This window comes from Schistocerca piceifrons, chromosome 8, assembly GCF_021461385.2.
Source record: "Schistocerca piceifrons isolate TAMUIC-IGC-003096 chromosome 8, iqSchPice1.1, whole genome shotgun sequence".
Lineage (NCBI taxonomy): Eukaryota > Metazoa > Arthropoda > Insecta > Orthoptera > Acrididae > Schistocerca > Schistocerca piceifrons.
The window spans coordinates 452,381,539-452,453,627 of NC_060145.1; positions in this window are offsets into that span (position 1 = coordinate 452,381,539).

Consider the following 72,089-nt stretch of genomic DNA (forward strand, 5'->3'; position numbering starts at 1 on the left):
AAGTCGGAACTGAGTAGAAGTCGAAGAAAGTTATTTCTACCACCTTCTGCAACCTGTGCAGAAACAGGCGAAACTGATTTACTGCGACATAACTGTGTTTTGACGATTCGGTGGAATCGAAGCCTGCTCCTCCAACATGAGGTAGTATAAAAGACAGTACAGGAACAGGGGGAAGGACATCGATTTTACTACTGCATTGTGGTGCTTCTCCAAACTACAAGCAGATACTACAGATCCACATCCCTCAGAGCCCATTCACGTCTATCACAAAACATTCTATCGTTGTTACTCTGAAGTGAAAAATTACGAACTATCATAGCTCCTATAACTTCATCAGATAGAAAACTCGATAAGATTTTTACCACATCTCTCTCCTCCCATATATCGAAAGCAAGTACCGCATGCATGCTGCCTTCGAACAAATGTGACGATCCTATTAAATATACAGGTATTGATCCACTGTGCAGACCAGTTTAAAGTTTCATCACCTGTACTGTAGGAGGATGACCGTATCCCACAGACTATACTGTAAGTTGCAAGAGACACCACCTTTGACCCCATGTCATTGTTTGAAACATTGTTTTTTTTTCTCTGCTGTAACACGCTTTGTACACTGCCATACATCTTGTTTTTCTGCCATGTCCTCGTGGTCTGTGTCAGGTTCTAAAGCGACATTAACACGTTCTGATCCATTGCCTCTTGCAAAAAGCTAGACGTCACACGGTGTAAATCATGTTGTTATTGCCCCTACCGTAACATGCCGCACACAGTGCATGATTTTAAATAAAAAACAGTTACAACACAACGAACCTGGAAGAGTTTGGCGGCGTTGTGGAGAGTCTCCAAACTGCTGTCCAAAAGTGATTGACTACCTCTACATTTAAACTCATCTGTCACAGTGACGGAGTACGTGATGGCTCTCTGTTCCATTTCGACTGATTCCTCATACTAAAGTCATGTACGCAATCACTGTTTTGGTGCTATCCGTCCCCAGAAAGTGTTGTCCCTCCACCAAAACTCTTTCAACTCAAACAAGCGATGTCGGTCAAAATGGCTCTGAGCACTATGCGACTTAACTTCTGAGGTCATCAGTAGCCTAGAACTTAGAACTAATTAAACCTAACTAACCTAAGGACTTCACACACATCCATGCCCGAGGCAGGATTCGAACCTGCGACCGTAGCGAACGCTCGGCTGCAGACTGTAGCGCCTAGAACACCATGGCCACTCCGGCCGGCAAGCGATGTCAGTCAATGATTATGTGGTAACCAACAACCTACCAGTGGATGGATGGCTCGGAAAAGACAGCCCCAACGTACTGTAATAATAAGCATTATGGTTGATTGTGTGAACAATTTTACCATTTTTACAGCAACTTCAACATTGACCTATGGTGTGCATGCGGTATTTGTTTTCGATATTTGGGAGGAGAGAGATGTGGTAAAAATCTTATCGAGTTCTCTATCAGATGAAGTTAGTGGAGCTTCTATAGTTCGTAATTTTTCTCTGGTGGATGGTTCAGAATAACGATGATAGAATGTTAGGTGATAAATGTGAATGAGCGCTGAGGGATGTAGATCTGTAGTATCTGCTTGTAGTTTGGAGAAGCACCACAATGCAGTAGCAAAATCGATGTCCTTCCCCCTGTTCCCATGCTGTCTTTTATACTACCTCGTCTTGCAAGAGCAGGCTTTGTTTCCGCCGAATGCTGAAAACATAGTTCTGTCACAGTAATTCAGCTTCGCCTGATTCTACACAGGCTGCAGAAGGTGGTAGAAATAACTTTCTTCGACTTCTACTGAGTTCCGACTTTCATTGGAACAATCACAAGTGCAAAGCTGCAGGGACAGTAGTGCAGAGTATGTGGGGTGGTTGCAAGATGCATAGGGGCTACCTAAAACCATGTTGGAACTTTACTATAGCAGATAGGTTCGAGCAAGGTGGCTCGTTCTGAGATATGAGAGTGTCAGAAGTATGATTCACTTGTGGCTGTGGTCCAACGCAGGTATGTGGTTGAATGGGAGGACTTGATTCCAAATCATAGACGTCATTTGTAGCCGATTGCGTAACACTACTGCTCTCAAAAGCTGGTGTACATTTCGTACGACCTAAATCAGCACACCATCCAATACCGTTTGTGATGCTTCTCAATCAATCATTGCCTATAACTCAGTGGACTTATCGCAGAACCTCTGACATGACATCAAGACAGAATGCATTACAAATAGAGGAGAAATATCAAGCGGCAGCAGTGTGAGGGAGTTGCAAGGACTGGTTTCATTCCATGCCCCATAGTCGAATTACTTTCAAAATGCGGTACTTTTATTACGAGGTTACACCGTCGGCGACGTTTTGGTCTGTTACTATACACTCCGGCAATCACCGTCTATATTCTGTGTCTCTAAAAGACCACTTCATTAAGAGGTAATGCCATACATAGATTTATAAAACCAGTAAAACTTTTAACATGGATACTTGTATGCACCTGTAGAATCAAGACCGCTTGTGATGGTAATATGGTTGTCATTTTCAACATATGGAGGTTTGTAAGACGATTACGCCTTTCTTTCCATGACATAGTGGTACCACTAGCAAGAAAACTTATTGGACATGTCCACCTATCGTTGATTTTCTATCAGTATTACTTTCTATCACCGGCCATCATTTATTGGTGAAGTATTATACTTAGTAGTAGGGGGTGCATGATAGGTTCGCCATGAACATCAGGCTTATAAATTGTGTGGTGGTGTTCTGACATTTGAAAAGGAAATGACTATGTAAATTCGTAAGGAAGGTGTGGATTTGATGTCGAGTACTGTGATAGCAAAGGGGAGAGTATGTCAAGTCATAAGAATGTTACAGATATTTCTATTTCGAGAGCCAGAGCCGTCAGCAGGGTATATTTCCGATATTCACTCATTGTCGAATGTCGTTCAATTGAGACTGCGATTGTAATATTTAATTGTAGGTATATGAGACCGATTTCCTAGGATAATTCTCTCTGGGGGTGCTTAACTTGGAGCGCCGGTAACCTGTGTGGGGATGATTCACGTTTCCCATTACCAGTGGGAGCTGTCCAAATGGAATGTAGGAATGCAGTTGACAACCGTATCGTCCCCTAGACGGCAGGATAGGGAGCTAATACTACTATGTGTTGGGTAGCTTTCGTGATCACGTGGAAACCTAAGAAGATTTAACATGGCCATGTGTTTGCACTTGACCATTATCCCCTCCCATGCAAATTGTTCGATCGACTGTTTCTTCATATTTCATGTCTGTATCTAGTTGAGAGGACATTGATTGAGAGGTGTGCATCTTGGAGGTGAAAGACAGGTGGAAGACATGTTTGCTGGTTTTCTAGACATGAGAAACACCTTAGCTGACTTTGTAAATTATAGGGATGATTCGGAATCTGTTGCATCACTGACACTGGTATTCACAAGTGGAAATATCAGTTTCCTCTATTTTTTCGAGTTACCACGTAAAGGTCTACGCAGACAGGATAGGTTTCTAGTTATTCTGTGGTTTACAGTACGCTCCACCTACCTGTAGTGTAGAGTTTCTAGAGAAATAATTTCCAGTCCTTATCTCTGGAACTATGTCATGAAAGCGCTACTTATATGCAAACGATATTGCTATGTGCTTGATATCGAGAAGTACCGCGAAAATGGTATAATATTCTAGCAAACCATGCAAAATTACATATGTTCTTGTATTCCCAGAGTCTGGAGATGTGTGTAGAAAAGCAAGCAAGCAGGCCCAGACCAGAAACAGTAACGCGTTTGTGCCAAGGAGGAAAAGAACCTGTCCTTGCACAACAGTTCTACGCTTTGGGAGTGGATGACCACTCGCCCTCGTGGGAAATATCTAGTGCCGTGAGTATACCTATGGTGCATGTGCTTATGCTGTCTGTCTTCGCGGTATATGTATGAACGATGTAAAAGGGGTGACTTTGTATGGTACAGGATATGAGTTGTATGTTTACTACATCGACATGGTACGTGGTGATATATCGCTGGCTCGTGTGCTCAGTGGGAGAGAAGTGTAACTGAGTAGGAGTCTTTCCGTGTTTGACGATATATAGGGCACTTTGCAATGTTTAATTGTCGGTGCAATATCGCGATCTTTGTAAAATAGCTTTTTGTCGCTGAAGGTCTCGTCTGCAAAAAGAAAATGGTGGACGGTGCTTCCACGTCGGTGGCATCAGTACCTTGGTGGTAAATTCGGTAAGAGCCAATAACAATCATTCATTCACAAGACATCCTTTGTGCTGGGATGTAAGAGTCTCTACATAGCAGTGAGAACGTTATCAGCACGTCCAATTGTACCCTCTCATTTTCCTTGTTGTTATGTTGATAGTGATGTTGATTACAGTACACCAACCCATGTCGGTGATGTCTTTCCAAGCATTACGTCCGCGGGTGCAGTATTCATCATCACATATAGTATTGTTTGAGAGAATCTTGGCGGGATGCAGCACCTTCCAGAAGCGCTGATTCGAAGACTTTGTCACATAATTTCCTAGGATGGAGGAAAATCAAGACGTATAGGCGGTGTGATTGTAGGCATACCATAATTTTTTCGGGCGCTGTACAGATATGAAAGTTAATTGCACTGTTTGTGTGAAATGCGTATATGTAGCAGTGCGAAGTTACTGTGGCTTACATTGTGGCATGATCAGAGAAAATGAGTGTGTATCCTATCACGAGGGATGTATAGATTCAGCACATCGATAAGTGCAAGGATATGAGAGAGATTTTTACGTGGAAAATTATGTGCGCTATAAATACTGAGATTCGTTCCAGAACCACAGGTGTCAAGAGGAACCTCACCTGTACATCGATCGTTGTCAGACTGTAGCAGCAATCGTAATATTTAATTGTAGTTACACTGGTAAATATGTTCCTGGCTCCCAAAATTCTTGTGAGTCTTGTGTGTATTTGATGATCTGTAGACACTTTTGCGGGGTTCAAATGCCAGTGCAATATGGCGATGTGTAGAAAACAGTTTTTTGCCGCTGAAACTCTCGTCTGCAGAAAAAAGAGGGCAGACAGTGCTCCCACTCTGGCAGCAGCAGCAGCAGCAGTAGTTTGGTGGGTAAATTCACTGACAGATGGGCTGTTCTGTTAGGATTGCTAGGAACAATGCACGCTGTGCTATTCTGGGAATCGTTGCAACATCCCTCAGTGCTGTACCCACACCTCAACTATGCGTCATTGTGCCAGCAATGGTGCCTAGGTAAAGACGTATTTCGACAGGAATTTCTTGGGTTTCAAGTGTGAAAGAGATTTCGCTGCTTCATGCTTGCAGGTCCTGAACGGAGACCTGTGTATCACTGAGCAGCTGCTGGCAGCATTGCCACTTCATGGGCTCCGCCGATGAACCCGGACTCTGGCGTCGGGGTCGGGCATCAGGTGGGTGGGTGTGTTTTTATTAGTGACCTTTTGCTTAAACTATATTACATCGATTTTGCCGACCAATAGGATGCTGTGAATTAAGAAAAAGTACCATATACATGTGAAGGATACCGATTTAATTAGTTTGCATAAATTTTTTATATCAACATGGAGTTAGTGATACAATAGTTAAGGGGAGGTTGTGTGTGAGTGGGAGCAGAACAGCAGGTTAAGTGCAGAACAATAGGTTAATCTGCATAATTTTTATGTAAAACGCAGTACAATATTTTAATGGGTGGGTGACAAAGAAGAATGGACCAAATATAGCGATCAAAAGCACGTGAAATTCGAAGTGTGTGTCAGAAAATGGTGGGAGGACATAGGTTAAGTGCCAACTAAGGCCCTAACATTAGGTTGAGAAACCCAGTGCCGAACATTAGGTTATGCAACATGTTTGCCCCATGTAATTGATTCTTACAAAACCAATACGTTTCCAAACAGCAGAGAATGATGGGCAGGAGAAATCCAGATCCACAAACTGATTTTCTTATAAATAAACATTATGCCCTTGGATTTGGTCTTATGAGATCCTTCCTCTCCACCACCACCAGCCCTCCATCTTGGATTTTGTCACAGAAGGGATGACAGCGCCCTATGATGGCAGTTCTGCATAGTAGGTGAGTTGGACCCTGGACCTTGTAGTGAAGACAGTTGATGGCAGTACTACCTCTAATTGTTTAAATAGAGATTGAAAATAAAAGTTTACCTCCAGCACAGGTAGAGTCCTTTCCCTGCCAATCCGTAGGAAGAGGTGGCGGTTGGATGATAGGTTAGTGGAGGTAGCCAAAGTGCCCTTTTCCCCCTTACTTTCTTAGGTTAGTGGAGGTAGCCATAGTGTGTTGCATTGTGCTGATGGAATTTGAACTTACCAGCATTTTGGGGGGGGGGGGGGACGAATGGGTGAGAGGTTAATTAATTGATCAATTTAATTCAGTAGTCAATCAAATTGATGTGTGAGAGGAGCTATTCCAATAACTCAGACATGAAAGTGTACGTATAGCAGCAAGGGGGTTTGGCGACGGGGAGGGGGTGGGGGGACAGTAGGATAATTGCCTGTTAATTTAAAGGAAATTTGGGTGACATGGAAAACCGCTTAACAGAACAATAGGTTTAGTACCTGTCAATCAAAGGAGAAAAATAGGTTTGCCTCTGTGTGCATACCTGCCTGTGATGTATGCAACCCGCCCTAACAAAATTCACCAGCACCCTCCTTGCACCCCTCCTAACGGATATCTTTCATCTTTGAACATGAATTGTTTCAAGAATTGATGGTGTCAGAGGGGCTAAATGTACCACTGCACAAAGAAAGAGAAAGAGAGAGAGAGAGAGAGAGAGAGAGAGAGAGAGAGAAATATCTGAGACCTATGGCTGCAGTGGGTGGGCTTAAAGTAGAAGATACACTCTGTTTTCTGTATGTCTGTCATGGATGGTTCAGGGAGGAAGGCAGAGTGGCTTCAGGTCTGCTCTCAGCATCACATGGTCACAAAGAACGAAGGCTGAGGTGTCTCTCGTGAGACAGGATGTATGCCTAGGATTGGTGCACGGTCGAGCATGCGCCCTGACCGGTGTGGCGCGGCCTGGCAGTTTTCGAGCCGCTTACGTGTGGTCCTGATTTCTGGCCAGCGTAGCTCCGTCTACGTTCGCCTTAATGGTTTTAATTTTGACTGACATAATCTTATGATTATGCGTCTTTATTGTTTTAATTTTTAATCTGTGACATGGCCAGTGTTTGGCTCACAAAATAATTTAATTTTTTGTTCTGAGGAAGATTCCATTACTGGAATCGAAACCTAGGTAAACGAGTAAAATTACCTTGCAACTGAAGGCTGAAAAAATTGTTTATTTGAAAACAAATAGGACCTGTCTATCCATCACCGTTTTTCTCTGTGTACTGTTTGGCTTTGCCAGCATACAGTTATTGGAGAATTATCATACCTAGTAGTAGGGGTTGTGTGACAGACTCGCTGTGATCAGCAGGATTATAATGTATGTTTGTGTTCCGACATGTGCAAAGATAATGGCTTTGGTCTGTCGTAAGAAAGGTGTGGATTTGACGTAGAAATCTGCGACAGCCGGAAGCGGAATAACAGATTATTTACGTGGACAATTAATTCCAGTCGTAAGTAAGGTACTGATATTTATATTTCCAGATCCACAGCTGTAATCGTAAGATTTAATTGTAAGTACAGTTATAAAATGTGTGTGGCGGGTTTCCTCGGACACTTACGCCTGGCTTGCGGGGAGTGCTTATTGGCGGTGTCCTGTGGCCGGAACGATCGACATTTCTGGTTTACAGTGGGAGCTGCCCAGACTGGAGAAGCTGGCTGGGTACAGGAATGTGTCTGACCTAACAATGTCGCCCTCTAGGCGGGTGAACAGCGAACTGATACTCAGTATATGTTTGGCAGCCTTCGTAATCGCATGTGTTCACCATGGAAATTTCAGATGATTCAATATGGGCATGGCGCTGGACAGCTATTGCCTCCCATGTAAATTGTCTTGTTGACTGCATCTACACAATTCCCAACATTATTTGTTTGAGAGAACATAAGATGGGTGGAAGACACATTTCCTGGTTCTCTAGACTTGAGAAACACCTTAGTTGACTTTGTGATTTGGAATGTATTGTATGGTTGTCTTAGGTATTCGATAAAAAAATAAAAGCAGAACTAGCAGTTCCCTCTATTTTTTCGAGTTTCACGTAAAGATTCTCACAGACCAGAGAGTTTTGTAGTTCTCTGTGGTTTGCAATACGCCCCAACTAGAGTAATAATTTCCAATCCTTATCTTTGGAATAATACTGTGCAAGCGATAGTGCATTGCAAGCATTATTGCCATGTGCTTCATGTCGAGAGCTATCGCGTAAATAGTATGACATTCTGGCAAACCATGTGAAAGTAGATATGTTATTGTAATCCCAGAGTATGGAGGTGGGTGTGGAAAGCATGGCAGCAAGCAAGCTAACAGCTATGGTCCAGAAACAGTAACGTCTTTGTGCCGAGATGGACTGGCCTACTCCTGTACAACAGTTCGGTTTCATGCTGAAAAAAATTCAAGCTTTTCTCGCCAGTAGCAGATCTGTGTAATTGAGGAAGTGTCTTTGGCGATAATTTCCGTATTTCATGATCTATATACCACTTTTTCATAGTTTTACTGTCAGTACAATACGAGTGCTCTATTTTTTTCGATATATACAAGAGAGTCTCGTCTGCAGAGTGTGGTGGACAGTGCTCTCTCATCATCATCATCAGCAGCAGCAGCAGCAGCAGGCGCAGTTTGTCGGGTAAATTGAGTGAGACCCAATCGTAATGTTCAGTTCGAAAGAGATCCTTTGTACAGGGCTTAGGACCATCTGCAGACTGGTTTGAACAAGACTGGGCAAAGGTATCTACGGAAAGTTCTGTGGCATCTGAGAGTAACGTGTTGCCTTCTTTGTTCGAGTGCTCAGACACAAGTTCAAGCGTACCATCCTCCTCTTGCTGGATGCTGTCCCTCATCCACCACTGTGGCTTTAGAGCACCGACAGACCAGCAACTGTAGGACATCGAAAATTCACCGAAAATTCCAACCATTTTTTTCTCGGTTGTAGGACAGTGTTTCGAATTCTGCTTGTGTAATTGAACTGATTTTCCCGTCTGTGCTTAGACAGTGCTTCGAGAGGTGAGCAAAATGTCTCTCACCAGCAGCAGCAAATACAAAACTAACAGAAAAGTGACAAACATAACAGCAGCTGTAGGACTCAAAAATTTTGCTCTCTCTCTCTGGGACTGCCTTCCAGCAAGTAGTTGAAACTCAAAAAGTGGTGCAGTGATTCTCGGAATAACACGTGTAATTGTTTAAATATTTTCACATCATCTGCAAAGCGCTCTCTCTCTCTCTCTCACACACACTCTCTGTGCAGTGGTCCATTTACTTCCAGTAATATCTTCAAATTAAGTTTGTGACATTATTCTGCAAAACCAGATGTAATAATTCTTGAAGCACTTCATGTTCAAGACAAGACCTCTTGTAAGTTGGAAGACTGACTGACTGACTGCCTCGACTTTTATTGAGTGATCCACAGTTAATGCACACGCATTTGTTAGTATGAGCTGCGAAGTGTAGCTCAGCCCATATTCATTATTTCATGAACAATGTTCGTCTTCACGAAATATCGATGCTACTGACACAGTTCTCAGGTGCTAATGAACTCCTCTTCCAGCACAGACGTTTTGTCCATTGAACACAGTACACAATTACGTTCGCATTTCCAGTCCAGTAGCTGGAAGGGGGCCAAGTCCTTTCCCTGCCATTTTTTCGCCAGACCGACACCTTGGATTACATCACAGGAGAAGAGAGGGGAAGGGAAGACGGCGGCCTCAGGTGACGGTGTTTCACACCAGGTCAGTTGCACTCCAGACCACGTCGTGAACACCCTGGGCGGAGCTACTGCCTATGACAACTCAGATTGTTTAAATAAACAACGCTTGCATAATAAAGACTTACTTCCATGCTATCCAGCACCTCAGCATAGAGTCCTTTCCCCGGCAATTTCCAGATGGATGAGGGGAGTCGGGGAGGGGAGGGTGTTAAGTTAGTGGAGGTAGCCGAATTAACCTGTTTTCCCACTAAAATTTGAACTTCCCATCCTGACGTCACTACGATGTTGCCACATCTATGGCCACCGTATTGGACCTCATCTTGAATAAATTTGGCGATAAAGAAAGGTGGGGTTGTACCCGCCTTGGTCCACAACTAACGGCTCAACAGAGGAATGCGTGTTCACGATGTATGTAAGTTATTTGGAGAGTGGCTGGAATGTGTGAAAGAGTGTGAGAATCCACGATGTGACAGGTGAATATGTGCATTGCATCCCATGGAATCCACTTTAAACATCTGTGTGACGTGGATGCGTTGCAGCTCTGTACTTTGTTGAAGAAATTTTACGATTAAAAGATAGGGAAAATTCCCTACCCAGCTGCTACCGGCTCCCCCTAGAGGAAGTACGATTTTAAATATGTAAATATGAGTGTTGCCAGCACTGTGTGCTCCCAGATCACTAGTCGCTTCTGACTAGGAAAGCGCTCGTTCATTTCTTTCCTGGTCGCATGATACGACGTGAAAGCGCTATCAGTTGGCTTGGACGTTCGCCTCGTTTGAAACCCCGAGACATTTATCTGTAGGGGTATACGCAAAGAGGTAATCTGTGTAAAAGTTCCAACGACGGAAGAGTGTTTAGAGCTTCATATTGTAGTAGCGAGTGCAATGTCACGGAATGGATCTTAAGTTTGCTCAGATATACCGGGTGTTCAAAGAGTCGGTATAAATTTGAAAACTTAATAAACCACGGAATAATGTAGATAGAGAGGTAAAAATTGACACACATGCTTGGAATGACATGGGGTTTTATTAGAACAAAAAAAAAAAAGTTCACAAAATGTCCGACAGATGGCGCTGGACAGCAAAACATCAGTAACTGCGCATGACAATCGTGTATAAAAGGAGCTGTAATGAGAGAGAGAATCAGATGTGCCAGCTGTCGCAGCATGTTGACGTTACCTGAAAAGGCGCTTTTACTGAATCTGTATTATCAGAATGGGGAATGTGCTAGTTCAGCGTTACGATCCTATCGTCATAGGAAGGGGATTCGATCGGGTAAAGGTCCGCTGACAAATGCAGCTGTGGCGAGAATGATTTCGAAGTTCGAAGCCACGGGTTGTTTAGACGATAGACCCCTTAGTGGCCGACCGAGCACAAGGCGTAATGCTGCTGAGACAGTTCAGGAAGAAATGGAGACTGTAGCGGGTTCGTCTATGCACGGGGAAGTCAGCGCTCGTGCAGTCGCACGTCCCACCATGCTACTGTTTGGTTGGCACTTAGGCGTACCCTCCGATGCTAACCGTACAAAATCCATCGGCATCATGAACTGTTACCTGGCGATTTAGTGGAGCGCAGGGCATTTGCGGTGTGGGCGTTTCAAAAGATGGCGGAAGATGACGATTATTTGAGTAACGTGTTGTGGACCAACGAAGCTCATTTCATGCTCTGAGGGTCTGTCAACGCCCACAACTGCAGAATTTGGGCTACCGAAAATCCTAGAACTCTCGTGGAAACTCCATTGCACGACGAGAAAGTCACGGTATGGGTTGGGTTTACCACATCTACCGTTAGAGGGCCTTTTTTCTTCGAGGAAGTGCGTGCATCTGGGTTTGTAACTGCTACCGTGACGGGTGAGAGGTACGCCGACATGTTACAGAATCGCATCATCCCCAGCCTGGCTGATAAACACCTTCTGGAACGTACGGTGTTTATTAAGGATGGCGCTCCACCCCATATTGCTAGACGCGTGAAAGATCTCTTGAGCTCGTCGTTTGGTGATGATCGTGTGCTCAGCTGCCACTTTCGTCATGCTTGGCCTCCCAGGTCCCCAGACCTCAGTCCGTGAGATTACCGGCTTTGGGGCTACCTGAAGTCGCAAGTGTATCGTGATCGACCGACATCTCTAGGAATGTTGAAAGACAACATCCAACGCCAATGCCTCACCATAACTCCGGACATGCTTTACAGTGCTGTTCACAACATTATTCCTCGACTACAGCTGTTGTTGGGGAATGATGGTGGACATATTGAGGATTTCCTGTAAAGAAAATCTTTGCTTTGTCTTACTTTGTTATGCTAATTATTGCTATTCTGATCAGATGAAGAGCCATCTGTCGGACATTTTTGAACTTTTTTATTTTTTTGGTTCTAATAAAACCCCATGTCATTCCAAGCATGTGTGTCAATTTGTACCTCTCTATCTACATTACTCCCTGATTTATTCAGTTTTCAATTTTATACTGACTTTTTGATCACCTGGTACTTGCACCAGCAACCAAAAGTGGATGGTGAGGATTTCGAACACTTGAAGGAATGAAGCGAGTTTTAAGCAAATGTTTATGAGACGTTATTTGTGATTTCCTTTACTTTACCGTTGCTGTCATTTGTTAATCGTCATAAAAACAGCTGACCTAAAACTCCTGCCGATCCACTGCAAAGTGGGTGGGTATGTTGCACACCATCAGCTGGGCCACGGTTAGCGGTGCAGTCAGGGAGCGTGAGTGAGGCCGTGAGTTCGGTCGATAAAAGAGCGTCCCGAACGGCTGTGCCGGCCGCTACGTCAGCGGGTAGCATCATCAGAGCGTCGCCTGAACATGCAGTACACAGGTGACGAATTGGACGACTGGCTGCCCAGCTGGACGAGTCTCAGCAGGGCCGCAGCGCGGAGCTGCGGGAGGCAGGGTTCTCCTTGATACGTGCGCCGATGGTGGAACAAAAGTACACAGGTAGCGTAGAGTTAATGAATTCATTCATCAGGAATTAATAGCAAGTGTACTCCGATGTGAACTGAATAGCAAGTCACTTCTTCAAATGGAGCATTAGTACTTGTGGCAGCCGAAGGCTTGTTTGATGGTCACTGAATCATTAAACATGTACTTTATAAAGTGGAAATCCTGTTGGGAGTAAACTCACTCTGAGTGAAACGCTGTGCTGTGCTGTGGTTCGACTACTGTCCTAAATATCGCTCGGCGTTAGCATCCAATTGGGACTAGCTCTCGTCACGCCTGTTGCGGAAGAGAATAGGTCCGTGCACCGCACGGTCTCCAGCGGTGCTTTTTTCACCTCTTAGTGGTCCGTTGGAGCACAGTCCTCTGTCAAGAACAGTGTCCCCTGCGTGCTAAGCAGCTTCGAGGCACTAGTGTGATGTTGACTGCTGACACCAGAGGTGTTAAAGGCCGCACAGAATTCTTCCCGCCCCCCCCCCTCTTCTCTACGGAATGGAGGAAACCGTAAAGCCAATCTTCATGTCCCTATAGCAGGCAGGCTCGGTGGTGGTTTCTGGAACAAAATAAACTGGCAGTTTCTGGGTACCATAAGATGGACCACAGCGACGTGCTGTCCTGAAGTGTCGTATGCTAGTAAATTGGAGACGAGTGCTGGAAACCAATGATGACATTCCTTGGTAAAAAGAAGGGCCGTGCTGGGTCTTCAAACAGGACACCATGCGAATAGAGCACAGAGAGCAGTGGTCTGTGGTATGTAGGGTGCAAAGTTTGCACCGATGAGTGTGTCTATGAAATTTTGGTAGGAGATGAGCTGTCGTATCTGGTTGATCTGTAGAAGGGCAGAAATGTGTGATGCATCGGCTAGAGGATGGTGACGGTGAAGTTCAGACAATTGAGTTTTTAAAAGTGTGGGCTAAACGTCCGTCGGTTGCATTTAGGGCAGCATGGAAGAGTGCTGTGTGAATTAGGACAATGCTGTTTCTGTAGCAAAAAGCGGGGTATTCTGCAGATGCAAACGGGGGGACATCTTCTGTGACAGTGGTGACAGGAAATGTTTTTCTACGTCGGTACCTTAGTGTGAGAACTGTACCGCCTGCCAGAGCTGCCGACGGTACCCGCAGAAGAGGTGAGCGCACTGAAAACGCTTTTGTAGAATTCTGAAAGTAGTTCCATTCTTTAATGTAGGTGAGCCATCCCACCTGCAGCTTAAGGGACGGACAAGTTTGAAAGCACGAAAATTTGAAAAATTCATTATTTTTTCCATGTAAAACATAAAGTTATGGTAAATTGGGTGGTATGGTTTTATTCTTTAAGCTTTTTTCTTTAAGAAATCATTTTTGAATCCATATCTGACGCTTCATATAACCGCTGCACCAGGTGGAACGATCCCTTGTAGCCTGAACATTCGTAATTCCTGGAAATTGCCGAAGACCCCTACTAGACTTGTAAGAAATAAATTTGGTATAAGTTATTTTCAATATATCCTCTATCAGCATATAAGATTACTGAAACGTATTAAGTTATAATAAAATCAGATTCGGTAGAAAATCGTGTGTACTGTTCTCAAGTTACGTTTCCCTCAAATTTGAATACAGGCTTTCGAGAAAAGCGCTTTTTTTTGTGGTTAAGTGAGACTGACACAACTCCCGCCAGCGATCCCTGGACCACAGAGCAATCCTTTCAGTTCCCAAAGGAGATCGTCCTCCATCTTCTTCGTGGCCGTAGTGGTCCTGCGACCCTTCGGGCAGCTTCTGGGGATGGCGGCTCCGTTCGATCGATACTTTTTTCGTCCGATATTATGCAGAACTTTCAACATGCTGGTTCTATGCGAGCACGTTCATAATATCCATAGTGTTAGCTAGCCCATCGTTGAAATTAAATGTTGCCACACTGACCGTGATGTCACCTTTTTACCAGACACTTTTTCAAAAGTCGAACTATGGCTTGATAACTGTCTGACGAACTTGGATGAAAACGACATCCAGATAACCCAGAGAGCATTTAAAGGCAAGAGGGGTACCCTCCGCTTAAATGTATGGGGATCACAGTGGTCACTACAGTGGCTCGCTAAAGTATTTACTAGATGGTCGGATCTTTGAAGCTCAGAGCCTGCCAACTTAAAACACACAGTTGTGTAAGAGGCAGAATAAAAAGTTAAAAAATGTCACATCTTTAAATCGAAAACTTCATGGCTTGCCAGGCTAGGAATTTCCCTTTATTAATATTTGCACCTTTTATATGGATTTTAGGTAAGGATCTAGTTCCACACATTGTATGTCAGTGCATGTTACATTTGAATGTATGCTTACCCGGCGTATACAGCTGGCAAAGAGTTCTCAGGCTTCCAGCCGGGTGGCGGTGTCTTCAAACTGCGACGTTTCGACGAGTGACATACTCATCACCTTCTGGTGAAGAGGATGATGAGTATGTCACTTGTCGAAACGTCGCAGTTTGAAGACGCCGCCACCCGGCTGGAAGCTCAAGAACTCTTCGCCAGCGTGTTATATTGTCAGACTCTCATTTTGCCATGTGAAGTAATTTTAACTAATGACTGCACATACTACATTTTAACTATACTTCTATGGTACTGGTTAGTAATGTACTCTAGCTGTAGTTCTCTCTGTTGGCTTCAGTTATTTGCATAAATAACAGGCGTATCCAGGTCATCACGTGCAGTTACTATGTACCTACCCCCCTCCCCCCCAGGGGGTCCACAACTCTTTTGTGGATACGTGCGTAGCGAGCACGGGACCCCGAGCTAGTGTGGCCCTCCTTCCTTTCGGGGCTGCATACCTTCCTTTTCCACATCCTTCCCCATCCCTCGTCTCCCCCCCCCCTCACCTCCGCCTCATCCCTTCTCTTTCTCCCCCTCTGGGAGTATGTTGAGTGCCTACGTCCGGAGACGGACGCTCGAAACTGTAAAACAGGCTCTTTTCTTCACTTTCTCTGCTGGCAAGTCTTTGTCCTTCGTTTGTCCTTCTCTTTTCCTTATCTCTTCTCTTTACTATTTTCTCCACTGCGGCGTTTGAGACCTCTCTTCGTTCCTTTCCTTTCCTTTTCTTTGTTACTCCCTGTTTCTTTTTCCTCCCTGTGTGTGACTGAAGGCCGACCCACGCATTCCCATGCGTAACCGGTAATGGGGTAATGCGTAATTCCCCGCCCTGGGTAGGCAGGTAGGACACGTACGTACGCCCTGGTAATGGCCAGGTCCAGGGAGGGGTGATTACCCGAGCTGATACCTTCCAAAAGTGTCGATTGGTCCCTCCGTCCGTTTCTCGGGAGGTGTGACCTGAGGTGTGAACAATCACCTAAGGCGGGAGTGCACTCAGAGAGGGCCCCCACAAGGGAGGAGCGCGCCATCGGAGACGCCGGTAACCACGGGGGATTCTTCCGCAATGGTTTCCTCACCTTCAACTATGTCTGCTAACAAGCAAAAGTTCCTTGTTGTTTCCCGGTCGGACGAAGGAAAAGACGTCTCCTCAGTCAAGCCTTTCATTATTCAGAAAGGTGTCGACGCAATTGCAGGTCCTGTAAAGTCTTGTTCTCTATTATGAAATGGCACCTTGTTGTTAGAAACAGTTAGTGCCTCCCAGGCAAAGAAATTGCTGCCTACTTCACTGCTACACCCCTTCCCTGTCCAGGTGGAAGCGTGCCGCACTTTAAATTCGTCACGCTCCCTCGACGGATTGTCCGACGAGGAAATTCAAAACTACCTGTCTGACCAGGGCGTAACGGCTGTTCATCGAGTCATGAAAAGGGTTGACAAGAACATCGTTCCAACCCATACTGTCTTCTTGACATTTGACAAAGTTCAACTTCCATCGAACATAAAGTGGGCTATGAGATAATTTCCGTTCGCCCTTACATCCCAACCCTTATGCGTTGCTATCGGTGTCAGCGGCTCAGTCATACCAGCCAGTCATGTTCCAATTCGGCCAAATATGTTACGTGTGTCAAGGATGCCCATGAGGGTGCTGGTCCACCACCATACCCTCGTTGCATCAACTGTATGGGTGACCACGATGTTTCCTCTAGAGATTGTCCCATGTTTAAAGATGAACGGCTCATTCAGGAAATCAGAGTGAAGGAAAAGGTGTCGACCTTTGCTGCTCGAAAGTTATTCGCCAGTCGAAAGCCCACTATGCTTCACGCAGGTAAATACAGCACTCTCCTTGGCCAACGAAGGAGGCAGCCACGCAGACTTGTGATCTCACCTTTAGTGTCACAGTCGTCAGATTGGCCAGCGCAAAGATCGCCCAATCAATCTCCCCACTCTCACCTGCTCACTCTATGGCTCACCCTTCATTGGGTGCTGCTAAATCCCGAGCCCCAAAATCAGACATCCCGACTTCCAAAAAAGAGCCTACTCGTGAAGATTTCTTACATACGCCAACTTCACAACCATCGATTCCTGCTGCATCTCAACGTCCTGTAACCAAGAAGGCTAATAAGAAACCCAGTTCCTCTCCTCCTCCGCCACGGTGTGTCTCATCTACAGCACCAGCTGGCGGTAACTGCCCTTGGCCATCTTCTGTGTCGCCAAGGCGCACTGCTGGCGGCCGATCGCTGGTGGCAGGAGCTGCTCCCGAACAACCTATGGATCAGGATCTTCTGCCTTTGGTTGAATGCTGTTCCACGCTGTTGGTCGCCGGCTCTGAGCAGTCGTTGAGCTAAGGGCGACCTTGGTCACATTCTTCCCTTTTCTGTCCACCCTATGTCCATTATCCATTGGAATATCCGTGGCATTCGAGCCATTCGGAATGAATTGTCGATCCTCTTAGGATCCTACTCGCTGGTCACCTTCTGTCTTCAGGAAACAAAGCTGCGTCCCCATGATCTCTTTGTTTCCTCCCATTTTCAGTCAGTCCGATTTGATCTCCCCTCTGTTGAAGGCACTCCAGCACATGGAGGACTCATGATTCTTCTCCATGACACTCTCCATTATCACCCAGTTCCCTTAAACAGTTTCTTCCAAGCTGTCGCTGTCAGTATTTCCCTTTCTGGATACATCTTCTCTCTTTGTACTGTATATATTCGATCGTCCACACCTATGGCACGAGGTGATTTCCTTCATCTTCTTGGTTGGCTTCCGCTCCCCTATTTGCTGGTTGGGGACTTCAATGCCCACCACCCGCTTTGGGGATCTCCGCGTCCTTGTCCGCACGGCTCACTATTGATAGACGTCTTCCACCAAGCGGATCTTGTTTGCCTCAACACTGGGGACCCTACATTTTTGTCCGCCTCCACGACAAATTTCTCTCATTTGGACCTTTCGGTCGGTACTGTTCCGCTAGCTCGGCGCTTCGAATTGTTCGCTCTTGCTGATACACACTCGAGTGACCACTTTCCATGTGTCCTTAGATTGCAGCCACAACTGCCATATATGCGCCCGAGACTCTGGAAGTTTGCCCAAGCCGATTGGACACTTTTTTCATCTCTAGCGACATTCGATGACCGTCACTTTCCTACCGTCGACTTTGAGGTCACGCATATTACAGAAGTTATTCTTACAGCTGCGGAACGTTCAATACCTCGCACCTACGATTTGTCCCGGCGCCCCCCAGTTCCTTGGTGGAACGAGGCATGCCGTGACGCAATACGTGAGCGGCGACGTGCTCTTCGCGTTTTCCGGCACCATCCTACTTTGGCCAACTGTATCCGCTATAAGCAGTTCCGTGCGCGATGCAGTCGCGTCATCCGCGATAGCAAGAAGGCAAGCTGGGACTTCTTTACTAGCTCTTTTAACACCTTCACTCCCTCCTCGGAAGTTTGGAGTCGGATTCGACGGTTATCTGGCGCGCCTAGTTTCTACCCGGTCTCTGGGCTCATTGTCGCGCATGATACATTAGTGGACCCCATCGCAATTTATAACTCATTGGGTCAACACTTTGCGTAGATATCGAGCTCTTCAAATTACCCACCAGCTTTTCTCCTGAAGAAACGTGCAGCGGAAGTGCAACCTCTAGCTTTCTCCTCTTAAAATCGCGAAAGCTATAATATTGTTTTCTCCATGCGGGAACTCCAACATGCACTCTATTCTTCTCGCTCTTCCGCCTCAGGACCGGACGGTATCCACATCCAAATGTTGCTGCATTTATCATACCATAGTTTGTGTTACCTCCTTCGCCTTTATAATCGAATTTGGACCGACAGTACTTTTCCCAGAGCCGGCCGGAGTGGCCGTGCGGTTCTAGGCGCTGCATCTGGAACAGAGCGACCGCTACGGTCGCAGGTTCGAATCCTGCCTCGGGCATGGATGTGTCATGTCCTTAGGTTAGTTAGGTTTAATTAGTTGTAAGTTCTAGGCGACCTCAGAAGTTATGTCGCATAGTGCTCAGAGCCATTTGAACCATTTCCGAACTTTTCCCAGAAGATGGCGGGAAGCTACCGTCGTTCCTGTTCCCAAACCTTGAGAGGACAAACATCTCCCCTCTAGCTATCGCTCCATTTCTCTGGCGAGTAGTGTGTGCAAGGTTTTGGAGCATATGGTGAATTGCCGTTTAGCCTGGTGGCTGGAGTCCCGTAGCCTTTTAACACCTGCCCAATGCGGTTTCCGAAAGCATCGTTCTGCAATTGACCATCTTGTTGCTCTCTCCATTTGTATCATGAACAATTTTCTCAGGAAACGCCAAACAGTAGCAATATTTTTTTATCTGGAGAGAGCATACGATACTTGTTGGAGAACAGGCATCCTCCGCGGACTGTTCTCTTGGGGCTTTAGAGGTCGTCTGCTCCTTTTTCTTCGTGAATTTATGGCAGAGCGCACATTTAGAGTGCAGGTGAACACTACTTTGTCCTGAACCTTCTCCCAAGAAAACGGGTTACCCCAGGGCTCCGTGCTAAGTGTTGTACTGTTTGCCATTGCTATAAATCCAATTATGGATTGACTCCTTCCTGGTGTTTCGGGCTTCCTCTTTGTGAACGATTTTGCGATCTACTACAGCTCTGAACGGACCAACCTTCTAGAACGACGTCTTCAAGGATGTCTCGATCGCCTCCGCTCTTGGAGCATCGAAACCGGCTTCCGCTTTTCTCCCAGTAGGACCGTTTGTGTTAATTTTTGCCGTCGTACGTAGTTTCTCCCGCCTTCCTTACATCTAGGCCCTGTCAACCTTCCGTTCGCAGACGTCGCTAAATTCTTGGGTCTTATGTTTGACAGAAAACTGTGCTGGTCCTTCCACGTTTCCTATCTTTCGGCTCACTGTCTGTGATCCCTCAACACCCTCCGTGTCCTGAATGGTACCGTCTGGGGAGCGGACCGAGTGGTCCTTCCCCGCCTCTATCGCGCCCTAGTGCGCTCGAAATTGGACTATGAAAGCATAGTTTACTCCTCAGCTCGGCCGTCTATTCTTCGCCTTCTTGACTCTGTCCACCACCGTGGATTACGTTTAGTCTGGAGCTTTTTACACCAGCCCTGTGGAAAGCTTTTATGCTGAGACTGCTGAACCTCCGCTGTCCAATCGGCGAGCAGTCCTTCTGAGTCGTTACGCTAGCCATCTGTCTTCCATGCGTGCTAATCCGGTCCATGACATTTCTTTAGACGTCTCCTTGAATTTAGGTTCGTTTCCGTCAACTGCTCCATTCTCTTTCCTTCCACTTTCCTAAGACTGACAACTTGGGGTACAGCACTGCCCTGGCTCCCGCCCCAGACCTGCCTGCTCCGTGACCTTTGTCAGTTTCCCAAGGATGGTACCCCTTCTCATGTTTATCGTCGGGCATTAGCTGCTCTATGCGCACAAATGAAGGATGCCACATTTATTTAAACTGATAACTCAAAAACATCGTTAGGTGTTGGGTGTGCGTATATTGTTGGCGACACCCCAAATCGATTTCGGCTTCCCGACCAGTGTTCGGTTTTTACTGCGGAGCTTACACTGTTCTCCAGGCAATCCAACACATCCGTCGCCATAAGCGGATGCAGTATGTTATCTGCTCAGATTCGCTCAGCTCTCTCCTTAGTCTCCAAGCTTTCTACCCTGTCCACCCTCTGGTCCACCGGATTCAGTTCTGCCTCCCCTTGCTCCACTTGGGGGCCATATATGTGGCGTTCCTCTGGATCCCAGGACATGTTGGTAACTGTGGAAATGAGGCGGCTGATATAGCAGCCAAGGCTGCAGTCTGTCTTCTCCAGCCTGCTATTCGCATGATTCCCTTCGCAGATCTGCGGAGTGTTTTATGTCGTCGTTGCTCTTTTAAGCATTCACATTGGTCGACACTTCCCAATAATAAATTGCTGGACGTGAAAGCTCTTCCCTGTGCTGGAACCTCTTCCTTTTTGACAGTGATACCTACATCAGAATATTTTATGGTGCGTGTGGTTGGTATGCATGGCCGTTAATCATGTCAATATTCGTTTATTTGTCTTATATACCACATGGCCTGTTATAGGTTTTGCTTCAGATAATTGAACGTTGTTGGTTACTGCACTGTCTTTGTTTGTAAGAGAACCAAAGTTGGCAGTAGCCGAAACCAGTGATAGTGAAGTGCAAAAGTTTGTGATCTAGATGGATTGTTCAAATATCGTGCGACATTTGTAGGGTTCTGTACCTCAGTTGGATAAAACAGAACGCTTGTTGGATCACATTGTTGTCCGGTCTCTTAAAACCTTTCTTCTTGGGAGCGGGTAGAGGGATCAAGTTGAAATCCTTGAAATACAGCCGGCCGGGGTGGTCGAGCAGTTCTAGGAATTACAGTCTGGAACTGCGCGACCGCAAGGGTGGCAGGTTCGAATCGTGCCTCGGGCATGGATGTGTGTGATGTCCTCAGGTTAGTTAGGTTTAAGTAGTTCTAAGTCTAGGGGCCTGATGACCTCAGATGTTATGTCCCATAGTGCTTAAAGCATTTTGAACAATTTTTTTGTTAAATAATAAGATGTGCGAAGGCGGAGCAAAATATTGAATGTTCTATGTCAGGGCATTGCAAAATTCATTATGGACATATGTCACATATTAACAATCGCCAAATCACGCACTAATACCTATAGATGAGCCATCCACTTACAAAATTGTGTACAGGACCTTCTGAGGGTGAGACCTACTCCCACTGGACCTGTTTTTTAATGAAGAGACCAGGATCGGAGAACCTTACATTAAGGGTAGACGTCGTTCGGCAAGTATAAATATTGTTGTGCCTCTATATGGAATAGGAACTTTTGTGTTACTATACTGACATGACTTTCGGCCAAATTCAGAAGAAACTGAAGTACATTTACTGCAAACCTCAACACTGGTGCCCATTGAAGCTGTGTGACCTGTTTTCCTAGTGACAAATCCACTGTTCTCACGTGTTCACCAAGGAATGCTCATCCAGTGAGAAGTTTGGAGGGAGAGGGCGCGCTGTGACAGTCACAGCCTGTTCCGCCGGTACCGGCGGCTGACGGCGGGTTTGAATCTGGCTTCTTCAGTCCACAGGGGGCGCCGTGTAGCCGCACTGGCGGAGCGAGAGGCAACCACGGTCAGTCTGTGGCAGTGTAGGACGTGGGGCGCCGGTTCTCAGCAGGCGCTTGGGTCGCCAATGTTGACGCTGCGACACGTCCGAGCGACGTCCAGGGCAGTCGGGTAGTGTCAGCTGCTGTACTCAGGTTTGAGCATTTGTTATGTGCACAGTCTGAAAAGCACAACTGCTAATACGAGTATGATGAAGAAAATGGCTGTCAGGGCACATTCCTAGTTGTATAGTTTATGTATCAATTGTCCAATTCAGAAGTATTTACATACATAAAGTAGTTAGATTTACGCAGTAAGATTTACGCAGTAAGCTAGCTTTGATTTTGAAGAACTTTCCGAGAAATATTACTTCCATGGTTCACTGTCATTAAAGTGCCTCATATTAACAGGTTAAATGGCAGTCAACTTGGCGTTCAGCTTCCACTAGTTTCCAGTCAATATTATAATATTCGGACATGTGCTCTCTCCCTAACAGAACATGGATCGCTAAGTGACGCATCAGCGACCCTCGTCTCGCATAAATCCCTGCAGTAAGCTTTGCTAAAAGTATACACAAACTGAAAACTGTATTTCAAGCTTTGCTACACGTTATAATAGCTGCACAAGCCCTTGTAAATCTCCTGTTATCACGTGTAATTCAAAGTATTGCTATGGCATATCTAAAGGTCGGATACACTGATTCGCTAATGCACGGAAGCCACCTCGTATAGTGAGTGAGTCTCACGTTGCGTAAATTACCACACTGCCGAATCTCGAACGGTACACACAGAAAAATACATACTTTACCGTTTTGTGAACTGCGCTAAAATAGTTATAGCATTATTGTAATGTTCCCGGTGTATTCTGTAATTAATAGCTTCGATTTGTTGTTGAATCATGGCGTATGTTCGTAAACGTTGCCTCGCTGCTACATGGAAAGTACCTTGTTCTTTGAGTAAACCACGCGTTGCGTATATTGCCACACTGTCGGTTATCGAGTGGTAGACACAGAAAATGCCTTTGTATCTGCTTTATGAATTGCTCTAAATTAGTTTTAGCAAGGATTGTAATGCTCCCTGTGTATTCTGCAATTATAAGCCTTCGTTTGTTACTGTATCTGAGGATACATTCCTAAACGTCGCCTCGCTGTTGCATGGAAATCACCTTGTTCCTCGAGTAAGCCTCGCCTTGCGTATGTTGCCACACTGTCGGTTATTGAACGGATTAAACAGAAAAATGCGTTTCTTCCCATTTTGTGAATTTTGGAAAAATAATTAGTGTGATTGTAATTTTCGTCTTGAAATGCGTAAATGTAAGCCTTACTTTTTTTAGATTTGGCCGCTGTGATCGCAAATATTGCTTGGATGATACGTTGGTCCGCTCTACATGGTCAGCGAGTTTCGCGGTGCATATATGGCTACATTGTCAACGGTTAATCGTAGAATAAACTCAAGCAATTTTTATCTTGATTTACGTTGTTATAGTTCCAACGGCGATCGTAAATTTACTTCGTGGACTGTAAGGGTATGCATTGTGTTTCGTAGGAAGTTTCTGCTAGTGGTGCGAATGGTTTGTCGTTGACGCGTATCATCAAACTTGTATCGTTAGTGTGGCGCTTTGGATATATCACGTCATTGTCCTGTGACGAACGGTATGTACGTGTGATTGCCTTTCCTTATATTTTGTGAATAGTGCTAAAATAGTTGCTGCAGCGATTGATTATATATCTTTCTTTTTACTACAATATTTGCTACTTTCAGAATTAGTATGGATGAGCGTGTTCACTTCCCAGGTTCTGATACCGTGAACATGTTATGTGAATTGATATCTCGTGATATTGTACGTAGTGCTGCTGCAAACATTCGGATGTGATGTAAATCGCTATTCCCTTCAGTGCATACACAATATTCAATGTTAGGTGATTGTAGCTTCGAGATCTGTAACGTTGAAGTAAACCGGTGGAATCCTAAAAGTGCATTGGCAATCATCGAAACCTAAAAAATTTTCCGCAAACCACCTAATAGTTTTCGACGGAAGGCACTACGTAAATCGCAGTGATTCCACCTCACCCTGTTCCACTAGCGATTGGCGTGCACGATGATTACGGTAAACTGAACTGGTTGCTGTATTTCCTGGAATTTTCACGTCGCGGTCTTCGACGCAACCTGTATGTGGGGGAGGTAGTACGTTTTGACGGACTTTTCCCGGACGGTGCTTCCTCGGAATTTCAGTAACAGGGCGCTGCTTGGAGCACACCGCCTCTCCTGTAACATCTGCCGTGGAGATATTCGAGTATCTGTGCAATACTCAGGCGCCGTGTAAGCAATCCGTTTGGTTGTCTTTGTGGCCACTGTGGGTGTGAACAATTTGGTACCGCTTACTTACATTATGTAATACCAAAATGTCGTAGGGTTTCTCCTTGGATCATCTCTTGAAATTTTTAATTTCAAGATAATTGACTGCTTCTCTCATTGCTCTGCTTAACGTGGTTTTGGATTTGTTCCGATTTTGTCAGGTAGGGTTTGACTTTCCTCGAATCGCAGATGCTTTCTTCGTTCAAGGGCACTTCATTGTCACGAATATTAAAAGGCGGTGATTCTCTCTTGTGCCTGAAGCCCTCGGAAGCTTCTTTCGGATTCCTACCTTTATCTAGATCTCGGTGCTCATCATTGAATATAGGTGCTGCGTGCTGAGATACTCCACTATTTGTATCTTGTCTCTCCTGCTGAGCAAAGATTTCTTCCTATCCTTCTTAACATCCTTTGCAAAACCCGTAGTCCTAGCTTTATGATCATTGATACCTCCCTCTACGTTGATTGATTGGTTTGGGTCTGTTTGTTGCTAGGTCTAAGACATTACCTTAACGGGTTACTTCTCTACTTACCTGTGCAAAGAAATTTTTGTGCAAGATACTCTGGGGAATTTAATATGAATCCCTGTCTCTGGTAGCAGGTTTGATACCACAACTCTCCCCATCTGTACCTTGAAGTGGAAGCTACTACCACCCCATTACAACAGCATAATTAGGAAAATCGATAACGGTATTAAACAATATTTCCTGAAGCGATCTAACACTAAAAGTCCTGCCCCTGCTAAAGTTCATGTCCGGGGTCTGTGATGGTCAGGATAGATATTATGAAGTGGTTTACGGCTAGAAACGAGGAACGACCACATAGATGTTCCATGTGAACCTGGGATGTCGCTGCTTTTCACATTTGGTATCAAGTAACTCCTGTTGCTAAAACTATCTGAACATACTTATCTTCGGCAAGCGATCCTAATAATGGGACATTCATTTGGATGCTCTTGCAGTTTAGTAATTTCAAATTTACCTTCGCTATATCCCGTTTGTGCAGAGGAAGACGCCCTGAGAAAATTCCATTTTGGCAGGCAGTTCGTCTGTAATGTGAAAAGCTATTAGTCAACCTGAAGAGACGACCCGCTTAAACGCCTCACAAATTTCACAACCGAAGTAGTCGCTTACTGCGTGTAGTGCACACAAGACCTGTTAGGGGGTGTGACGCGACAGGTTGTGTTTAAATGTGAGAGTAGGGATTTGGCTGCGAGCGGGGTTTGAATGGCAGCCGCTGTATGACGTGGAGCCTGGCGGCGGTGCTACCTGGGCTTTATATATAAGGTACAGCTTACACAAGTTTTCCCGCAACTGCCAATCAGCGAATGTACAGTAATTTCTTGACTAATTAACGTGCAACAAACCAGCAGTTTCGTAGAGGGCTTTACTTTTATAAGAGGTGGAAACCCTCCACGCCCACATCGGCGTGATGGCCAACTCAAAAGGTTTGCTGCCATCTCTGGAGAAGAATTAGTTTCCACTAACGTGGAGGTGTCGCAGGATGTGGGTACTGCGATGTTTGGGTACGTCTGGTTGAGGTTAACCATTTGTATGCGTTCATCTGGAGACAGATTAGATCGAACGAAGGGTAGTGGTTTGAAGGGCAGAGGAAAGGAAAATGCCAAGGCAATAGCCAAGGGAAAAAATCTCGGTCATGCAAGGGTAGACTTTGTTAGTAGTGGGTATCATGCATGTCGATGCCTGTGACATTGTGCGGTGCTGTTACTCGGCGGCTGCCGCTGGGTGCCGGTGTTGACCTCTCCGTCAGCGTCAGCATACCTGTAACAGTTAGGTTCATTACCGTTTTGTGTCCGATAGGTCATATATCAGATTCAGAGTGTAGGGCGATGTTGGCGATTTGTTTGTGCGTCAGTGGGCGAGCTCGTCGGTTTCTCTGCTGTAGCCAGTTGGTCGGATTCAGTGGCAGCTGTCATATCCAGTCGACGTTGCTGATATGCAGGGGCTTCCGGACGTTAGTCGCTTGTTGGTGTAGTTACCTTGACATAGGTGGTTATGCCCTAGATTTGGCCGCTTATACTTCCACCTATGGTTGTGATCATAGTTTTCCAGAGTAAGGATAAAACAACTAGAGTTTTTGTATACTCGTGTGGCGTGTTTTTTTTAAATACTTCCTTGAGGATACCAAGGTTGTATTTTTGTGAAGATCCACGGTGCGTGTGTAGCGTGGAGCTTTGCTAATGATGCGTAGCACTTTGATCTGAAAGATATGCAGGCGGCGCAGATGTGTAGGAGCTGCCTATCCCCAGACGGAGCTGCGTACATCATAGGTCAAATCAGAGTCGTGTATAGGACCTCGACACCCTCATATTCAGTGTACATTCCCTGTTGAGCATTGAGTACATTTGTTTGAGCCTCGAGTGCGCTCCGTTGCCAACGAATTCGATGTGGTCCACCCATGTAAGTTTCCAGTCCAGCCAGACAGAGGTATCTTTCTCTCGGAAACGTATTAGGAGAGTATGTAGTGTTATGTCTACAGTGTTGATTGCACTGTAGTTTCGGTCTGCGTGTGAAAGGAACTGCTTCACGATTGTCGACGTTTACTCTAATACGCCCTAGTTCCAACCACGGCTCGGCATTCTGAGCGCCGTCTGTATTCGTGCATTAATGTTCGACTGTTTCTAATCTTGCGCAAGGATGGCTGTGTCACCCGCGTAGATGGGTAACGTTGCTGGGAAGTAGTTAATGTACAGGTTGAACAAGATGGGCCCTAGGATGCTTCCCTGGGGTACTCCAGCTTGGATATAGTGTTGTCGTTTGTTTGCCCTGCGCGTCTGTGTTGAAACACCTGTTCGTGAGATACGAATGGTATGGGTCCGTCCGGGAAACCAGCTTTGCTTAGTTTGCGCATATCACCTTTCTGCCAAAGACGGTTGAAAGCTTTTTCGATGTCCAGGAATACGGCCCCTGTGGCTTTGTTCGCGTTGTAGCAGTGTGGTATACGTTCGAATACGCGGAGGAGTTGTGTTGAGTGGTGATTCCTAAAACCGAATTGCTCCGGTCATAGGGTGTCATTGGCGATGCAGTGCCTGATGATGTTTTAATGCTACATTCTCAACAATCTTGCTGAGCGAGCACAGCAGACTGATGAGTCGGTAATTTTGTGGGAGGGAGTGGTCCTTCCTTGGCTTCTTCAACATCAGGACCTTGGCCGCCTTCGAAAAGTCAGGGAAGAGTTGGTGTTTCAGGATGGCATTCGTTGTGTGCAAGGTATTCTACGGCTCTATCCGTGAACTCCTGGAGGCCACGGTTTTGAATGCCATCAGAACACACGCTTTCCTAGCGTTGGTATGGTTGATAACCAGTGTAATTTCATTTGTGCTAGTGCGTGTAATTTCGTCACGCGTGGGCGGGGCTAAGAGTCGTGTAACCTCCTGGTCCGTTTCAACTGTGAATATTGGATCGGAAGAAGCCAGATTCGGCATCAAAGACGCTGCGCGTGTTGTGGCCATAAGCTCTGCCTTCTCCGTCGCGGAGTAAGCTGGACCGTGTGGTCCTTGTAGAGTGGGAATGTAATGTTCCTCCCTGGTGAAGTGTGTGGCTAGCTTCCATACGCCGGGACGTGTGGTATCTAGATCTGCGAGTTTGTCTCCATTGTTTCGAAATATTTGTATTTTGTCCCGTATTATACCCTGGAGTCCGACATTATAGAACGGGCGCCTGGTACGCTGCCAGTATCTCCTGAGGCGGTTCCTCGTTGAGATGAGGCCCAGGATTTCCTGGGGCAAGGCTGTAGAGTGTTCTGGTGTTGTACGTGGAATGGCGTCAGTCATTGCGTCTAGGACGGCAGTAGTAAGAGCCTCCACTGCCTCACCACCTATCTGTTGCGTGTTTATAATATCGTAGGTGTCCGGAATAAGACTATCAAGCGTTTCCTTCAACAACGTCCAATTCGCGTGCTTGCCGTTCAGTAGCCTGCGTGGTTCTGTGTCCTGCAGTGTTTCGCCCATATGTAGTATTAGAGGCATGTGGTGTGAGAGCCACAGTATTTCAGTATATTGCCCAACGACATTTGCAATATTATTTTCCCGCACCGTCGCAGTGGCGGGCTCGGTTCCGGGACCTGGTCTGCTGACTAGCCAGACCGGCAGGCGAGGACTACAGGGTGAGACCCGCAGCTGCGCGCCGCGCCGACAAACACGTGGAAGCGCAGCCCACGCGGTCGCCGCTGCACCGGCCCAGGGCATTTCTTGAGGTCACATTGAGCAGTCAGGGAAGCACTACGGTTTCATAACAAGCCACAAAAGAAACTATTTCTGTGGCGTTTGGTCTATTGTCGCACGGTAACTACGGAGAGCTTTCTTCGGTACGTGGAACGGATGGATGGTGCAACTTGCTAACAGAACAGAGGTGCCGGTAATGCAAGTAGTTATGGGAATTGAAGAGAAGATAGGAGCTGGCAGAGAGCCGACCGGGAGTGAGTCCAGTGTGATATTAATGATTCTCAGGCTAATTCCCACAACCGTGGAAATTAGCCTAGCAGGGAGGCGGCGGGAAGTAACAGGCAATGCAGTAGTGGACAGCAGGATAGGAGTAATGAGCGGCAGCAGCCAGGAAGCTGGATGTTCTGCCAACCGTAGTATCCGAAGGGAGAACTAAAGATGACGGAAACGGGATCGAAGATGAGTTTACGAGAAGGATCAATCATAGTAAAGATCATGGAGAAATCGGAGTGTGCACTACGGAGGCGGTAATGGGATGGGAAGAATGGCGCAGAGGCTAGAAGCAGCGTGATTGTAAAATTAGAAACACGCTACCAAAGAGAGCACAGGCAGTTGGGAAACTGGGATGTTTCAGACGAGGTCAGGTACTCGAGAGAACAGCAGTTAGTGCGCTTGTCTTCTGCGCTCAGGGTAAAGATATTGTCTTGCGAGTTTTTGTATTGTATTTTATATGTGAGTATTCAATGCCGGTCAGATTTGCGTTGTCGTTTGGCACGATTCTTCGAATAATCGACTGGGACTTGGCTGCCGATTAGTGTATCGCGAGTTTTGCCTGAGGGACGGCAGTTGGGAAAGGAGCCGCCGAGTGACAACGGCAGAGAGCGCGTCGGCCGCGCTGTGGCGAGAAACGGCGGTCTGGGGGAGGGAGTTCAGTTGTCCCCGTGAGATCGTGACGTCGTGCTGCCGTAAGCCGTTCACCGCCGCCGTATGTTCTCGTCTTACAGAACCGAAATTGTTCCTTTCACTGTTTTTTCATTCTTCGGTTCATTCTTTGTTTCTTCTGTACTACCAAGGATAGTGTCACGCAACGCCATCAATTATGCTATAGTGTGTTTTGAGTCAGCGATAAAAACAGGATAAATAATTTGTTGCGCATCTCCTCAAATTAAAAAGCAGAAATTAGTATACTGCAGGGAAATGTTCATCAACTCTAATATCCGGTGTGCTTTTGATGCCCTTAGAGCGAACATGTTTAACAGTAATTTCTGATAGTTTTGCAGTCATGCTTCTTAAATCTGACGGGCCGCACTAGTCGATTCACTAGAAGGGCACTGCAGCTTAGCAAGTATAACTACGAGGTATTATATATTATGATCCTGTGACGTTAAATCAAAATGCTGCCACTCTAGGTAGGAAAATCCACGTGCAGCAGGCAGGTTGTATTGCGTCTCGTATGTTACGCAAATTTCTTGCCCACGAATTCGTGCATGCGTCAGTAGGTACTTGGCTGTCTCGGACAGCCGGTAGCCCCCCAGCTGTCGCCTGGAGCAGTATGTCGCTGGCTGAATACGGTGTGTTAGGTCTCGACAAGTCGCCTGAGGTATGACGCGAGACAGCCAATAAGAAATCTTGATGGCAGCCGTCGGGTCGGCAGACAAGAGGGCGCTTCGGGCTGGACATAGCCTGCTTCAGCTTACCGCTGTGAAGACCTGCTGATCAGTTCAGTACAGGCGCTTCATGTAGGAATGCGATGGTCACAGGGAAGAGACTTCCTTCTTGATTACGGTGATAAGGTTGCTGGCTAGCATCGTTGCACTGCATTTATATTGTTGCACGTTATGTGGTTAAGTTAAACATTGTATTTCTTTACACAAGATACTTCACTATCGTATTTAACGTGGGCAATGTTAGGTCTCTCTTAGCTGCAACTTCAAACACGTGCAATTAAAATCATATTTCCGTTCAGCTGTAAGAGCTTAGTAGTAGCATATCTCACTGCTCTTATGCAGCTGAACATCTGTCTACACTAGGTAAGCCACATTGCGGCTTGTTGCGGAGGGTACCTTCCTGATCCAGACGCAAATGGTTTGCGGGAAGAACGATTGGCGATAAGCCTCCGTGTTGTCTCCAGTGTCTCTCCATCCGTCAAGTAATATCTCTGGCGTGAATGCTGGTAAGTCGTAATTGTTGTGTGTATTGTGTGGGGATGATAATATAGAGACATGGTTTGTTGAATGTTACATGTAAGTAAAGCGTGTGATTATGTATCCATTTACTTAACAGAATATTAAGAGTGGATGAGATCTAGAATTCTTGTGAACTTAGTTTGCACCCCTTTATCCTCGAGATAATACATTGAAATGCTCCAAGCTAATACGATACTACATTTTAAGTGTGGAATACAGTGTGCAAATGATTTGGTTCACGTGAATTGTGAGTAGCTCTGTGATCAGCTACAAGTAAGGCGGCTTGTTTTGTATGGGTTTAACTCATGTCAAACCCCCATTTATTTTACAGCATTTTTGCGTCAGAAGCTTCACACACACCAATTATGACAGGATGGGGGCGTTGGGTTGTTTGAGGGAGGAGACCAGCGAGTTCACCGGTCTCGTGGAATGAGGGAAGGATGGGGAAGGAAGCCGGTGGTTCCCTTTCAAAGGAACCATCCCGACATTTGCCTGGATCGATTTAGGGAAACGACGGGAAACCTAAATCAGGATGGCCGGACGCGGGATTGAACCGTCGTCCTCCCGAGTGCGAGTCCACTGTGCTAGCCACCGCGCCACCTCGCTCGATCTGTGACACGATAGCTGTGATAGCTTTGTGCGGGCTAGGAGTCTCTGCTGAGGAAGTATGTGTAGTATAGCGGAAGAAGGACCGATTATGTTAGAATGACAGCTTTACTGACGCTGGTTTGCAGTCGTTAGTGGGCAACGCGGTGGAGATTGCCCACTGTGGTTCCCTCTGCTGTTGAATGCAAGCTTCCGCTGCCGCGTCACCATGTTGCCGGTGAGGGCGTGTCTGTCGGCTGTGGACAAATGTATCTCTGCCAGTGGCACTGAAATGTGAGTCAGCAGGCAATACGCCGTGCAGAGGGACGAGTTCCCAATTTGTACTGCAAATGGTGGCTGTAGATTTCGAGCTGGGAGAAGTCTGAGGTGTAGTGAGAAGAGAGAAACCATACAGAAAAAGATACACCAGAAAATGAAAAAAACTGACCGTATGCAGAGAAATAGTTAATAGAGGTAAAGATATATAGAAAGAGTTAATGAAGGCCCAGATTGCTACCTTACCAATTGGGAGACGAGCTTGTATTAAGAAAGCTGCCAATATACAAAATAACTACAAGAAAGTCGTCGATTACTAGCAACCTCATCGTATTCTACAGTTAACACAAGCTCTTGATGTTCAGTGACACTTAGGTGACAGTAATGTAGCCTCTTTTCGACAGGTGGAAGCTGTACCAGGGAATAAAACTACACCAGCCATCGCAGTTGCTTTTGAGCCACGCCAAGCTAGGCTGGGTGCAAATCAGAAGAAGAATCCACAAAAATAGCGGCCACCTGTGGCGTCAATAGATTTTCTCTTTTGAGTCTGAAGAGAGATTTTGGTCGAGGGATATAGTTCCCAGTCAGAGACCTGATTCTTCAGCCTTCGTTGTAGTGTCCTATTTGGCTCTTCAATTGAGGACTTGGAGCTGGCGATGGAGATCCTCCAGGACCTCATAATTACGGCTCATGACCCGATCATGGAGAGTCAAGGCTGTTAGCGACATTCCTTCACATAACGTTTTTTATTATGACCAATTCTCATATGTTATTCTTCATCTTTAACTTGCGTAGGGGATTCTGAATACTCCTTTCCAGAGATTCCCTATTTCTACAAGTTTTTCACTCTAGCACAGTACCATTCCTGCAGGCAATAATTAGGCCTAGCAGTTACTTGGCAGTGGTGAATGCCTTCTACTCAGGATCCCTGCGATAATTCACAATACATTCCTCAAATTAGTATTCACGTTTGAGTCCAAATTTGTGGTCGTTAGTGACACAGTGTGTGCTACCTGACCCCATGTAGCAGCCTAATGTTCGGACTGCATGAAATCATCAATTTGTCCCACATTCATGTTACACTAGTTGTACTGTGCCTAATTGGTATACCCAACTCTTCCTGTGTTACGGTACCTACGTGTCAACTGTTACACAATTCCTAATGAACATACATAATATATATGCAGTTTTACATCTTACTTTCTCTGCTCCTTTCTCTCGTCAGCAAGCTACTCTGTCAGTCAGTATTATTCTTATTCATATCTACTTTACTAGTTATATACGTCTCACGTCTGTTTAACCTTTGTCGCCTTATCTCTTTCAGAAGAGATTAGCTCAGTTTGTGTGTGCGTAATAAGAAATCTCAATACATGATAGTACAGTGTACTGCAGTTACTACTCTTAAGCTCTGTGTTCAGTTGACCACCTGTTACCTTCTCATCATTTCTTGAATCATGTGGCACCATGGTCCGTCTTCGAATTTCTTTGCTGGTCATTCTTCTGTTGCCACTCACCAGGAATCTTCGGTGAAAGCCCCAGCTGCCCCTGAAGCAAGATTGTCTACGGCGCAGTGTACTCGCAGGGTGAGCCGGCCACCTTGCAGTACGCTGTCGCTGACGGTCGTGTTTGCATGCAGAAGGGGAGTTTCACTGGAACCCTTGTGAAGGAGCTTCCTGGTAAAAGCCGTGGCCTTCTGAACTGTAAACAGCTGTTTAACAGTTGACATAAACCAGATTTTTCTTTCTTGCACAAGCAGGACCAGTTCAGCTATTTCCATTTGTGCACGTGATGCACCGTGTTGTTACCTACTAGACTTCGCTGCTGGGAACCCACCTTCGTGCACTATTCTTTCCTATACTGGTACAGATAGTGTGTGAATTGCAGAGCCCCAGTACAACGAAATGCACGAATGGAACACCCCAACACCCAACCATAGCTACACACACAGTGCAGCGTTATCAGGACGGGCAAAAATTTTCAATGTGAGTGAGTGTACGAAGATGACATGCAAATATTATCTCAGCCTTAATAACTATCAACATACTTGGAGCTCATTACACTTTGAACTTGATTTTGTCCGTTATCCATATATTAAGAGGCTCAACCACTTTGTAGGGCATAGATATTATTAAATCTGTTTGCCACTATTTCAAAGATAATACCATAATAATGATTTGTCTGGTAATTGAAGGAATATTTAACTCACGGTCATGTTGTTACTAGAATCTTGAGCATGATGTTACGGTCAATGTAGAGTTCAAACAAATTTAAAAATGAGGATTTCAAATTAATTTAATTTGAGGTTAAAAACTACCAAAAAATGCAAGGATGGCCTTGATAATAAGCGAGGATAATTTTAAATTTGCACCAATAAATCAGAAGCTAGGATAAATTGTTGCAGCCCAAGCTAACAAGTGCAAACAGGAAAGAAGAAAGTACTGTTACCATATTTTTGGGAAATGGAGGATGCAGAGACACACTAGGGAAGTCAGTTTGGGACAGCTCCTAGTATTGACGGTTCGGATGATAACTTAGAGAAAGCCGTTAGAGACGGAAATTTTTTTTGGGACAGTGACTTATGTGAGGAACTACACCAATGTCAATAACTTCAATTTTATCCAAATGAGGTGCACTCCTTTCTCGATAGTGTATCCATAAAAGCCACTTTACAACGGAATCGATACAGAAGAGACAAATACCAGTGCTTGCTGAAAAGGAGATTTTGGGGTGAAGGGCAGCAGATGTGCCAGCTACAAAAGATGCTTTAGATGAACTATCCAAAGATAGTTGGGTAAAATAAGATCTGCATTTCTAAATGGCTAGCCTGGCTCACGGTTCATGGTGAACGACACAAGTGTAGGCTTCCCGTCTGGTTCCAGGGGGAACAAATTCGATTTTCAGTATTTCATGAAATAATTGACGGTATTTAAAAACATAAAAATCGTCTCTGAAGTTCAGTATTACGTTAAGTCACACACAGACATGCGCATACTTAATCCAAGAATTTCCAAACAAAAACTGTTAAAATTTAAAATCTTTTACATTTTCGCCAGAGAGTTCTCTTTGTGGGTTCCAGAGAGGGTCAGGATTTGAAATGATAACTTTGTTCTTCTTACATTTTGCTGCAGCATCCACTTCATCTACGATAACCACAAACATTCTTCCACCTTCAGTAATTATTAGTCCATATGTGGTAGACCTGGGGCTCCCACATTCAATAAATGTATGGGTATTTATGGTCAGTTCTTGACTTTAACATTATCCCAGTAATACAAGAGATACGAGGCACGCCACCTGGTTAGAATAGGTGTTGGTGACAAAGATAGCTCGGGTAGTGTCTCTCGCAATGCGGCAACAGGGACAGGTATTCCCAAAATACGTTCAAGAGGAATAAAGTCAGCATAAGATTTAAACAACGCTGTCAGAACGTGCTTTACGTTTAAAGTTTTACAAATGCTTTCTCGGCGTTCATCATAAATATGAGGCTTAAAAATAGGACGCTTTTCTTATTTGAAAGTATTGGTCACAGTATTCCTAAAAGACTGAATACTGCGACATTTTAAAACTCGACTGTGGAAATTGAGGGATGGTGTGTGGAGAACAAGTTTCACTTCGTGCAATGCAGATTACATGAGCTTCGTGGCAATCACCTGCACTAGCAGAAATGTCACAGCCTGCTCTGAAGTTAGGAAGTAACGTGAAAAAACACTAACCAGCTGTTGGTGAATATCCTACCCTCTGAAGGGGGAGATTAAACTAAACCTGTAAGAACATTTCCAAATAGTTTCGGATAAGTCAGTAGCCAGAAAGTCTACAGACGTCTGCCGAATGTAGCCATGGCACCTGACCAAAACAACATGTTTACACTACATGAATGTTTTCGTTTGCAATTACGTTCCTTCTTTAAATTAGAAATTGCCTTGCAGATTTGCAACACAATATATGAAGGTGATCCGACCTGTCCTCAATTAAATTTTTGGCTAACAAAATACCAATATAAACTAAAACAGTCAGTCGTTCCGTCAACAGAAACCCTCATCTTTTGAGTTTTCCAAGATCTTTCGAATTTCACCTAACGCGAAAATGACAAAATTGAGAGGAGTTCGATTACCTTCATAAAATTCGACATTGCTGGAAGTCCATTCAAGTCAGATATTCTTTCAAGAACTTCACAAAGTCAAATCGACAGAGTTCTCTGATGCAATGTGAAAAATAAAAAAAAATGTACGTATTTCTAAAGGGGAGTATGTGTAAACTAACGATAATAAACATGTCTTCCCATAAATGTGCATATATTTTTAGTTACTGTGCTGAGATCCGGGATATGATGTGTGTACATTTCTAAAAATGATCGGGATACAAGATTTGACAGTTTTTCGACAGATCTGTTTGCTCTTGCAAAGCTGCACATACATCAATGAGAATGGATTTTGCCTTCCATTAGTTGGTATTGCGCTAATATATGATAGCCCACTCCTTGTCGACATCTACATGGCTACACTGCAACTCACATTTATGTTACTGGCAGAGGGTTCATCGAACCACCTTCACAATAATTCTCTTACTCCACTCTGGAGCAACGCGTGAAATATTGTCAGTAGGAAGAAATAGCTGGTGTTGAAATTAGGTGCGAAGCTCCCGCCGCAGCCAGAAACCCCTTTCTTTTTTTAATGTCCACACAAACCCTGTACCATGTCCATGTCACTCCCCATATTTTTCGATAGTAAAAAATGTGCTGCCCTTTGGATTTTTTCGATTTACTCACAGTCCTATATGGTAAAGATCAAACACCGCGTGTTAGTATTCAAAAGGAGGATGGACAAGTGTAGTATGAGTAAGTTCGAATTCTGGCAAGTGGATATTTTGCTGAATAATACTGTTGTTGTGCTATCTTTTTATTTAGTGCGCTGTCAGCCACTTACAACGTAAAGGTTTAAGGTATTTTTTGATCAAATGTGGGCCTTAAGCCGCTTGAAGCCTTACTCTCAAAATTCCACCTTAAGGGAAAACATGGCGGCCCTCTGCCTTAAAGGATTCTGGTAATATATTTTAAAATTTTGAAATTTAATTGTGGCCTTCAGGTATTTGTATTGCACCTTGCATATGTATGTTCTATCGGCTTTCAGCCTAGTTGTGGTTATAATATCTATTTGCAATTTTAGCTGCGTGTCTAGTCACTTGAAATTTATCTTGTTGATTTTTAAGGCTTCTTGTTTGGAGGCCTTCAGCCCTGAAAGAATTGGATTTTGAAACTCGTAAAGGTTCGGCTATGCGCCGTTTTGGTTTAAATATGTTATTAAATTACAATAAATTACAATTTTGAAGTGAAACTGACTGCCACCTTATTTGGCCCTTTGCACAATCATAGTAAGCTGTTTTGCCCTGCGGGATTAGCGGGTGTTTCAACTTAGATTTAACTAGTTCTAAGTCTAGGGGACTGATGAACTCAGACCCGTAGTGCTTAGAGACATTTGAACCATTTGGATTCTTACCATAACCTAGAATAGTGATACCTTCATTGGATACATCTTCTCGGTCCCAGTCCCAGTTTTGTAGCCATGCCTGATTTACGTCCTCCCCAAACAGCGGGGAGAAACGAATCGGCTTCGTATGCTGAAACTGCGGCACCGAAAGAGCCTTATCTCATTACTTTACTGCAATAGCAGACAAGCAGTCAGTCAATTGAAAAATAGAGCTACAGGAACGGCTTAACGCTATAACTCTCGAACGTGAAGCCGGAGCTGCCATAAGTGCGGTAACAACTCCAGGCCTTCAAGAGCTCCAATAGATGAAACAGAAAAATTAGTACCAGACATATACGTTACGCTTCCAGCCATAACTTTTGTACCTTCTTTTGCTGGAAAGCCAGGCGGAAAAGTAACATCTCCCAAACGTCAGGGAAGTGGGATGTACATGGGCATGGCGAGACAATTTTTTGGCAAATGGCACCCAGCTGAAGTTTACGGGCGATGGCGAAGTTGTATTGAATCAGTAGACACATTGCGGGAAACACCCACTTTTGAGTTACTGGCGAAGCGGTTACCACAGTGCTATTCCGTCAACCGTGGAATTAGCAATTGCCGTGTTTGGTTGTCCACGCTTAGAAAAGTGAGGAGGACTTTGAAGCATCTGCAGACAGAATTAGGAACATAAGCGAGAGTAACGGATGTGTTCTTCCGCGGAATCGGTTCACAAATAGGGAGTAAGGTAAAGGCAGCCGGCCCCACCTTACTGGACGAGGCAGTTAGACTTGCTCTATTACTCGATGAAGGGGAAGATTCATATACGCCCCACACGCGCCAGCGAAGTGGGACTTATTTCATAAAAGACACGAATTGCCAAAGACGTAAGAAGCCGAACCATCCGGCCGAGCGCTGCTGGGCTTCATGTTGAGAAATACCATACAGGATCGTTGTCCGCAAACTAAGTGGCCGAATTCCCCCAAGACTAGCGTGCCAGCAGGCAACGAAAAGAATGTTAAAACAGGAGTACTACTCCTCTGCCACCCACTTTAGTCCCCAGTGAAATATATGGACCCTCTAAAAATGGGAGACCACTGAGGTAAACTAATGAGTTTGAGGTAAAGCTCAGAGGAAAGTCTGCCAAAATTCTTGTAGACACAGGAGCTCAGATTCGTGTTCTTTTTGCTGCCAATAATGACAAGCGCATGCTAAAACGGCCACGCTACAATATAAGAAGACTTGGAGACAACATAATGATTCCTGCAGGTACCACTGTAACATACCTGCACACTGAAGGGAAAAAATGTCTTTGATATGGAAGTAGTAAGGGAACGTGGGTGGTATTTCTGTGTTGTCTTAGGAAATGATTTCCTAGCATGCTATAAGGCTGTGATACATTATAGGACGAGCACTGTTTGGATCGGTGATACAGACCACTGTCTGGACAATGAACATGCGTCTCATTTGTGAGAAACATGTGAATGTAGAGGTCTAACTCATAAGCTCCAACTGAACACAATAATAGTCAGTGGCGAAGAATTTACGCAAAGAGAAGTGTCAAACCAGAAACAGTGTCAAGAGAGAAGACATAAGTAGTTACCTGTGAGGAAGGTTTTTGCACCGGCACTCCCGATAAGAAGAAAAGTTCAAAGAGAAGTTGGCACATTTGCCAAATTGGAGCAAAGGCTTCTGTATCCAGTTTTAGAGGAATATGTGTGGTTATTCGAGGGAAGGCAATATTTGCCAGCAACTGAAGTCGTACAACATAAGACGCCAGACCAACTGCGCAGAAGACATATCGTTTACCCCGTCAGTTTCAATCTGTTGTAGAAGATGGGATTCAACAGCACTTGGCTGCAAGGATAATTCAACCCTTTGCAAGCCCGCGTGCCTGTCGAATTGTCATTGTCCCAAGGAAGTCAGTCAATGGGCAAAAAACGTGTGGTCTGTGTGTTGATTTGAGAGTGGTAAACAAGGTTATCACACTGGATATGTAACCTCTGATATGTATCGACGAGAACTTGGAGAAGTCAGAAAATTCCAAATAATTCATCAGCCTGGAGACGAGTTCTGGATATCATCAGATTCAGATTGCACCATGACAGACAGAAAACTGCTTTTGTTGTCCCATCTGGACTGTGTGAATTCTTACATATGGATTTTAGTCTACGAAATTCGCTTGCCTATTGTGAGAATTTACCGACTTGATAACACATTTAAATCCTACTGTCTCTCTTGAGTATCTCCATGAGATAGTAGTTACTGCAAAATGAATTGAAAAGCATACTGAACTGTTAAGAAGTGTGTTGACTAGATTGAAAAGTGTACTCTTGAATTCTAATCGAGAAAAACGTTCATTTCAGTAGCTGGGGCACATCATCAGTTCAGATGGAGTCAACCCAGATCCTAGATTAATTGAAATAGATAATTTTCCAACCCCAAGAAATGTTAGTTACAATCTTTCCAAAGTTTAACCAACTATTACAGGGGTTTTGTGCAGGATTATGCTGTAACAGCAAAACCCTAACAAAATTACTAAAGAAAGATCCAGTATTTGAATGAACAGAAGAGTGTGATAGAAGAAGCAGAACCGTAATGGACGTAGTTTTGAGTAAACGCGAGTACACCAGTCCCGCCGTTAGTAATTTCAGTTAACCCTTGCCAGCAGATGTGGCCGTCCCATCTGTCACTGTAGCATGGGTGATGAAAGGAGATTCATATTTTAGCAAGGGCCCGCTACGATATGCATTTTCCTGGAAAACCTTGCTACGTGGGACAGAGAGACAACATACTATGTCAGTATAGTCAAAACCTGCCCAAGTGATCTTAATCCTTGCAGAGCTTTCAAACTAAGCAGATAACGCACATTAAGATACTATTACAAACACCCTGAAGTTCTCAAGATATGTAAGTGACGTCCATTACTGATCGTCTTCCTTTTCGTTTCATTCAAGTTAGGGCGAGAGCTGCCTTTTATTTTGTAACTGCAATCATAGCACGAGGACCTGAGCATGCGTAACCAACTTAAAAATTGCAGTATTTACAGCTGTATCCATTTGCCACAAAACGTAATGGGAGTATACCAACAGCTTTTCATATGTAACGATGACGAGAGGTATCGAGTATTAAAATTCGATAGCAATCGAACTACTGCGCCAACGAGCCAGATACTGCTTCCGACGTTTCTCAGCCATGTGAACAGGTTGGCATAAAGTCCCGAGTGGGCCACTCTCGCTCCAGAGGTACGCTCGTTACCGATGCTGCTGACTACAGCACATGCCACTGGTGTCACGCCACAGTGACTGCGTCGAGGCTACAGCATCTGGTAGCTTTACATAACGCAGCTAGAAAACTTTGGAACACAGCCGCAGTCTCCCCTCTCCACATTAAAAAACAGTGTTGATTTCACCAGACATAGTTGTCCTTACAAAACACACAAGAAAATTCACGCTACAAATCAGAAAGAAAACATTTCAACCTACTGCCTATGATTTACCACTTTGACCAGAGATTTTCAGACACCAAGGAAAGTTCGTCGCTGGCAGGATGATCTGTCTTTGTCTGCGAGAATCTGCATCAACCACAATAATTCATAGGATATTGCAAGTAGGTTGAATAAATCACTGCAGATGCCATCAATGATGACTTAATGTAATGAATAGTGCAAGCGCAAAGAAACAGATTGTGGAATGATAGAAAATGATCAACAAATATATACCCAGTATTAAGACATTTGACAACCAAAAGTTCTTAAATATATGCTGTCTTAGTAACAAGTACGAGTAATATTGGAATTCGTGACACACTGTGGTGTATGGAGAAACACTGCTAAGGACTTCGACATGGAATATACCAGCCTAGAAGAGAAAGTAAATAACAGGAAAAACAAGAGAAAAGTTACCGCAACAGCCCCTGCTCTAGCTAATAAAAGAACGTATGTCGAAATGTTCGTGTTGAGCGTAAGAGTTTGGATCTCTGCCGGTATGTCTTTACGCTTTATTACGTATTTTATCTGACAGTGGACCTCGCTGTCTCTGAGCCTGTTTACATATTTTGAGGTGTGTTTTTATTTCATGACGTAACATATAAAAAGGATTTAATGCTGTTAATGAGGACACTCGCTGAGCTATTGCGAAACAGCAGACACGGATAATTCATATTATTGCAGCTTCGTTCATTAGAAAAAGCAATTGAAGGAAACATTCCCAATACGAGGATGTACATCCTTCTCCAAGTGCTGTAAACAATTATTTGCTCTCACTGGGAGATTTGTTCGCAGTGCAGTGCGTGAAACAAATACTTTTCGCACTGAATACAAGTACAGTGTGTGCACCATAATGCCTGTTACTCCAATAGTATAGGTACAGCAACAATCCCAATAGAATGGGAGATAGGAAATGTTAGACCATGAGAACCAATAGGAGTTACCTGCACTTACATGCGTTCTGAATAATTCACTACCAGCGTCGCCACGACCTCTGTCGTGTATGCCACAATAAGGCACACACAGTTGCAAAAAGCTTGCTAGGTGGGCACGTCACTACGCGTTTAGTGAAAAGGAAACGCCGAAACGTCTAATCTGTGTATTGACGCGAGACTAGGCACGTGTTGATTTCTGCGGTAGACAGAGTAAGCTTTAATCGATTCTGATGATGCGGTTATTTACGCTACCGACGGGGCACGGTGCACGTGCGTCCGTTCTGCTGAAATTGGCAGTGGGCGCCCATGACCGCATACTGCTGCAGTTAATGTTTTGACCCTCCCGCTTTTATCACTTAGCACGTTGACGAGTTGTCAGCTCTATTCCGCATTTCTTGCTTCTGTCGGTGAGCAGCTAGTGGGGTTAATCGGGACTAAAGCCTTAGACAGTACCAAAACTACCACATTCTTTTCCAGCCACATTATACCGAAATACCGCTCCTATCTTGTTTCTGTGATCCGTCTCGCTTTACAAAGGTGTTTGTCAGGTGTCAACAGCGTCCTACTTAAAGCAAAGATTTACAAAGGTTTCAAGTGCTTTGCACTTGGGTAATGCATGCCTGACCTTCAGGGATAGAAATGCAAGGCAACTGTTGCTCCTTGTCGATTGTCGCGAACTGTGTTCCTTCACCACTCCGTTTGGTACTGCGCATATTGCTGGATGGCACATTCGGAATTCTTCCCATCTAGTCGTCATTATCAGTGTCACGTCTGTGCCTGTAGCTCTATTGGTCGTTCGCTATACTGTATGGAATTTGTATAAATCTACCCACTGCAAATCCGGCGAGCCTCCAGGGCAGGTTGTGCCACATCCCTGGGTAGGCGGTGAATACTGTGGGTAACGTCTGATGAGACACCCTAATTCACAGGCGTGGCTCTCCCAATAGCGTTTTGTATAATTGTATACTCAAGTTTTAAGGAAGTATGGTAAAAGCAGTTTATTAGGAAAGTAGTTACTGGATGCCAGGAGTAAAAACTATTTGTAATGAAAATGATTGATACTTGGTTTGTTCAGTTGCCAGTTCGGTGTTCAGTTGCCAGTTACGCCTCTCACAGGCTCAATCTTTAATCGTATCTGTCACTCACTCACTGTTAGTTTACACACAGTTCGATGAGTCACTCTGAGCCTCCTTTGACACAATTCCCACAGCACTTTGGCTCAGCTGCAGCCCAGCTGGTGTCAGCCACTACGCCCACCAGCACCACCTTGGCTCTGCCCATTCTATCGACTATCAGCTGTTGCACCGACCTCGATGTGTAAAAAACAGACAGTCTTAGTAACAGAGACTCCAAATTATGGACGAGTAAAGTAACACCAGTGGATAATGATATTGTAAGGTAAAATATCAAACACGACATCTCCTGCAGCTACCGCAGATTTTGTAACCAGCTTTGGATGCCTCCGTTACCTTTAAGACATCTTATAAGAAAAAAACAATGTCGGTCGCCTTCCATGTACATGAAATGAAAATTTGGTTTTAATTGGTCATTATGAGTGATTAGTGTCAACCATTGTAACAATCACTGACCAGTAACCAGCTCTCGTGGTAGGGGTAATGAATTGTACCTGGTAACGAGTAATTGTAAATTGTTTTATTATATTTTATTTCCATCATTTTAACCTAGCGTCAGGCAGTAGCGTGAGGAGTTGTGTGAAGTAACCTGCAGTACTTCGCCAGCTCCCACGCTCTTGCACTGACGTAGGATTGATGCCGTGGTATCGCTGAGTGAGAGACGCCAACTTTCTTCGACAAACCACCAATGACAGGACCAGAAGTTGTCACGAGGGGTAGGCAAGGGGGTCGGCGAGGTAGCGGCCACAACAGTGGGTCCCTCACTTGCCAGCCAGTTTCTCACCCTCTGGACGCTTCCAGTAATCCTTCCAATTGGCGCGAAACGCCCTGTACATTCCATGTACGGGTTCATTCCACTGCTATTGCCAGTTTCGTGAGTATTGTACACCTTAGTGATAGTTCTTGAGAATAAAACCCATTTTTCTCTGAATCCCAGCCATTCTCGTTTCATGTGTAGGGAAAACACCCCACAGGCCCACCTGAGAGCCTGATAGCATCCTGGCATGCACGGTACTTATTTATGTAAAGACTTACATGACGTAGTGTGTAATGTTTGTTGTTTTTCAATTAAGATAATTATTTTTGTTTCTACTTAATGGTTTGTAGTGTATTTTATGTCATGATTCTAATTCTGTAAGCCTTTGTAATTTCCAATTCAAGCAATTGAAACAAGAATGAAACTATTTTTACCATCAGCTGTTACAAGAACCTAATTCATCCAAGTTCCTTTTTCCCTGTGTAACCATGCAATACGCTGCACAGTGATAGCTTCAAGGTTGGACGAAGTGTTTTAGCGGGTAAATGCAAGAAAGCGGATTCTGATGGCATCTGTTGGTGGCTGGAGCGAGTAGGCTGGCTCAAGCTACTTAAAAGCACGTAGATGCCGTCTGTTGGTGGGAATTGTCACAGAAATATCTTTGCGACACAGTGAACGACGACCTGAAGTCTTGGCGTTATTGCTTATGAACGAATGGGGTGCATTAATTAAATTTCACATCTCAATCAGCGAAGTAAGATAGTTTTGTGAGACTTTGGGTCCGAAACCGTGACCTGATTTTATGAAGTTGTCAGGCTGTCGTGAAACATTTGTAGAACTGGTTTATTTATTTTTCTCATTAGGAATTCTATACAGATGTTCATATGTAAAAGCTGATGGCTTATACTTCGCAAATAACTCGATAACTGTGTAAACTGCGTTTACAGTACACAGTTTACAAGATTAGTGATCTTCATTCTGCTGAGACGAAGTGACGTGATAACGTACATCTCTCTTAGTTTCCATTTTTTGGTTTTGCCCAATGCATATTTCCAACCGCACCTGAGACATTATGCACATGCTGTTGAATATGGCCAGTAGGTCTCAAGAAGACATCTCGATGTACAGTAAAAGATGAGGTAAGTGATAAAACGTTGTACAGAGAAACTACTTCGAGTAGTGACGAAACAGACCTACAGGCTATCCGTCGGACTAAGTGGATTTGGAAGGCACACGAGTGTCTGGCGGATGGGCGCAGAACAGTGGATTGTTAGTGTGGCTGGTGCCAAGTTCTGTGGACGACCAGGTGCGTCCCTCGTCAGTCGGAAGGGTTGGGCAGCCAGCCAGAGTTCGGGAGGCCGACGCGGAGCAGGTGCTCAGCTGTGGCGGGCAGTGAGCGGCGCGGCCGCAGTCCAGACCGCTCGCCGACCACCTCCCTGTCTGAGTCGCCACTACTGAGCACAGCAGAGAGTGAGCACGAGCACGAGGGCGAGGCTTTGGCTCGAGTTCTTAGCGATTTGGTCGTGAGTATGCGCTTCTTGATAGCCACAGTATTCGGGCTCCAAAATATTCCATGTGTATAGTGGAGGGTACATCTATCGCCTTTATTTTTTCAATAGAAGCAGTATGTGAGGGAAGTGATCGTTGGTAACACTTCGAATCACTTCAATTTTTTTTTTCGTAACCGAAAGCAAAAACGATCGTTCCCACACTAACGGTCTCCATACCACATCTGAGGATTACCGTCTGTTCGTAATGTCTTCTTTGGAGGGCCAGATGGAAGGGGGATGAGACCCCTCTAACTGTTCATGTGTTCAGCTTCAACTGAGAAGCACATGCAGCTCAACTTCTCCGACTGGTAACTGACATCATGATGTAATCAACATACCTTTGAATGTGTACAGAGCTCAATCTTTTTGTAGTGACGAGTTTTAGTTGATAGTACACCAAAAGATAATGTTGAAATATAAATACTATCGTTTCACGGTCCCCCAACCAAGAAGGGAGAAGTGTGTTAATCTGTGTACAGACTGTTCCATGGAACCGGATAGGTTTCTAATTCTATGGGTGCTAACGTTCTGTGTGTGTTTACTGCCTTCTCTATTTTAAACTTCGCACCATTGAGGCAGTATGTAGTTGATCTGCACCTGTCAACTGAGAGATCCAGCTGTCTGAGATACCCTTCCGTGCAAAAGTCCCTGCATAGTCAGATTGCGAACGTTGTTAGCAGATGATGGCAAATTTTCGTGTCTTATCACTGTTGTTACTGTAGCCCTACTTAATCTGTACTCCGAAAATCTTGTTACGGTGTGTGGCGGAGAGCAGTTTGTGTTCGACAATCGCCTTCCCGGTTGCCCCTTTCCTTGCTCCAGTCACGAACAGTACACTGGAAGAACGTCTGTTGGAAAGGGTCCGCGAGATCTCGCATTTGTCTGATTTAACCTCCGTGGCTCTTCGGGGTGACACACATAATATGAAGCGATATATTGGTTGACTTCTGCAAAAATGTACAGTCAGGGAGCGTTAACAGTAAAGCACACCGTGGTGCAGAATGCCTACAGTTGGCTGAGCAACTCTGTCATGCTTTCCTTTTTAATGAATAAACCTGAAACGAAAAGAGCTGCTCTTGTTTGCATCTCCTCTATTTCCTCTGTCTCTGCCTTCTACGAATCGCAGACTGACGAGCTGTGTTGAACTACTCGCAGAACAACTTGAGCAAGCTACCTGCTCTGCGGGTGGATTACAGTTCCTGAGCATCCTTCATATCGCACCTGCCTCATCTGCGATCAGTCGTGTGCTCGTTCCACCGCAACAGCTACGTATGCATACTCCTAGATATTTTCTGTATGTGACTGCTGCTTGCAGTCATTGTTCTGCAGTGGCGTGATCATCCCATAACGGGTCTTACTGCTTTCTTACGCGCTGTATGTAAAACTTGTTTGAAGGTCATTTGGCCCATTTCTCTACCGTTGTGACTTAGTAGTATCAAAGAGCCGTATCCACGAAAAGCGTGGTAGAACTTCCGACGTTATCCGCTACGTCGTTCATATGTCCTGTAAAGCGTAATGGTCTTGAGATACGTCATATTTTGGGGTGTGTGAATTTAGTTACGTTCTGCCCACTTCTGTGTCTTTCATATTACAAAGAAAGGTAAGTTCCTTCAGTGGCAGAAGTGTTAAATTACCAAATCCACCGATATCTCTTTACTAACGTTCATATAAATTATTTGCTGCAGTTATACTGCATTTCGTTACTTTCGATAGAGATGTAATGTGTGGGTCCTGTTCTTGAAAGAAAAGTAAGATTCTGGGTTCAGTCACATGTGTGCAAATGATGTGTTTCTAGAAATTCATGAACTGTGATACTGACCTCATAGAAATTGTTCTATACTGCTATGTTCAAGCCGGCCAGAGTGGCCAAGCGGTTCTAGGCGCTACAGTCTGGAACCGCGCGACCGCTAAGGTCGCAGGTTCGAATCCTGACTCGGGCGCGGATGTGTGTGATGTCCTCAGGTTAGTTAGGTTTAAGTAGTTCTAAGTCTAGGGGCCTGATGACCTCAGATGTCAAGTCCCATAGTCCTTAGAGCCATTTGAACCTTTTTTTTTTTGTCAAATACTAAGATGTGCTGTTTGAAGGCGGAGCACAATATTGAAGCTTCTATGTCAGGACATTGCAAAATTGATTATGGACATCCGTCACGTATTACAATCCCCAAATCACGCACCAACACCTATAGATGAGCCATCCACTTACAAAATTGTGTACAGGACCTTCTGTGGGCGAGACCTACGCCCACTGGACCTGTTTTTTAATGAAGAGACCAGGACCAGAGATCCTTACATTAAGGGTAGACGTCGTTCGGCAAGTATAAATATTGTTGTGCCTCTATACGGAATAGGAACTTTTGTGTTACTATACTTACATGACTTTCGGCCAAATTCAGAAGAAACTGAAGTGCATTTACTGCAAACCTCAACACTGGTGCCCATTGAAGCTGTGCGACCTGTTTTCCTAGTGACAAATCCACTGTGCTCACGTGTTCACCAGGAAATGTTCATCCAGTGAGAAGTTTGGAGGGAGAGGGCGCGCTGTGACAGTCACAGCCTGTTCCGCCGGTACCGGCGGCTTCAGTCCACAGGGGGCGCCGTGTAGCCGCACTGGCGGAGCGAGAGGCAGCCACGGCCAGTCTGGGGCAGTGGAGGACGTGAGGCGCCGGCTCTCAGCAGGCGCTTGGGTCGCCAATGTTGACGCTGCGACACGTCCGACCTACGACCAGGGCAGTCGGGTAAGGTCAGCTGCTGTACTCAGGTTTGAGCATTCGTTATGTGCAAAGTCTGAAAAGCACAACCGCAAATACGAGTATGACGATGAAAATGGCTGTCAGGGCACATTCCTTGTTGTATAGCTTATGTATCAATTGTCCAATTCAGAAGTATTTACATACATAAAGTAGTTAGATTTACGCAGTAAGCTAGCTTTGATTTTGAAGAACTTTCCGCGAAATATTACTTCCATGGTTCACTGTCATTAAAGTGCCTCATATTAACAGGTTAAATGGCAGTCAACTTGGCGTTCAGCTCCCACTAGTTTCCAGACAATATTATAATATTCGGACATGTGCTCTCTCCCTAACAGAACATGGATCGCTAAGTGACGCATCAGCGACCCTCGTCGCGCATAAATCCCTGCAGTAAGCTTTGCTAAAAGTATACACAAACTGAAAACTGTATTTCAAGCTTTGCTACAAGTTATAATAGCTGCACAAGCCCTTGTAAATCTCCTGTTATCACGTGTAATTGAAGGTATTGCTATGGCATATCTAAAGGTCGAATACACTGATTCGCTAACGCACGGAAGCCACCTCGTATAGTGAGTGAGGCTCACGTTGCGTAAATTACCACACTGCCGAATCTCGAACGGTAGACACAGAAAAATACATACTTCACCGTTTTGTGAATTGCGCTAAAATAGTTATAGCATAATTGTAATGTTCCCTGTGAATTCTGCAATTATAAGCTTTGGTTTCTTAATGTATCAGGGGCTACAATCCTAAACGTCGCCACGCTGTTGCATGGAGATCACCGTGTTTCTTGAGTAAGCCGCGCCTTGCGTCTATTGCTACGCGGTTAGTTTTCAAATGGTAGGCACAGAAAATGCATTTCTTTCTGTTTTGTGAATTGCGCTAAATTAGTTTTAGCATGATTGTAATGTTCCCTGTGTATTCTGTTACTATAAGCATTGATTTGTTACTGTATGTTAGGCTACATTCCTAAACGATGCCTCGCTGTTGCATGGAGATCAGTGTTTCTTGAGTAAGCCACGCTTAGCGTATATTGCTACGCGGTCGGTTTTCAAATGGTAGGCACAGAAAATGCATTTCTTTCTGTTTTGAGAATTGCGCTAAATTAGTTTTAGCATGATTGTAATGTTCCCTGTGTATTGTTACTATAAGCATTGATTTGTTACTGTATGTTAGGCTACATTCCTAAACGATGCCTCGCTGTTGCATGGAGATCAGTGTTTCATGAGTAAGCCACGCTTAGCGTATATTGCTACGCGGTCGGTTTTCAAATGGTAGGCACAGAAAATATATTTCTTTCTGTTTTGTGAATTGCGCTAAATTAGTTTTAGCATGATTGTAATGTTCCCTGTGTATTCTGTTACTATAAGCATTGATTTGTTACTGTATGTTAGGCTACATTCCTAAACGATGCCTCGCAGTTGCATGGAGATCAGTGTTTCTTGAGTAAGCCACGCTTAGCGTATATTGCTACGCGGTCGGTTTTCAAATGGTAGGCACAGAAAATGCATTTCTTTCTGTTTTGTGAATTGCGCTAAATTAGTTTTAGCATGATTGTAATGTTCCCTGTGTATTCTGTTACTATAAGCATTGATTTGTTACTGTATGTTAGGCTACATTCCTAAACGATGCCTCGCTGTTGCATGGAGATCACCGTGTTTCTTGAGTAACCCGCGCCTTGCGTATATTCCTACGCGGTCGGTTTTCAAATGGTAGGCACAGAAAATGCATTTCTTTCTGTTTTGTGAATTGCGCTAAATTAGTTTTAGCATGATTGTAATGTTCCCTGTGTATTCTGTTACTATAAGCATTGATTTGTTACTGTATGTTAGGCTACATTCCTAAACGATGCCTCGCTGTTGCATGGAGATCAGTGTTTCTTGAGTAAGCCACGCTTAGCGTATATTGCTACGCGGTCGGTTTTCAAATGGTAGGCACAGAAAATGCATTTCTTTCTGTTTTGTGAATTGCGCTAAATTAGTTTTAGCATGATTGTAATGTTCCCTGTGTATTCTGTTACTATAAGCATTGATTTGTTACTGTATGTTAGGCTACATTCCTAAACGATGCCTCGCTGTTGCATGGAGATCAGTGTTTCTTGAGTAAGCCACGCTTAGCGTATATTGCTACGCGGTCGGTTTTCAAATGGTAGGCACAGAAAATGCATTTCTTTCTGTTTTGTTTATTGCGCTAAATTAGTTTTAGCATGATTGTAATGTTCCCTGTGTATTCTGTTACTATAAGCATTGATTTGTTACTGTATGTTAGGCTACATTCCTAAACGATGCCTCGCTGTTGCATGGAGATCACCGTGTTTCTTGAGTAACCCGCGCCTTGCGTATATTGCTACGCGGTCGGTTTTCAAATGGTAGGCATAGAAAATGCATTTCTTTCTGTTTTGTGAATTGCGCTAAATTAGTTTTAGCATGATTGTAATGTTCCCTGTGTATTCTGTTACTATAAGCATTGATTTGTTACTGTATGTTAGGCTACATTCCTAAACGATGCCTCGCTGTTGCATGGAGATCAGTGTTTCTTGAGTATGCCACGCTTAGCGTATATTGCTACGCGGTCGGTTTTCAAATGGTAGGCACAGAAAATGCATTTCTTTCTGTTTTGTGAATTGCGCTAAATTAGTTTTAGCATGATTGTAATGTTCCCTGTGTATTCTGTTACTATAAGCATTGATTTGTTACTGTATGTTAGGCTACATTCCTAAACGATGCCTCGCTGTTGCATGGAGATCACCGTGTTTCTTGAGTAACCCGCGCCTTGCGTATATTGCTACGCGGTCGGTTTTCAAATGGTAGGCACAGAAAATGCATTTCTTTCTGTTTTGTGAATTGCGCTAAATTAGTATTAGCATGATTGTAATGTTCCCTGTGTATTCTGTTACTATAAGCGTTGATTTGTTACTGTATGTTAGGCTACATTCCTAAACGATGCCTAGCTGTTGCATGGAGATCAGTGTTTCTTGAGTAAGCCACGCTTAGCGTATATTGCTACGCGGTCGGTTTTCAAATGGTAGGCACAGAAAATGCATTTCTTTCTGTTTTGTGAATTGCGCTAAATTAGTTTTAGCATGATTGTAATGTTCCCTGTGTATTCTGTTACTATAAGCATTGATTTGTTACTGTATGTTAGGCTACATTCCTAAACGATGCCTCGCTGTTGCATGGAGATCACCATGTTTCTTGAGTAACCTGCGCCTTGCGTATATTGCTACGCGGTCGGTTTTCAAATGGTAGGCACAGAAAATGCATTTCTTTCTGTTTTGTGAATTGCGCTAAATTAGTTTTAGCATGATTGTAATGTTCCCTGTGTATTCTGTTACTATAAGCATTGATTTGTTACTGTATGTTAGGCTACATTCCTAAACGATGCCTCGCTGTTGCATGGATATCACCGTGTTTCTTGAGTAACCCGCGCCTTGCGTATATTGCTACGTGGTCGGTTTTCAAATGGTAGGCACAGAAAATGCATTTCTTTCTGTTTTGTGAATTGCGCTAAATTAGTTTTAGCATGATTGTAATGTTCCCTGTGTATTCTGTTACTATAAGCATTGATTTGTTACTGTATGTTAGGCTACATTCCTAAACGATGCCTCGCGGTTGCATGGAGATCAGTGTTTCTTGAGTAAGCCACGCTTAGCGTATATTGCTACGCGGTCGGTTTTCAAATGGTAGGCACAGAAAATGCATTTCTTTCTGTTTTGTGAATTGCGCTAAATTAGTTTTAGCATGATTGTAATGTTCCCTGTGTATTCTGTTACTATAAGCATTGATTTGTTACTGTATGTTAGGCTACATTCCTAAACGATGCCTCGCTGTTGCATGGAGATCAGTGTTTCTTGATAATGCCACGCTTAGCGTATATTGCTACGCTGTCGGTTTTCAAATGGTAGGCACAGAAAATGCATTTCTTTCTGTTTTGTGAATTGCGCTATATTAGTTTTAGCATGATTGTAATGTTCCCTGTGTATTCTGTTACTATAAGCATTGATTTGTTACTGTATGTTAGGCTACATTCCTAAACGATGCCTCGCTGTTGCATGGAGATCAGTGTTAATTGAGTAAGCCACGCTTAGCGTATATTGCTACGCGGTCGGTTTTCAAATGGTAGGTACAGAAAATGCATTTCTTTCTGCTTTGTGGATTGCGCTAAATTAGTTTTAGCATGATTGTAATATTTCCTGTGTATTCTGTTCCTATAAGCGTTTATTGGTTACTCTATCTTAGGCTACATTCCTAAACGATGCCTCGCTGTTGCATGGAGATCACCGTGTTTCTTGAGTAACCCGCGCCTTGCGTATATTGCTACGCGGTCGGTTTTCAAATGGTAGGCACAGAAAATGCATTTCTTTCTGTTTTGTGAATTGCGCTAAATTAGTTTTAGCATGATTGTAATGTTCCCTGTGTATTCTGTTACTATAAGCATTGATTTGTTACTGTATGTTAGGCTACATTCCTAAACGATGCCTCGCTGTTGCATGGAGATCAGTGTTTCTTGAGTAAGCCACGCTTAGCGTATATTGCTACGTGGTCGGTTTTCAAATGGTAGGCACAGAAAATGCATTTCTTTCTGCTTTGTGAATTGCGCTAAATTAGTTTTAGCATGATTGTAATGTTCCCTGTGTATTCTCTTACTATAAGCATTGATTTGTTACTGTATGTTAGGCTACATTCCTAAACGATGCCTCGCTGTTGCATGGAGATCAGTGTTTCTTGAGTAAGCCACGCTTAGTGTATATTGCTACACGGTCGGTTTTCAAATGGTAGGCACAGAAAATGCATTTCTTTCTGTTTTGTGAATTGCGCTAAATTAGTTTTAGCATGATTGTAATGTTCCCTGTGTATTCTGTTACTATAAGCATTGATTTGTTACTGTATGTTAGGCTACATTCCTAAACGATGCCTCGCTGTTGCATGGAGATCAGTGTTTCTTGAGAAAGCCACGCTTAGCGTATATTGCTACGCGGTCGGTTTTCAAATGGTAGGCACAGAAAATGGATTTCTTTCTGCTTTGTGAATTGCGCTAAATCAGTTTTAGCACGATTGTAATGTTTCCTGTGTATTCTGTTACTATAAGCGTTTATTGGTTACTGTATGTTAGGCTACATTCCTAAACGATGCCTCACTGTTGCATGGAGATCAGTGTTTCTTGAGTAAGCCACACTTAGCGTATATTGCTACGCGGTCGTATTTCAAATGGTAGGCACAGAAAATGCATTTCTTTCTGTTTTGTGAATTGCGCTAAATTAGTTTTAGCATGATTGTAATGTTCCCTGTGTATTCTGTTACTATAAGCATTGATTTGTTACTGTATGTTAGGCTACATTCCTAAACGATGCCTCGCTGTTGCATGGAGATCACCATGTTTCTTGAGTAACCCGCGCCTTGCGTATATTGCTACGCTGTCGGTTTTCAAATGGTAGGCACAGAAAATGCATTTCTTTCTGTTTTGTGAATTGCGCTAAATTAGTTTTAGCATGATTGTAATGTTCCCTGTGTATTCTGTTACTATAAGCATTGATTTGTTACTGTATGTTAGGCTACATTCCTAAACGATGCCTCGCTGTTGCATGGAGATCAGTGTTTCTTGAGTAAGCGACGCGTAGCGTATATTGCTACGCGGTCGGTTTTCAAATGGTAGGCACAGAAAATGCATTTCTTTCTGTTTTGTGAATTGCGCTAAATTAGTTTTAGCATGATTGTAATGTTCCCTGTGTATTCTGTTACTATAAGCATTGATTTGTTACTGTATGTTAGGCTACATTCCTAAACGATGCCTCGCTGTTGCATGGAGATCAGTGTTTCTTGAGTAAGCCACGCTTAGCGTATATTGCTACGCGGTCGGTTTTCAAATGGTAGGCACAGAAAATGCATTTCTTTCTGCTTTGTGAATTGCGCTAAATTAGTTTTAGCATGATTGTAATGTTCCCTGTGTATTCTCTTACTATAAGCATTGATTTGTTACTGTATGTTAGGCTACATTCCTAAACGATGCCTCGCTGTTGCATGGAGATCAGTGTTTCTTGAGTAAGCCACGCTTAGTGTATATTGCTACACGGTCGGTTTTCAAATGGTAGGCACAGAAAATGCATTTCTTTCTGTTTTGTGAATTGCGCTAAATTAGTTTTAGCATGATTGTAATGTTCCCTGTGTATTCTGTTACTATAAGCATTGATTTGTTACTGTATGTTAGGCTACATTCCTAAACGATGCCTCGCTGTTGCATGGAGATCAGTGTTTCTTGAGAAAGCCACGCTTAGCGTATATTGCTACGCGGTCGGTTTTCAAATGGTAGGCACAGAAAATGGATTTCTTTCTGCTTTGTGAATTGCGCTAAATCAGTTTTAGCACGATTGTAATGTTTCCTGTGTATTCTGTTACTATAAGCGTTTATTGGTTACTGTATGTTAGGCTACATTCCTAAACGATGCCTCACTGTTGCATGGAGATCAGTGTTTCTTGAGTAAGCCACACTTAGCGTATATTGCTACGCGGTCGGATTTCAAATGGTAGGCACAGAAAATGCATTTCTTTCTGTTTTGTGAATTGCGCTAAATTAGTTTTAGCATGATTGTAATGTTCCCTGTGTATTCTGTTACTATAAGCATTGATTTGTTACTGTATGTTAGGCTACATTCCTAAACGATGCCTCGCTGTTGCATGGAGATCACCATGTTTCTTGAGTAACCCGCGCCTTGCGTATATTGCTACGCTGTCGGTTTTCAAATGGTAGGCACAGAAAATGCATTTCTTTCTGTTTTGTGAATTGCGCTAAATTAGTTTTAGCATGATTGTAATGTTCCCTGTGTATTCTGTTACTATAAGCATTGATTTGTTACTGTATGTTAGGCTACATTCCTAAACGATGCCTCGCTGTTGCATGGAGATCACCGTGTTTCTTGAGTAACCCGCGCCTTGCGTATATTGCTATGCGGTCGGTTTTCAAATGGTAGGCACAGAAAATGCATTTCTTTCTGTTTTGTGAATTGCGCTAAATTAGTTTTAGCATGATTGTAATGTTCCCTGTGTATTCTGTTACTATAAGCATTGATTTGTTACTGTATGTTAGGCTACATTCCTAAACGATGCCTCGCTGTTGCATGGAGATCAGTGTTTCTTGAGTATGCCACGCTTAGCGTATATTGCTACGCTGTCGGTTTTCAAATGATAGGCACAGAAAATGCATTTCTTTCTGTTTTGTGAATTGCGCTATATTAGTTTTAGCATGATTGTAATGTTCCCTGTGTATTCTGTTACTATAAGCATTGATTTGTTACTGTATGTTAGGCTACATTCCTAAATGATGCCTCGCTGTTGCATGGAGATCAGTGTTTCTTGAGTAAGCCACGCTTAGCGTATATTGCTACGCGGTCGGTTTTCAAATGGTAGGCACAGAAAATGCATTTCTTTCTGCTTTGTGAATTGCGCTAAATTAGTTTTAGCATGATTGTAATGTTTCCTGTGTATTCTGTTACTATAAGCATTGATTTGTTACTGTATGTTAGGCTACATTCCTAAACGATGCCTCGCTGTTGCATGGAGATCAGTGTTTCTTGAGTAAGCCACGCTTAGCGTATATTGATACGCGGACGGTTTTCAAATGGTAGGCACAGAAAATGCATTTCTTTCTGTTTTGTGAATTGCGCTAAATTAGTTTTAGCATGATTGTAATGTTCCCTGTGTATTCTGTTACTATAAGCATTGATTTGTTACTGTATGTTAGGCTACATTCCTAAACGATGCCTCGCTGTTGCATGGAGATCAGTGTTTCTTGAGTAAGCCACGCTTAGCGTATATTGCTACGCGGTCGGTTTTCAAATGGTAGGTACAGAAAATGCATTTCTTTCTGCTTTGTGAATTGCGCTAAATTAGTTTCAGCATGATTGTAATGTTTCCTGTGTATTCTGTTACTATAAGCGTTTATTGGTTACTCTATCTTAGGCTACATTCCTAAACGATGCCTCGCTGTTGCATGGAGATCACCGTGTTTGTTGAGTAACCCGCGCCTTGCGTATATTGCTACACGGTCGGTTTTCAAATGGTAGGCACAGAAAATGCATTTCTTTCTGTTTTGTGAATTGCGCTAAATTAGTTTTAGCATGATTGTAATGTTCCATGTGTATTCTGTTACTATAAGCATTGATTTGTTACTGTATGTTAGGCTACATTCCTAAACGATGCCTCGCTGTTGCATGGAGATAAGTGTTTCTTGAGTAAGCCACGCTTAGCGTATATTGCTACGCGGTCGGTTTTCAAATGGTAGGCACAGAAAATGCATTTCTTTCTGTTTTGTGAAGTGCGCTAAATTAGTTTTAGCATGATTGTAATGTTCCCTGTGTATTGTTACTATAAGCATTGATTTGTTACTGTATGTTAGGCTACATTCCTAAACGATGCCTCGCTGTTGCATAGAGATCACCGTGTTTCTTGAGTAACCCGCGCCTTGCGTATATTGCTACGCGGTCGGTTTTCAAATGGTAGGCACAGAAAATGCATTTCTTTCTGTTTTGTGAATTGCGCTAAATTAGTTTTAGCATGATAGTAATTTTCCCTGTGTATTCTGTTACTATAAGCATTGATTTGTTACTGTATGTTAGGCTACATTCCTAAACGATGCCTCGCTGTTGCATGGAGATCAGTGTTTGAGTAAGCCACGCTTAGCATATATTGCTACGCGGTCGGTTTTCAAATGGTAGGCACAGAAAATGCATTTCTTTCTGTTTTGTGAATTGTCTAAATTAGTTTTAGCATGATTGTAATGTTCCCTGTGTATTCTGTTACTATAAGCATTGATTTGTTACTGTATGTTAGGCTACATTCCTAAACGATGCCTCGCTGTTGCATGGAGATCAGTGTTTCTTGAGTAAGCCACGCTTAGCGTATATAGCTACGCGGTCGGTTTTCAAATGGTAGGCGCAGAAAATGCATTTCTTTCTGCTTTGTGAATTGCGCTAAATTAGTTTTAGCATGATTGTAATGTTCCCTGTGTATTCTGTTACTATAAGCATTGATTTGTTACTGTATGTTAGGCTACATTCCTAAACGATGCCTCGCTGTTGCATGGAGATCACCGTGTTTCTTGAGTAACCCGCGCCTTGCGTATATTGCTACGCGGTCGGTTCTCGAGTGGTAGGCACAGAAAATGCATTTCTTTCTGATTTGTGAATTGCGCTAAATTAGTTTTAGCATGATTGTAATGTTCCCTGTGTATTCTGTTACTATAAGCATTGATTTGTTACTGTATGTTAGGCTACATTCCTAAACGATGCCTCGCTGTTGCATGGAGATCAGTGTTTCTTGAGTAAGCCACGCTTAGCGTATATTGCTACGCGGTCGGTTTTCAAATGGTAGGCACAGAAAATGCATTTCTTTCTGCTTTGTGAATTGCGCTAAATTAGTTTTAGCACGATTGTAATGTTTCCTGTGTATTGTTACTATAAGCGTTTATTGGTTACTCTATCTTAGGCTACATTCCTAAACGATGCCTCGCTGTTGCATGGAGGTCACCGTGTTTCTTGAGTAACCCGCGCCTTGCGTATATTGCTACGCGGTCGGTTTCCAAGTGGTAGGCACAGAAAATGCATTTCTTTCTGTTTTGTGAATTGCGCTAAATTAGTTTTAGCATGATTGTAATGTTCCCTGTGTATTCTGTTACTATAAGCATTGATTTGTTACTGTATGTTAGGCTACATTCCTAAACGATGCCTCGCTGTTGCATGGAGATCAGTGTTTCTTGAGTAAGCCACGCTTAGCGTATATTGCTACGCGGTCGGTTTTCAAATGGTAGGCACAGAAAATGCATTTCTTTCTGTTTTGTGAATTGCGCTAAATTAGTTTTAGCATGATTGTAATGTTCCCTGTGTATTCTGTTACTATAAGCATTGATTTGTTACTGTATGTTAGGCTACATTCCTAAACGATGCCTCGCTGTTGCATGGAGATCACCGTGTTTCTTGAGTAACCCGCGCCTTGCGTATATTGCTACGCGGTCGGTTTTCAAGTGGTAGGCACAGAAAATGCATTTCTTTCTGTTTTGTGAATTGCGCTAAATTAGTTTTAGCACGATTGTATTGTTCCCTGTGTATTCTGTTACTATAAGCATTGATTTGTTACTGTATGTTAGGCTACATTCCTAAACGATGCCTCGCTGTTGCATGGAGATCAGTGTTTCTTGAGTAAGCCACGCTTAGCGTATATTGCTACGTGGTCGGTTTTCAAATGGTAGGCACAGAAAATGCATTTCTTTCTGTTTTGTGAATTGCGCTAAATTAGTTTTAGCATGATTGTAATGTTTCCTGTGTATTCTGTTACTATAAGCTTTGATTTGCGACTGTATCATAGGCTACATTCGTAAACGATTCGTCGCTGTTGCATGGTGGTCAGTATTTCTTGTGTAAGCCACGCTTAGCGTATATTGCTACACGGTCGGTTTTCAAGTGGTACGCACAGAAAATGCATTTCTTTCTGTTTTGTGAATTGCGCTAAACTAGTTTTAGCATGATTGTAATGTTTCCTTTGTATTCTGTTACTATAAGCTTTGATTTGCGACTGTATCATAGGCTACATTCGTAAACGATTCCTCGCTGTTGCATGGTGGTCAGTGTTTCTTGTGTAAGCCACGCTTAGCGTATATTGCTACGGGGTCGGTTTTCAAGTGGTAGGCACAGAAAATGCATTTCTTTCTGTTTTGTGAATTGCGCTAAATTAGTTTTAGCATGAGTGGAATGTTTCCTGTGTATTCTGTTACTATAAGCGTTGATTTGTTACTGTATCTTAGGCTACATTCCTGAGCAATGCCTCGCTGTTGCATGGAGATCAGTGTTTCAAGAGCAAGCCACGCTTAGTGTATAATGCTATGCGGTCGGTTTTCAAATGGTAGGCACAGAAAATACACTCCTTTGTTTTGTGAATTGCGCTAAATTAGTTTTAGCATGATTGTAATGTTCCCTGTGTATTCTGTTACTATAAGCGTTGATTTGTTACTGTATCATAGGCTACATTCGTAAACGATTCTTCGCTGTTGCATGGTGGTCAGTGTTTCTTGTGTAAGCCACGCTTAGCGTATATTGCTACGCGGTCCGTTATTAAAATGGTAGGCACAGAAAATGCATTTCCTTGTGTTTTGTGAATTGCGTAAAATTAGTTGTAGCATGATTGTAATGTTCCGTGTGTATTCTGAATCTATACGCGTTGATTTGTTACTGTAGTTTAGGCTACATTCTTAGACGATAACTCGCTGCTCCATGTAGATCACCGCGTTTCTTGAGTAAGCCACGCCTTGCGTATATTGCTACGCGGTCGGTTTTCAAATGGTAGGCACAGAAACTGCATTTCCTTGTGTTTTGTGAATTGCGTAAAATTAGTTGTAGCATGATTGTAATGTTCCGTGTGTATTCTGAATCTATACGCGTTGATTTGTTACTGTGTCTTCGGCTACATTCGAAGACGATGACTCGCTGCTCCATGTAGATCACCGCGTTTCTTGAGTAAGCCACGCCTTGCGGATATTGCTACGCGGTCGGTTTTCAAATGGTAGGCACAGAAATTGCATTTCCCTGTGTTTTGTGAATTGCGTAAAATTAGTTGTAGCATGATTGTAATGTTCCGTGTGTATTCTGAATCTATACGCGTTGATTTGTTACTGTATTTTAGGCTACATTCTTAGACGATGACTCGCTGCTCCATGTAGATCACCGCGTTTCTTGAATAAGCCACGCCTTGCGTATATTGCTACGCGGTCGGTTTTCAAATGGTAGGCACAGAAAATGCATTTCTTTCTGTTTTGTGAATTGCGTAAAATTAGTTGTAGCATGATTGTAATGTTCCGTGTGTATTCTGAATCTATACGCGTTGATTTGTTACTGTGTCTTCGGCTACATTCTAAGACGATGACTCGCTGCTCCATGTAGATGACCGCGTTTCTTGAGTAAGCCACGCCTTGCGTATATTGCTACGCGGTCGGTTTTCAAATGGTAGGCACAGAAAATGCATTTCTTTCTGTTTTGGGAATTCCGTAATATTTGTTGTAGCATGATATGTTCCATGTGTATTCTGTATTTATAAGCGTTGATTTCTTACTGTATCTTAGACTACATTCCTCGACGATGCCTCGCTGTTGCATGGAGATCACCGTGTTTGTTGAATAAGCCACGCCTTGCGTATATTGCTACGCAGTCTGTTTTCAAATTGTAGGAACAGAAAATGCATTTTTTTCTGTTTCGTGAATTGCGAAAAATTAGTTTTAGCATGATAGGAATGTTCCGTGTGTATTCTGTATCTATAAGCGTTGATTTGTTACTAGATCTCGGGCTATATTCTGCGATTTTCTTGTTGTACTGCGTAATTATAAGTCTTGGTTTTTTAAAGTTTCGGACACTATGGTCGAAAAAACTGCTTGGCTGAAGTTCATCCGCTCTACGTGGACACTGAGTTTGCCGTTGCGTAGATGACTATATTGTCCAATGATAAATGGTGGAAAACTGTAGCAATTTTCTTCGTTTGTTGAATTACCTTAGAATAGTTCCAGCGGCGATTGTTAAGTTAATTCATCCAGTGTTATGCTACCCATTGCTTTTTGTAGGAAAAGTGTGCTACTAGAGTGAATGGTTTCTCGTTGATGCATATCATCCAACTCATATCGTCAATTTGGCGCTTAGGATATATCACCTCATTGTCCTGTGACGAGCGGTATGTAGATATTGATTGCCTTTCCTTATATTTTGTGAATAGTGCTAAAATAGTTGCTGCAGCGATTGATTACATATATTTTTCTTTTTACTTTAATATTTGCTACTTTCAGAATCAGTGTGGATGAGCGTGTTTAATTCCCAGATTCTGATACCGCCAACATGTTATGTGAATTGATATCTCGTGATATTGTACGTAATGATGCTGCAAACATTCGGATGTGATGTAAATCGCTATTCCCTTCAGTGCATATACAATATAGCGTGTTCCATGATTGTAGCTTAGAGACCCGAACGTCGGATGAAGTGAACCGGTAGAATCCTGAAAGTGCATTCTATGGCAATCATCGAAACCTGCATAGTTTTCCGCAAACCACCTAATAGTTTCCGACGGGAGGTACTACGTATATCACACTGGTTCCACCTTACCCTGTTCCACTAGCGAGTGGCGTGTGGGATGATCATGGTAAGCCTCTGAACTGGCTGCTGTATTTCAACGAGTTTTCACGTCGCGGTCTTTCACGCAACCTGTATGAGGGGGAAGTAGTATGTTTTGGCGGCGGACTTTTCCCGGACGGTGCTTGCTTGGAATTTCAGTAACAAGGCGCTGCTCAGAGCACAACGCCTCACCTGTAACATCTGCCGTAGAGATATTCGAGCATCTGTGCAATTCGTTTGGCTGCCTTTGTGGACACCGTGGGTGTGAACAGACAATTTCGTACCGCTTACTTACATTATGTAATACCAAAATGTATTATGAGCTCTCCTTAGATTATCTGGCGAAATTTTTAATTTAGAGGTCACTGATTGCTTCGCCCATTGCTCTCCTTAACGTGGTTTTGGATTTGTCCCGATTTTGTCAGCTACTGTTACACTTTCCTCGAATCGCACGATTCTAGCAGCGCAGACCTTATTCGTAATCTTTATATATAAGGTACAGCTTAGACAAGTTTTCCCGCAACTGCCAATCAGCAAAAGCATAGTAATTTCGTGACTAATTAACGTACAACAAACCTCAATAAATTTTGAGCTCTCGGTGAGGCGCTTCCACTGGTTCATTGACAAGAGTTGCAGCCTGATTAACTCAGGAGTGAGACACATTTAACTGGACCTTATTACGTGACGTGTACAGCAGTTTCGTAGAGGGCTTTATTTTTATAAGAGGAGGATCCCCTCCACGCCCACTCCGGCATGATGGCCAACTCAAGATGTTTGCTGCCATCTCTGCATAAGAATTAGCTTCCACTAAAGTTTGGTGTCGCAGGATGTGGGTACTGCGATGTCTGGGTACGTCTGGTTAAATTAACCATTTGTATGCGTTCATCTGGAGACAGATTGGTTCGAAGGTCGAACGAAGGGTGGTGGTTTGAAGGGCAGAGGAAAGAAAAGGGCCAAGGCAAGAGCCAAGGGAAAAAAATCTCGGCGATAGTTAGGTCGGATAGTATGACCAGTAGAGATGTCTTGCTGCCTGCGACAGGTCATGCAAGGGTAGGCTTCTACTCTGCGGCTGCCGCTGGGTGCCGGTGTTGATCACTCGGCTAGCGTCAGCATACCTGTAACAGGTTCATTACCGTTTTGTGTCCGATAGGTCATATATCAGGTTCACAGTGTAGGGCGATGTTGGCGATTTGTTTGTGCGTCAGTGGGCGAGCTCTTCGGTTTCTCTGCTGTAGCCAGTTGGTCGGATTCAATGGCAGCTGTTATATCGATGTTGATGATATGCAGGGGCTTCCCGACGTTAGCAGCTTGTTGGTGTATGTTACCTTGACATAGGTGGTTATGCCTTAAATTTGGCAGCTTATGCTTCCACCTATGGTTGTGATCATTCTTTCTCAGAGTAAGGATGAAACAAGTCTAGTTGTTGTATACTCGTGTGCCGTGTTTTTTGAATTCTTCCTTGAGGGTTTCAAGGTGGTATTTTTGTGAAGACCCACGTGTGTAGCGTGGAGCGTTACTAATGATGCGTAGCACTTAGTTCTGCATGAAATGCAGGCGGCGCAGATGTGTAGGAGCTGCCTATCCCCAGACGGAGCTGCGTACATCATAGGTCAAATCAGAGTCGTGTATATGGACCTGGACACCCTCCAATTCAGTGTACATTCCCTGTTGAGCATTAAGTACATTTGTTTGAGCCTCGAGTGCGCTCCGTTGCCAATGAATTCGATGTGGTCCACCCATGTACGTTTCTGGTCCAGCCACACAGAGGTATCTTTCTCTCGGAAACGTATTGGGCGTGAATGTAGTGTTATGTCTACCATGTTGTTTGCGCAGCAGTTTCGGTCTGCGTGTGAAAGGAACTGCTTCGCACGTGTAAACGTTTCGTTTAATACGCCCTAGTTACAACCACGGCTCGGCAGTTTTGAGCACCGTCTGCATTTGTGCATTAATGTTGGATTGTTTCTAATCTTGCTCAAGGATGGCTGTGTCACCCGCGTAGATGGGTAACGTTGCTGGGAAGTCGTTGACGTACAGGTTGAACAAGATGGTCCCTAGGATGCTTCCCTGGGGTACTCCAGTTTGGATACAGTGTTGTGTGGATTGTTTTCCCTGCACATCAGTGTTGAAACACCTGTTCGTGAGATATGAGTGTATCAGAGATACGAGTCCTTTCGGGCAACCAGCTTCGCTTAGTTTGCGTATAAGGCCGTTGTGCCAAAGACGGTTGAAAGCTTTTTCGATGTCCAGGAACATGGCCCCTGTGTTTTTTCAAGTTGTAGCCGTGTGGTATACGTTCGAATACGCAGAGGAGTTGTGTTCTTGAGTAGAGATTTCTTAAGCCAAATTACTCCCGTCTTAATGGTTATTGCTGACGCAGTGGCTGGTGATGTGTTTTAGTGCTACATTCTCAACAATCTTGCTCAGCGAGCACAGCAGACTGATTAGTCGGTAATTTTGTGGGAGGGAGTGGTTTTTCATGGCTTCAGGACCTAGGCTGCCTTCCAAATGTCAGGGAGTGTTGGTGTTTCAGAATGGCATTCGTTGTGTGCAAGGTATTCTACGGCTCTATCCGTGAACTCCTGGAGGCCGCGGTTTTGAATGCCATCAGAACTCTCACTTTCCTAGCGTTGGTATGCTTGATGACTAATGTAATTTCATTTGTGCTAGTGCGTGTAATTTCGTCACGCGTGGGCTCGTCTACGAGTCGTGTAACCTCTTAGTCCGTTTCAACTGTGAATATTGGATCGGAAGGAGCCAGATTCGGCATGAAAGACGCTGCATGTAATGTGGCCATAAGCTCTGCCTTCTCCGTCGCGGAGTAAGCTGGACCGTGTGGTCCTTTTAGAGTGGGAATGCAATGTTCCTCCCTGGTGAAGTGAAGTGTGTGGCTAGCTTCCATACGCCGGGACGTGTGGTACCTAGCTCTGAGAGTTTCTCCATTGTTTCGAAATGTTTGTATTTTGTCCCGCATTATAGCCTGGAGTCAGACATGCAGTTTATAGAACGGCGCCTGGTAGGCTGCCAGTATCCCCTGAGGCGGTACCTCGTTGAGATGAGGCCCAGGATTTGCAGGGGCAGGGCTGTAGAGTGTTTCGGTATTGTACGTAGAATGGCGTCAGTCATTGCCTCTTGGACGGCAGTAGTAAAGGCCTCCACTGCCTCACCAATTTGTTGCGTGTTTATAATATCGTAGGTGTCCGGAATACGACTATCAAGCGTTTCCTTGAGCAGTGTCCAATACGCGTCCTTGAGGTTCACTAGCCTGCGTGGTTCTGTGTCCTGCAGTGTTTTGCCCGTGTGCAGTGTTACAGGCATGTGGTTTGAGTCTAGATTGTTTTCATCCATAAGGCTGAGAGTGCATGTGATGCCTTTGATGTTGGCTATGCCTAGCACGTCTGGCTTGTGTTCAGCCTGTGTAGGCGCGAAAGCGAGGACGTCTGGCCCCCAAGTATAATGTAGTTGCGGCGTAGTGCGTGTTCGTATAGTTCCTTGCCGTTGGAGGTACGTATTCGTGATTTCCAGTCGGGGTGTTTAGCCTTCAGATCTCCAGCGGTGATCGCCCGCCGTGCTATGTTCAGAATTGTGCTGACATCGCGTGTTACTACGTTTCTGGGAGTATTCTCTTTCTGAACGCTAAAGGTGGTCTTCATCTCAGTTTCACCTGTGAGGAACTGACGTATTTTGCTACAATTTGGCTCTTAGAACTGAGGATCGTATGTCAGACTTCAATTAGGTGCAAGCTAGCCTGCGGTTTATTCTCGTTTAACGATTAGTGGTGAAGACTTTGTAGCAGTTTTTCAGTTTATATAACTTTACATAGCGAGGTTACCCGCTACTATATTGGGGGCTCGAGTCGCTTTTAACCACTTATTGAAATAGTTGGTTTCACCAGTCTTTGAGTTTGTGTAAAAATTTCGAAGAAAAACTTTTATTAATGCAAATTGAGGCTGTAGTTGAGTGTCATGGCACGTTATTTGCACCTTTATAATCCCAGTGATTAATTTGCTTGCTGGTTAATAGTATCAGGAACAATTTCATTTCACCATTTCGGTTACTAAGGCGCTCGGGAAGGGAATCTGAAATTATCGTTCCCATTGATAACGAGACCCCAAATATTTCAGTATATTGCCCAATGACATTTATGTCTTCCCGCACCGTCGCAGTCGCGGGCTCGGTTCCGGGGCCTGGTCTGCTGACCAGCCAGACTGGAAGGCGAGGACTGCTGGGTGAGACCCGAAGTTGCACGGCGCTCCGACAAACACGTGGCAGCGCAGCGCCGCGAGGTCGCCGCTGCACCGGCCCAGGGCGTCTGTTGAGGTCACATTAGGCCAGGGACGGCCACGGCGTGCCGAACTGCACGCGTGTACCGATGTGCTGCACGTGTGCCGTCCAGGGCTCGGTACGCCTCGCCACTACTCGGCTTTCCTCAGTGTTTCGCGGCACTGCTCGGCACGGCGCGACATCCTTTCATCCGGCATATGGTGCGTTAGTTGACTCGTAGTGGCAGCTGTGTTTATTCCTCGCTATTTGTTAGCGATTCGTTGGAAGTTTATAGGTACTGTGCAGTGGTTGTTGCAATGGGACAAACGCTCACAAAGGGGCGGGGTAGTGAGACAATGTCACGAGCCTTCATAGCTGAATGGGAATTGTAATATTTTTTCGAAGAGAAGGATCAAAATTCTTAATGTCTATTATGCAGTCGCATACTCGGCGGGCACCACAAATTTGCAATAGAACGGCCTTATAATACCACACACAAAGAACTTAATGATTTAGTTGGGGCTGACAGATCAAAGAAGTTTGCGGAATTAAGAAAACGAAGTGTTATGCAGCGAGTCGGATCGAACATGGGAACCCCTTACAAATATTTGTGTTTCTGGTGTTTGTATTTGTACATAATTGTCCTTATAATTCGAATTTAGAGTTCACTCAATTGTTGTTCCCTTTTTTAGCCTGCAACCGAACTTAGTGGCTCTGAGCACTATGGGACTCAACTTCTGAGGTCATCAGTCCCCTAGAACTTAGACCTACTTAAACCTAACTAACCTAAGGACATCACACACATCCATGCCCAAGGCCGGATTCGAACCTACGACTGAACGTAGTGACCTGTCTGTAAGAGCAAGCTACAAAATAGCGCTCAAAATTGCAAGAGTGAATAAGCCTTTCAGTGATGGCGATTTCATCAAGGAGTGTATTGCTGAGGCGGCGGAACTCTTGATGCCACTGGAAGTAAAGAAGTTTGGTGAAATTAGTCTTTCCAGACACACTAGCTCGCCGCATAGATGGTATGGCAGCGGATGTCTACAGGCAGCTAATTGATAGTGCCTGCAAGTTTATTGCATTCTCGATTGCTTTGGACGAGTCGACCGACATTTCGGACACAGCACACCTAGCGATTTACGTTCGTGTAGTCGACACGTGACCGAAGAGCTGTTGGATTTAGTGCCAATGAAAGACACGACGAGGGGTACCGACTTGCTAAAAGCACTTGAAGAGGCAGTTGAAGCCGTTGGCCTGAACTGGAAAATGTTAGTCTCACTCATCACAGATGGAGCGCCAGCAATGCGAGGCGCTCAAAATGGGCTTGTAGCATTGTTGCGTAAAAAAACTAGGACGATCGACAGAAGATTTGTATGGAATTCATTGTTTTGTACACAAAGAAGCTCTTCGTGCTAAATATGCAAATTTGGAGCACGTGATGAAGTTGGTAGTCACCGTAGTAAATTTTTTGAAGTCGCATGGCTTAGTACACTGTCAGTTTTAACAGTTTCTCATGGAACTGAACGAAGAGTACGCAGATGTTATCTACCACTGCGAAATACGTTGGTTAAGTCGAGGGGCATGCCTCGAAAGATTTTTCAATTTAAGACTCGCTATTGTTGAGTTCCTGAAGGAAAAACGAAAGGCAGAGCCAAAATTAGAAGATCCAAAATGAATTGTAGACCTCGCCTTCTCAGTTGATCTGACTGCACACTTGAACGCTCTCAATAAGACTTTGCAAGGCGAGAAGCAGCTTATTACTGATCTGATGGAAAAAGTGGATGCATTTAATAAGAAACTCGCGTTGTGGAAGGATCAGCTCATGACAAAGAATACCGCCCATTTCCCTACGCTCTCTAAAGTCAGAGAAAACGCTACTTCTGACAAATTCGTTTCTGTGTTGGAGGAACTACAGGCACAATTTTCTAAACGTTTCCAGGACACTGTCAGTCTGACATCTGTTTCTGAACTATTTTCTAGACCCTTTGCCGGTTCAGTTGCAAGTGCTCCAGTGCATTTGCAAATGGAATTGATCGATCTGCAGTGTAATTCCCGTTTAAAGGACAATTTTTTTTACGTAAAAACTGTCAAGGAATTTTACGAAGGTTTTCCTCTGGAAGAGTTTCCCTGTCTCCACAATGAGGCTGCAAAAATTATATCAATGTATGGATCGACATACGTGAGCGAAAGATTTTTTCGATTATGAAACTAAATAGGTCACGATTACGTGGCAATCTGTATGTCGAAAATACAAGAAACTGTCTGCGTTTGCCCGTGTGCCGTAGAGTTTGTGCCGGATATGAACTTTATTATGTCTACAGCGAACCAAAAATAATTAAATTAATGGTGAAATTTTGGTGTTTTTTTCATGTTTTGTTGAGAATTGTGTTTATTGCAAATTCTGTACAGTAGTTCCAGATGATAAAATTTGCTTGTTTCACATATAGTTGGAATCACTTATTTGACATCATACTGCTTGCTGTAGACTACTTTTACGTCCGTTTATATATCTCAGCTTAATTGTTGTAAGAATTTTACGAGTGACGATGTGAGAAGCAAGATATTGTTGATGTAATGCAGTTTCAAACCCAGCGTTATCGTTATTTTTCTGTAGGTGTACAGACAGCCAACAAAGATTCAGTATTGCTCAACATGATGATTTGTACAGAGCTTAATGTTATCAAATATCGTAATATGAAACTAAGCCACATGCTAGCAGGGCGGTGTTCCTTACGCGAATGCACTGTTGCATGCGGCGTGTTCGTAGTTCCGCGAATGCGCGCGGTCAACTGGTGTGGTAGTGGGGGACGTGTGACGTCGGAAGGGAGCGATCCGCACGCGTGTGAAAGCTCAGCACGTGTGCATGCACACGTGCCGCGTTCGTGGCCGTTCCTGCATTGAGCAGTCAGGGAAGGACTACGGTTTCATAACAAGTCACAAAATAAACTATTTCAGTAGGGAAGGAAAATCCCATGTGGTAAATTCCTTGACGTCGTTTAAAGATTGCATTGTGGAGGGCATGTCCAACGAAGCGAAGATAAAGTTCGTGAAATACAACTTGATGGAGGTGTGGCAGAAGTGGGCAAATCGAAATGTGGCAGCATTTCCTGACTCGCTGCGTCTGAGACGCTACAGCTAAATAAATATTGGGGTGTGGGAAAGCAAATACACGTGCCGAAAGCGTTCCTGAAGTACGCCAAATTCTTTGCTGTGGGGTTTGTCCTATTGTCGCACGGTAAGTACGGAGAGCTTTCTTCAGTTCGTGGAACGGATGGATGGTGCAACTTGCTAACAGAACAGAGTTGTCGGTAATGCAAGCAATTACGGGAATGCAGTAGTGGGCAGCAGAATAGGAGTAATGAGTGGCAGCAGCCAGGAAACTGGATGTTCTCCCAACCGTAGTCTGCGAAGGGAGGGCTAAAGATGACGTAAACAGGATCGAAGATGAGTTTACGAGAAGGATCGATCATAGTAAAGATCATGGAGAAATGAGTGTCCAATACGGAGGCGATAATGGGATGGGAAGAATGGTGCAGAGGCTGGAAGCAGCGTGATTGTAAAATTAGAAACATGCTACCAAAGAGAGCATAGGCAGTTGGGAAACTGGGATGTTTCAGACGAGGTCAGGTACTCGAGAGAACAGCAGATAGTGCGCTTGTCCTTCTGCGCTCAGGATAGTAATAGTGTGCATATCGGGTTACACAGGGTAAAGCTATTGTCTTGCGAGTTTTTGTATTGTATTTTATATGTGATCGAGTATTCAATGCCGGTCAGATTTGCGTCGTGTCGTTTGGCACGATTCTTCGAATAATCGACTGGGACTTGGCTGCCGATTAGTGTATCGCGTGTTTTGCCTGAGGGACGGCAGTTGGGAAAGGAGCCGCCGAGTGACAACGGCAGAGAGCGGGTCGGCCGCGCTGTGGCGAGAAACGGCGGACTGGGGGAGGGAGTTCAGTTGTCCCCGTGAGATCGTGACGTCGTGCTGCCGTAAGCCGTTCACCGTCGCCGTATGTTCTCGTCTTACAGAACCGAAATTGTTCCTTTCATTGTTTCGTTCATTCTTTATTTCTTCTGTACTACCAGAGGTAGTGTCACGCATCGCCAAAAGTTATGCTATCGTGTGTGTTTTGAGTGAGCGACAAAAACACAGGATAAATAATTGCTTACGCAGCAGAAATTAGTATACAGCATGGAAATGGCCACTAACTCTAATATCCTGTGTGAATTTGATGCCCTTAGGGGATGATAATATAGACACACGGTTTGTTGAACATGACAGCTAAGTAAAGCGTGAGATTATGTATCCACTAACTTAACAGAATATTAAGAATGGATGAAATCTAGAATTCTTAGTTTGCACCCCCTTTGATGCTAATTTATCCTTTACATCCCGTATCTCCACACTGCTTCCCTGAAGAACTACGTTCTCGATTGCACCAAGTTTACTTTTGCGCCATTCATTTAAAGCTCGGAGAAATAAGCTGCTTCCCACAGTGGCTGCATGTTATTTCAAATGAAAGGCAAGTATGTATTGCTCTCGTATTTCAAGAGACAAGCTTGCAAGGACTGGGGCCTCGAGATAAAATTTAGTATCGTATTAGCTTGGAGCATTTAAATTTATTAAGTGTGGAATACAGTGTGCAAATGATTTGGTTCACGTGAATTGTGAGTAGCTCTATGTGATAAGTTATTAGTAGTGCGTCTTGTTTTGTATGGGTCAAACCCCAATTTATTTTACAGCATTTTTGCACTGAGAGAAGTTTCAGACTCACTAGTTATGATAGGATGGGGGCGTTGGGTTGTTAGGGAGAGACGACCAGACAGCGAGTTCACCGGTCTCGTGGAATGAGGGAAGGATGGGGAAGGAAGCCGGTGGTGCCCTTTCAAAGGAACCATCCCGACATCTGGCTGGAGCGATTTAGGGGAACGACGGGAAACCTAAATCAGGATGGCCGGACGCGGGATTGAACCGTCGTCCTCCCGAATGCGAGTCCACTGTGCTAGCCACTGCGCCACCTCGCTCGATCTGTGACGGGATAGCTGTGATAGCTTTGTGCGGGCTAGGATTCTCTGCTGAGGAAGTATGTGTACTATAGCGGAAGAAGGACCGATTATGTTAGAATTTCTGCTTTACTGAGGCAGGCTTGCAGTCGTTAGTGGGCAACGCAGTGAAAATGGCGGAGATTCCCCGCTGTGGTTCCCTCTGCTGTTGAATGCGAGCTTCCGCTGCCGCGTCACCATGTTGCCGGTGAGGGCGTGGCTGTCGGATGTGGACAAATAATTGCTATGTATCATCTCTGCCGGTGGTACTGAAATGTGAGTCAGCAGGCAACACACCGTGCAGGCGGACGAGTTCCCAATTTGTACTGCAAATGATGGCTGTAGATTTCGAGCTGGGAGAAGTCTGTGGTGTAGTGAGAAGACAGAATCCATACAGAAAAAGATACACGAGAGAATACAAGAACGGTGACTGTATGCAGAGAAGAAGTTAATAAAGGCTAAGATATATAGAAAGAGTTAACGAAGGCTCAGATTGCTACCTTACCAATTGGGAGACGAGCTTGTATTAAAAAAGCTGCCAATATACAAAATAACGACAAGAAAGTCGTAGCTTACTAGCTACCTCATCGTATTCTACAGTTAACACAACCTCTTGATATTCAATGGCAGTTAGGTGACAGTAACGTTGCCTCTTCTCGACAGGTTGAAGCTGTACCAGGGAATAAAACTACACCAGCCATCGCAGTTGCTTTTGAGGTACGTCGTGCTAGGCTGGGCACTAAGCAGAAGAAGAATCCACAAAAATAGCGGCCACCTGTGGCGTCAATAGATTTTCTCTTTTGAGTCTGAAGAGAGATTTTGGTCGATGGATACAGTTCCCAGTCAGAGACCTGATTCCTCAGCCTTCGTTGTAGTGTCCTATTTGGCTCTTCAATTGATGACTTGGAGCTGGCGATGGAGATACTCCAGGACCTCACAATTACGGTTCATGACCCGATCATGGAGAGCCAAAGCTGATAGCGGCAGTCCTTCACGTAACTTTTTTATTATGACCAATTCTCATATGTTACTCTCCATCTTTAACTTGCGTAGGAGATTCTGAATACTCCTTTCCAGAGATTCCCTATTGCTACAAGTTTTTCACTCTAGCACAGTACCATTCCTGCAGGCAATAATTAAGCCTAGCAGTTACTTTGCAGTGGTGAAGGCCTTCTACTCAGTCACAATACATTTCTCAAATTAGTATTCACGTTTGAGTTCATTTATGGTCGTCTGTGCCACAGAATGTGCTACCTGACCTCACGTACCAGCCTAATGTTCGGACTGCATGAAATCATCAATTTGTCCCACATTCATGTTACATTAGTTGTACTGTGCGCAATTGGTATGCCGAGCTCTTCATGTGTTATGGTACCTACGTGTCAACTGTTAATGTTGTCCTAATGAAAATACATAATATATATGCAGTTTTACATCATACTTTCTCTGCTCCTTTCTCTCGTCAGCAAGCTACGCTCAGTTAGTCAGTATTATTCTTATTCATATCTACTTTACTAGTTATATACGTCTCACGTCTGTTTAACCTTTGTCGCCTTATCTCTTTCAGAAGAGATCAGCTCAGTATGTGTGTGCGTAATAAGAAATCTCAATACATGATAGTACAGTGTACTGCAGTTACTACTCTTAAGCTCTGTGTTCAGTCGACCACCTGTTACCTTCTCATCATTTCTTGAATCATGTGGCACCATGGTCCGTCTTCGAATTTCTTTGCTGGTCATTCTTCTGTTGCCACTCACCAGGAATCTTCGGTGAAAGCCCCAGCTGCCCCTGAAGCAAGATTGTCTACGGCACAG